Source organism: Gossypium hirsutum, chromosome A01 (genome assembly GCF_007990345.1).
Source record: "Gossypium hirsutum isolate 1008001.06 chromosome A01, Gossypium_hirsutum_v2.1, whole genome shotgun sequence".
NCBI lineage: Eukaryota > Viridiplantae > Streptophyta > Magnoliopsida > Malvales > Malvaceae > Gossypium > Gossypium hirsutum.
The window spans coordinates 8,615,318-8,676,265 of record NC_053424.1 but is presented as its reverse complement, the minus strand read 5'-3'; the positions used below and the strand labels follow the sequence as shown (position 1 = coordinate 8,676,265).

The window sequence follows — 60,948 nt, the reverse complement described above, 5'->3', positions numbered from 1 at the left end:
AAACAGCTAAGCCCCTTCTCACTCATGTGACTGAGTCGTTTATGCCACAACTCAGTTGAGTTGTCATTCAGTGTCACATTCACCGTCTCTCGAGAAGTCAAAGCTTGCATCAAGTACAAATTTGAGCTCTTCTTTCCTCGAGACACAACCAAGGAGCCTTTAGTCAGCTTCCACTGCCCTTCACTGAAAGTGTTACAGAATCCCTCATCATCAAGTTTTCCTGCAGAAATCAAATTCAAACGGACATCCGGTGCATGTCTGACATCCTTGAGAGTTAATTTTGTTCCATTGTTACTTACCAAGCTAACATCTCCCATACCAATAACCGAAACCAAACCATCATTACCCATCTTCAATACCCCAAAATCACCAGGAGTATAAGATGTGAAGAATTCCTTTCTCGACGTGACATGAAGTGATGCACCAGTATCAATCACCCAACTAGTCTCGTCGCATGCTAGGTTGACCAAATTCTGATCACAAATAACTAACAAATCTTCACGAGTAATAGTAGTAACACGCTCGGATTTTTCATCGTCATTCCGGTCGTGTTTATCACCACCACTTTTGTTCTCTTTCTTCCACTTGAAGCAATATTTCTTGATATGGCCTTTCTTACCACAATGATGACACTCAAGATTCTTGTATCTCGATCTTGACTTGCTTCGGCTTTTATCTCTACCCTTTCCATCTTTGTCTCTGTTTCTCCCCCTGTTCTCGATAACCAACACCTCGGACTGTGATGTAGAACCCTGAGATCTTCTTCTAACCTCTTCATTCAACACACCACTCTTAGCCAAATCCAAAGTAATAATACCCTGTGGGGCAGAATTAATGTGTGAGACTCGAAAGGTCTCCCAAGAGTCTGGTAGAGTAGCAAGCAACCAAAGTCCTAAAATCTCGTCATCAAATTTGACACCCATACCAAGCAACTGATTCATCATACTCTGAAATTCACTAACATGGTCAGCTATAGACATTCCTTCTTTATATTTCAGCGCCATCATTTTCTTCAGCAAAAATAACTTGTTATTGCCCGACCTCGAAGCATACAAGCTTTCAAGCTTCTCCCACAATGTTCGAGCATGTGTCTCCTGATCAATGTGATTGTAAACATTTTCTTCAACAAATTGCCGAATAAAGCCACACACTTGTTGATGCTCAAATTCCCATTCTTCATCACTTTTCGAATCGGGTTTTTGAGTAGTAAAGACCGGAAGATGCAAAGCCTTCACAAACAACAAGTCCTTCATTTTATTCCGCCAAAGTTGATAATTTGTGCCATTCAACATAATCATCTTGCTCGTATTAATTTCCATAATTATCTGACACAATAACCAAGCTCTGGTACCAGTTTGTTGGGAAGAAACCGAACAACCGAAACAAAGCGAAAGCACAACCGGTGTTCTTTCTCTCCTTATAACTCCTGTAAAAATTATGGCAAGCACAATAGCACAAGATATGTTCTCTAGCAACCTTAATCAACCACAAATCAACTAATGCAACCACAACAAAAATAAATAGAGACACCGATATTTTTACGTGGAAAACCCCTCTAAATTAAGGGTAAAAACCACGGGACTTTAGAGTCCGATAAAGAGCTCCACTATCATCAAATGTTCAACTACAAGATCACAATATCAAGCCTACAACAAGCATTCAACTCCGACAAGGCTAACAACATGTAATCTTTAGCAAAAGAGAGAAAAATGAGAGAACATCACCAAAAACGTAGCTGCTGAAAAATGGGTATTTCCGACGCTACAAGACTCGGATGAAAAATCCGACCGTACAAAGTCAAGAACACCTTATCACCTAGCTGCTGTCCAAAAATCAGCTCAATCGAACCACGGATGGACCTTCGAACGAAGAGTTGATCACTGCTGCACCAAGCTTGAAAATCTGATTTTTTTCTATTCTCTTTCTCTCTATTTTTTCTTTAGCTCTCTGCAGAAAAATTTCTGCCCACTCCCGTTAATAAGCCAAAAAATTGGCTTTTGACAAAACCAAAAGAAAAAGGAAGGCAAAACATTTGTGCCAGAAAATATGGGTTTCCCACATAGTGGGACCCATACCCAACAGAAATTTCCTCTTTACCTATTCAATCCATAAAGTCAATCACTAATAATATTTCTAGTTTTCCTAGTGAGAGAATAATGAAAGCGATAACCGCTACAAATTTGATTTTTGAGTGGAAATATGGGCCATAAAAAGACAAGTGGAATTGAAAGGGACAATAGCTATAATCCATTGCCTGCCGTGGAAATTTCTTCAGTCCTCCCTTTGTCAATTTTGCTAGTTTTATAGAGTGAATAATAATTTATTATCAAATTAACTTTGAAATATCGACCTATAAATAGTAGTCGAAAGAAAGGCCATGCTTAACACAAACTACCTACTATTAACAACAACAATATACCCCCCAAAATGAGAGCATTATTAGTGATGGTATGCATTCTCCTGGCTTCCACTCTCTTTATCCCTACTTCCACCATGGCTCGACAACTTGGGGAGAAGGGTAATTAATTACATCAACAAGTTTACTAATTCTATAGGAATCTCCAATTTTATTTTATATAATCAACGAGCAATATATTTACATATATACGCATACAATAACTAGTCAAATTATTAGTAAATAATTTTAAGGACTTATATACCCTTTAGCTATATATATATATGTAAATGGGAAATATACGTCTGTTAATTTTGCAGACATCAATGATCCACCAGTGTTTACCACTCCTAATTGTGGCTGTGGAAAGCCTTACAAGAACTGCATACCGCTACAACTCCTCCTAAGATCCCACCCTGTTCCGTTTATAACCGCCACGGCTGCTAAGAGTAGCCAGCTAAACCTTGAATGTAATGGGCAAGCTATAGGATCCATTGGCGAAATTGTAATGTGAATATATAAAAACCAGATCATGAAGTTGCATTACCTGCCCATGATTTGTGTTTTCTTCAAGACTATTATGTAGTTTGTTTCATCATATGTAGTGTGTCTGCAATAACGAGTTACTATGAGCTCATCAACATTGGCTTCTCAAGGCTTTCAATTACTCTTCCATGTATCTAAATCAAAGTCTTCCTCTGGAGGAGTTTCTTTCGATAATTCAAGCTACCTCCAAACTGCTTGTACGTTCATGTGATGCTTTGTTTTCATAGTTACTTTATTATAAATTTCAACCTTCCTTTCTAGTATTTTTATTGGGTAAACTACGTTTTTTAATTATGAGATTATTTTTATTTTTCTCACTTAATTAAAACTTTTTTAATTTAGTTACTAATTTTTCTAAAATTTAAATTTTTAGTCCTACTGTTAAGTGAGTATAGGAAGTTTGATGTAGGTTTTTTTATTGGCATTATAATGAAATTAGTCTCAGAGTAGCTTTAGAATAGTAACCTCATAATCATAGCTTCAAAATATATGATACAAAATCGTGGTTGAATTTGAAAACCGAGTCATTACAGGTTAGGTTAGATTTGAACAAGTATAAAATATTTTAATATCATGTTTAAGTTCGACCTAAACCAGATTCGACTTGGCCCATGAACACGTCTAATGTGCATAAGAAAAAAGAAAAGAGCTATAATTTCTTTGTATTAAAAAATATGTTGTAAATTTTAATGCAACCATTAAATTGCTTTTGCTACCCAAATTTCATGATCTTTCATTTTCGATATTTTTCTTTCGACTAGCATATGGTAACTTTGAAATCATCAATAAAAATGTATTAGTTAATGTACTTGATGTCAATCAATATTTCTTTGAGAAGAATTATATAATAGTTAAATAATAGAAATTTTTTATGAAAATTGGATAATAATTTATTAATTGCACTAGTGCTTGATTTGGTCGCCATTGTATTAAGCATCGAAGACATTATTAAAAAAGTTAGTTGAGTGTTAGCTTGGTAAACATTAATGTTGTCATTGTTATAAATGCATGAGGATATGAATTTGAGCACGTTAAAGCGCATTTATTCTCCCATTTAAAGGTTAATGAAGGATTATAAATAATTTTAAATATAATACGAAAAAAATATTATTGAAATGCTTATTGTAGACTCATGAAACTAATATTATATATTGATCTAAATGATGATTTAGATAGCAATATTGAACAACTCCAACTATTATTCGGGGGTAAAAAAGAATCATTTAATAAAGGATGTTAGTGGAGATATCAGTGATGAAATTAGAACAAGAGAGAGACCAAACACTACATCAAATTCAACATACAATGGCATAGTGGCGCTTTTAGAAAAAAATGTATGAAACTGCCAATTTTCATTTTTATTAAAATTTCATAACAGTTTTACATTTTATTTAATTTAGTCTTTAATGTACGAAACTAATAATTAAGCTTTACAATTTAGTCGTTTTCATAAACTAAGTTTAATTTCTATCAAATTTACACTATACTCATCTATTTTCTAACGATGAAAACTTTTAAAATTTTTAACAGTTTCAAAAATTAGTATACGGGCTAGTTAAATCAAACTCTCATGACCTCAAATCTATAAAAATCAAAGAAAAATGACTAAGGACTTACTTATAATTTATAGTCGAATGTATAAAAGTTTCAAAAGCTTTTTTCTTTCTTAGAAATGGTGGACGGTGATGAGGTTGAAGATGATGACTCTTTTTCTCATCTTTTTCCACTTATTTGGCTTATATGATTAGTTTAATTTATAATTAAACTTAATTAATTAATTAAATTAAACATTAATCATTAATTAATTTAATCTAAAGGCATTTTAACATCACATCCCATTATGATCTATTTTAAATTGGTTTATCAACCATTTTAGTCCCATGGATAATCACTATTTAAGTCCCTAAGTATTTTCCTAATTAAAAATCTATAGCGATTAATTTTTTTCAATTTAATCCCTAGGCCTTAATTAACCAGAATTTCGACTAAATTATTTAACCGAATTTCAATTTATTTATACACTAACTCCGTAAATATCCATTTTTAATATTTACGGACTCGGTTAACAGAAATGAAATATCAAAATCGTATTTTTTCGACACCACTGGAAATCAAGTACTCATTATAGGTCGGGCCAGGCTTAAAAAAATATAAAATATATTAATATCATGCTTAAATTCGATCTAAACTCAATCCAACCTTGCCCATGAACACCTCTAATATGCATAAGGAAAAAGAAAAGGGCTATAATTCTTTTGTGTGGAAAAATAAGTAGTAAATTTTAATGCACTCGTTTATTGCCTTTGCTACCCAAATTTCATGATATTTCGTTTTCGATACTTTTCTTTCAACAAGCATATGATAACTTTGAAATTATCAATAAAAATAAATTAGTTAATGGACTTATTTCTATCATTTGAGAATAATTATATAATAATTAATTAATAGCCAAAATTTTATAAAAATTAGATATTAATATGAAAATTAAATAATAATTTATTAACTGCAGTAGTGCTTGACTCAGTCACCATTACATCAAGCATTAAATACATTATTAAAAAAAAGGTTGATTAAGTCTTATTTTGATTAATGTTGGTATTGCTATTGTTATTAGTACACGAAAATGTGAATTTGAGCACACTGAAGCGCATTTATCCTCCCATTTAAGGATTGAGGAAGGATTATAAATAATTTTGTATATAAAAAAAAGATATTGTTGAAAATAAAAAAAAGATATTGTTGAAATGCCTGTTGTATACTTATGAAACCAATATTATTCATCTAAATGATGACTTAGATAACAATATTGAACAACTCCAACTATTATTTAGGGGTCAAAAAGAATCACTTAAGATATTAGTGGAGATATCAATGATAAGATTAGAACTAGAGAGAGACCAAGCACTATATCAAATTCTACATACGATGGCATAAGTAGTGGTGGTTTTAGAAAAAATGTCGCCATGTATTACTTTTAACCACCATGTTTCAAAGTAAAACACCACCCATTGTGACAAAAGCTGCGACGTTTACTGTATAAAAAAATTGCTAATTTCAAGTTTCATCACCCGCTTCACAACAATTTCGTGTGAATATTTTGGCACCATAAATATAGCGACATTTATACTAAAATTCGCCACAAAAGGTCTTGTATTAATGGCATATTTTTTTTATAAAATTTTCCAAGTGAAGGGAAAAGGAAAAAATATGGATATAGACTATAGTACTTATTGTTTCATTTATCTTTTAAAATTTTTAGTAAACAAGCTTATCTTTTAAATTTGATATAAGATTAATTGAGATCAATAATACAATATGACAAAAAAAAAGTGTTTTTTCGGCTATTATAAAATAAAAAAGGCTTAGTTTTGAATTTATGTAACACCCCAAAATCCGGCTTAGAAGTTAGACCGAATTTCGGGAGTTACATTGGCCAACCAAAGTGGCGGAGATAAAACTCATTTATAACCATAGAAAATTCTTTGCTAAACCCTTATGCTTCATAATTTTAGTAGATTAAATGATATGTAGTTGTTTTTGGAAACAACATTTAACAGTCGTTTAAAAACCGTTAGGAATAAATCAAATCAGTGATTTTAAACAATTTCAAAGTAACTTAAAAATCCTCGTACCACATTACACATAGACTTATGTGCAAAAACAAAGGTGCATAATTCAAATAGTTTATCATAACAGTATTTAAAATCAAACCGATCAAAGAACTCTGAGACATTCGCTATGTGGAGTTCAACTCCAAAACACGGAATGTACCTGAAAGAGAAAAAACACTACAGAGATGAGCTACGCGAGTTCAGTGTGAGTCCGACACATAAACAAATGGCAAAAGACGGAGTGACACGATAAATACTTTAGTCAAGCATATGTATAAAAATATTACTTACAAAAATCTCAATCGATATGTAAATACAATATCAAACCACAAAAATGATGTTCCAAACATAAGCAATAATCAAAACATATTGCATGACATTAACTATATTGTCAGTAACCAAATGTTCACATAAACAAATAAAATGTTCTAACAAACAGACGTATATTCAGATGCGAATGGATGCATAAGTCAAAAATCCCACCTCACCAACCAAACACCACTTCGTCCATCCAGCACACCACATAAAGGCTATGGTAGGCCCGTCCACCCTGCGCACCACATAGAACCATAATAGGTTCGTCCACCCTACACACCACAATGTGGAACTATACCACTTGAGAAATTGTATTCAGCTAAGCTGATATACGTATAGGATAGTGCGGTAAACCGTTCAAAAGTATCGCAGTTAAAACTGCTAAGTCTGTCTTCCTTCTCTTCATAACCAGATCTCAAAATTTTCATGCTATGCAACAATGCACACATTACGCAGACAACTTACAAAAATGGGCATTAACATTTCCAGTTGAACAGATTCAGATTTGGTTACACTTGTATTATAATATTCAGTTATGACAATAATAATAAACTCATACTTATTCATCACATGAACGAGCAATAAAATTAAAGCCCATAAACACACATATATACACGAACCAAACTAAATCGAGTCCTAAACACACTTACCGAGGCTTGATTGAGGGTTCGATTATATAGAAACATAAAATAGACAGTTTATGACTCAAAACAAAAATTCTACCAAATAGGGTCACATGGCCGTGTGCCCCGGCCATGTAGAGGCCTACACGCCCATGTGGAGGAGACACACACCCGTGTGACCAAGTTACATGGTCGTGCGAGCAGCCCGTGTAATTCACTGTCCAAAAGTGCCAAAAATAAAGAGAAGAGAAGACACAACCATGTGGAGATCTGACATGCCTGTGTGGGGACACATGTTCGTATGGCTAGGTCGTGTGGTACCAAAAATCATCGAAAACCCTAAATTCTCAATTGCATATGGCCTTGTGGACCGCCCGTGTACAACACAAGCCCGTGTGGTCACAAAACCACACCGAAACAGCCTAAAAATCATGCTTTGGATGTCGAAACAATTCCCAACCCTTGATAACCCAGAATTATGCCAAAACATACAAAATTTCATGCAATTCAGTAACAATATGATACTTCAAATAACCAATTTCAGAAACGCACGAGACATTATTGAATTCCACCACAACTCGATACCGAAGTTAAACGGTTTCAGAACACATACCTTAGAACACGATGTCAAGCACCAAGGACCAATCGATTCGCTCTCATCAAACTATTTGGAAACCTCAATTTCACACGTAAACTTAAACTATAAGAATTTCAATTAACAAATAATAGAAATAGAAGCAATTCTATCATAAACCCTCATGAGCAAAACCTACTCGCTTCACTTCCGATAAGATGAAACGCACGAGGACAATCAGCCTTGACAAACAACACGTAACTTGAGTGTAAAATGGACAAAACAAGAAATCAAAAGAATTGAAATTTGGGGAAAGAACCGAAATATAAAAGAGGGAACAACAACAAAAAAAAAGGGAAAAATAAATGGAAAAGAATGTGAAACTGAAAAACCTCTTCTTTCAAATTTTAAAGTAAATCTTTAAAAATTAAAAACCAAAACCAAAATATATTAATTTCTCAAAACACACATGAGGACTCAAACCCAAAGCCCAAATTTAAACTAACACACTCACCACCATCAAACCAGCAATCTCATTCTGACATTAAAACGCGAAAACTCACTCAATTGCTCCACCTATTCAATGATCCTAGCCAGAACCTCAAAACTTCTAACCCCAAATTCTGGGGTATTACAATTTAGCTCTTAAAGCATATCTATTTTTTTTTACTTTAGTATCTTTTTTTTTCAACTTGGTACTTAAAGTATCAATGTCCTCTGTTTTTGGTTAATTTTACAACGGATGATAAAAAAAAACTGTTAGACAACTTTGACCAATGAAAAAGTGCCACGTGGCATGTTATGGTCAATGAAAAAATTTCACATGACATTTAGTTTTATTTAAAATAAAAACATTAAATTTAAATTTAAAATAGAAAGTTACAATACTAAATATTTAAATATTAAAAAATATTTTTAATTTTGATCAATTGTTGACCGACATTGAAAAAGTAGAACCTTCGATAAACCAAAATAATGGAGATAAATATGTTTGAGAAACTTTCTAAAATCCAAAAATGAAAGTTTTATGAAATCTCCAATGGAAAAAATAGGAGCTTAGACAAAAACTTGGGAAAAGAATTGAAGCTTAACAGGTTGTTAAGACTAATCCATGGGTTTTCGCTCAGTTCCTAAAGCTAGCACCAAATATTAGAGTCTTCTTTAGGTTGGTGTAGACCAAACTTGTTGAGGTGCTTCAAGAGGCTTGAATCAATCTGCACGACTCAAGGGTAAGCTAAGGGGCATTGGATTTGACATTTTAATTGTTCTTTAATACTTAAGTTAATTAAGGATTCATGATTATGGAGAGAGTAAAAGTATATTAACTTATTAAAGAAGATAAAGATGAGAGACAAGTAATACCTCATGGTCCTATGATTGGCCTCAAGCTTGCTTTTTATTTAGTGTTGGTGTAAGAAGTGATCCCACATTGTATGAGTTAGTAATGCTTAACAATTAACATATTTGTCCTTATTATCATGATCTAACAAGTCATTTGAGGCTTGGGGTGGATGTTGCTATCTTTCATTAACAAAATTGAAATGTACCTAAAATCAAATCATTGCAAAGTAGAAATTGATACATCAACTATACAATAAGAGTCTGTTTTCCTTCTAAAAGAATTGTTGTAGAAAATGCTTCTTCTTTTTTTCTTGAGATCCTTCAATATTTGATAAGGAAGTTTAATTAAGCTGGGTTTTTAAATGGAGGGTAAAGTTTTTTTAGTGTTGTTGTCTTCATCTACAAAATTAGGACCCAAAAATGCATCAACCTCCTTACTACTGAACCCAACAAGTATCAATGCCATCAAATCATATTTTCATAAATTATAAAATTATAAGAAAAATTAAAATCAAATCATTAGAAATAAGAAATCGATATATCAACTAAGAAATAAAATTCTATCTTTTAGACATTAGAAATAAGAAATCGATATATCAACTAAGAAATAAAAGTCTATTTTTTTCTAAAAGAGTTGTTGTTGAACAAGATTTTTTTCATGAGATCCTTCAATATTTGATCATTAAATTTGAATTGAATTCGGTTATTAAATGGAGGTTAAAGTTTTTCTGAAATTCTTTTCTTTATCTACGAGGTTTGGATCTAAAAACGTATTGAATTCTTTAGTACTAGACCCAACAAATATCAATGACATCGAACAAATTATATTTTTATATATTATATATATAATTAAACATAAATTTGATCCTCAAATTTTCTCCTTACATCTTGAATCCATAAAGTTAATCACTAATAATGTTTCTATTTTTCCCAGTGAGAATAATAAAAGTGACAACTGTTAAAAATTTGATTTTTGTGTGAAAATATGGACTATAAAAAGGATAGAAGGTAGCTGATTAAATCTTAATTCGATTGGTATGAACATTGTTTTCAATGTAAAAGGATGTGGGTTCGAGTGCACTAAAGTGCATTATCTTCTTATTTATGAGTTAGGAGGGACTATAGAAAATTTTAAATATTGTGTAAAAAAAACAGATATAATCAGAATATATAATAAAATTATTAAAAAAACAGAAAATAACTATAATCCTATAACCCATTGTCTGCCGTGGAAATTTCTTCAGTCCTCCCTTTGTCAATTTTGCTAGTTTTATAGAGTGAATAATAATTTATTATCAAATTATATTTGAAAAGTAGCCACAATACACTTGAGATATCGACCTATAAATAGTGGTCGAAAGGAAAGCCATGCTTAACACAAACTACCTACTATTAATAACAACAATATACCCCCCAAAATGAAAGCATTATTAGTGATGGTATGCATTCTCCTGGCTTCCACTCTCTTTACCCCTACTTTTACCATGGCTCGACAGCTGGGGGAGAAGGGTAAGTAATCACATCAACAAGTTTATTACTTCTATAGATATCTCCAATTTTATTTTATATAATCAAGCAATATATTTACATATATACGCATACGATAACTAGTTAAATTATTAGTAAATAGTTCTGAATTTGAGTATACTGCGTTCATTGTCTGATTATATTGATTTTTTTTTATAATTTATCTAGAAGGATAAATCACACATTACCAACAAATTTAACACTTTTATTCTATTTTTCATTTCTTTTACATCTTAAAGCAATATATATAACATTAACATAGTTGAATCACAATCAAATAATGTTAAACATTATATGAATAAGAACTTGGATGTGTTATGTTGATTATTCAATTCTATTGATTTTTTTATTTTATTTTTACATACGGATGGTTTTAATTATATATAGGCTAAAAGTATATAAGCACTTGAATTTTTGCGAAAAAATCAACGCAATTAAACTTTTGCGAAGAAATCAACAAGCCCCTCTGTCAAAAGTGTACACAATTAAATTTTTAAATTCTCAAATTGCATCAACTAAGTCCTTTGATCATCTTTAACTGTTACAGTACTGATGTGATCATCAATAATGCTCACATGGCACTCTATGTCAATGACAGTTGTTGACGTCAACAAAATAAAAATAATAATTTTTTAAAAAAATAAAAAATTCAAAAAAAAAGTAAAAAAAATTACTAGAATGACCTGGACAAATACTTGCCCAATTTGATTTGACTTAAATTTTTTTAAAAATCATAAAAAATTTATGTTTTAAAATACTAAATAAATAAGATTATTAAAATTTATCAAAATATTAAATAAAATTCAAAAATTTCTTAAAAATATTTTAGAATATATATATATATATATATAAACAAATTTTGGAGTTAACCTTTTAATAATTTATATATTTTTTGAGATTTTTGAAATTTATTTAATATTTTTATAATGCTTTATAATGCTTTATAAATTTATAAAATTATTTTTTTATAATTTTTAAAAAATTTAAGTCTAAAATGAATCTGGACAAATGGTTGTCCAGGTTCATTCTAGTAAAAAATTAATATTTTTATTTTTTAAAAATGTTTTTTTTAGCTGACTTGGAGCACCACATCAGTGCCGCTAACGGCCATGCCAATGCTATAATGATCAAAGGGATTAATTGATGCAATTTGATAGTTTGAGGACTTAATTGAATACGTTTTCTGCGGAGGGCTTAATTGATTTTTTGCAAAAGTTCAAGGGCTTATATACCTTTATCCGCTTATATAGCACTTTAGCCTTATATGTATATAAAATGGGAAATATATGGCTGTTAATTTTGCAGACATCAATGATCCACCAGTGTTTACCACTGCTACGGCGGGTGAACATAATGAACCTCGAAATTGTGGCCGTGGAAAGTCTTATAAATACTGCATAGGACCTGGAACTCCTTCTATGGACCCACCCTGTTCCGTTTATAACCGCCACGGCTGCTAAGAGTAGCCAACTAAACCTTGAATGTAATGGGCAAGCTATAGGATCCATTGGCGAAATTGTAATGCGAACATATTAAAACCAGATCACGAAGTTAGTTACATTACCTGCCCATGGTTAGTGTTTTTGTCAAGACAATTATGTAGTTTGTTTCATTATATGTAGTGTGTCTGCAATAACGAGTTATCATGAGCTCATCATCATTGGCTTCTTAAGGCTTTCAATTACTATCCCATGTATCGAAATCAAAATCTTCCTCCGGAAGAGTTTCTTTTGATAATTCAAGCTACCTCCAAACTGCTTGTACGTTCATGTGATGTTTGATTTTGGAGTTGCTTTATTATAAATTTCAACCTTCCTATCTTTCTAGTATTTTTATTATGTAAGCCACATGAATTACTCAATTATAAGAGTATTTTATTTTTATCACTCAATTAAAATTTTTCTATTCAATTATTAACGTTTTCAAAATTTGATTTTTTGGTCCTTTTACTGTTTAAGTTGGTATCGAAAGTTTGATGTGAGTTTTTTTATATAATCTAAGAGTAACCTTAGAATGGTAACCTCATAATCATAGCCTCAAAGTATGTACTACAAAATCGTGGTTGAATCTGGACTACAGATATCACTGCAGACTACAAACGTAACGGCAGAATCTTGATACAATCGTTACTGAAGAAACTAGACTATGGATGTGACTGTAGATCGTCCCTACAGAATTTGGACTATAGAATCATCGCTACTGTGCTACAGAATCGTAATTGCAGATGGACTACGAAATTTTGATTGCAAAATCTGTGCTACAGACGCGATTGTAAAGTACATTGGAAAAGCTGTACGAAACCCAAATATGAAGGTAGCTTTAAGAAACCCAGAAACGGAGGATGCTTCAAGAAAGTCACAAATGGAGACCAAATGTGCTTGATAAACTTCATGGAAACCAAAGATAAAAAACTTTAAGAAATAAAAAATGGCTCTAATAAACCCGAAATATAGAGATGAATGTGCTTGGGAAGCTAAATAAAACCCGAAGATGAAAGCTTTAAGAAACCCAAAAATCAAGTTTAAAGTTAGAAGCTTCAATAAGCCCAAAAAATAGAGGTTGATTGAATTTGCTTAGAAAACTTTATGAACCCAAAGATGAGAAATTTAAGAAACTCTTTTATAGGCACTTTCAATAAAGCAAACGATGGAGATAAATGTGTTTGGGAAACTTTATGAAACTCAAATATGGAAGTTTTATGGAACTAAAAATGGAGGAACTTTCGATAAACCAAAAAAATGGAGATAAATGTATTTGTGAAATTTTATGAAACTGAAATTTCCAATGGAAAAAGTATTCTTTGAATTGGTGTAAATTAGGCTTGTTAAGGTGGTTCAAGGGGCTTGGCTTGATCTGCACGACTCAAGAGTAAGTTAAGGGATAAGTTAAAAGGGTATTGATTTTGACACTTCGATTGTTATTCAATGTTTAAGTTAGTCAATGGTTCATAATTATGAAGAAAGTAAAAGTACATAACTTAATGAAGAAGATAAAGATGAGAGATAAGCAAGACCTCATAGTCCTATGCTTGATCCTCAAGCTTGCTTCTTATTGTTGTTGGTATAAGAAGTGATTCCACGTTGTATCAGTTACTATTTCTTGGCAATTTATATATTTGTCCGTATTATCATGATCTAATAGACATATTTTGAGACTTAGAGTGAATGTTGCTATCTTTCATTGACAAAATTGAATAGTAATTAAAATTAAATAGTTGCAAATTAGAAGTTGATATCAAGTATATAATAAGAGTCATCAAATAAATTATATTTTCATATATTATAAATATTATAAAAAAATTAAAATCAAATCATTAGAAACTAAAAATCGATATATCAAGTATATAATAAAAGTCTATTTTCTTTCTAAAATAATTGTTGTTGAACAAGATTTTTTCCATTGAATTGAGTTCTTAAATAGAGGGTAAAGTTTTTTCGAGTTGATTTTTTTCATCCATAAAATTCGGACAAAAAAATACATCAAATTCTTTATTATTAGACTCAATAAGTATAAATGCGGTCAAACAAATTATATTTTTATACATTATATGTATTAGTAAACGTAAACTTGACCAATAAATTTTCTCCTTACCTGTTCTATCCATTAAGTCCATCACTAACAATGTTTCTAATTTTCCAAGTGAGAGAACAATGAAAGTGACAACAGCTACAAATTTGATTTTTGTGTGGAAATATGGGTCATAAAAAGACAGAAATTGAAATTGAAAGGGACAATAGCTCTAACCCATTGCCTGCCGTGGAAATTTCTTCAGTCCTCCCTTTGTCAAATTTTCTAGTTTTATACAGTGAATAATAATTTATTAACAAATTATCTTTGAAAAGTAGCCACAACACACTTGAGATATCGACCTATAAACAGTAGTCGAAAGAAAGGTCATGCTTAACACAAACTACCTACTATTAACAACAACAATATACCCCCCAAAATGAAAGCATTATTAGTGATGGTATGCATTCTCCTGGCTTCCACTCTCTTTATCCCTACTTCCACCATGGCTCGACAACTGGTGGCAAAGGGTAAGTAATTACATCAACAAGTTTATTACTTCTATAGTAATCTCCACTTTTATGAATGGTTTTAGTTATATACACCACACAGGAATTATGTGGCTGTTAATTTTGCAGACATCAATGATCGACCAGTGTTTAACACTCCTAGGAGGAATAAACCTGCTGTACCATGTGGCCGTGGAATGCCTTATAAATCCTGCATACCAGGTACACAACCTCCCAAGAAGCAGCCCTGTATACCCACGTATAATCCACACTGCCATTAATTTCCACCTCAACCTTGAATGTGCTGGAGAAGCTATAGGAATAGGATCCATTGGCGAATTTGTAATGGAATATATATAAACATATGTAGATAATAAATAAGTTGGCAAACCAGATCATGAAGTTGCATTAGTTGACCATGATTTATGTTTTTTTTAAGACTATGTACTTCGTTTTACTATATGTAGTGCGTCGGCAATAACTAGTTCTTTTGAGCTCTTCTTCATGGCTTCTTACGACTTTTAATAACTTGTAATCAAGATTCAATCAAGAATATGATTGTTTCATTAATCCACTAATCAGTTCACACAAAAATTCTATATGATGGGATTCAATATTAAACCCTCAAGATTTCTACCAACAACGTCAAACTCTCGTAAGGTATTTTCATATTATAAATATAAGAGAAATACCCGCACTTGGCTATACATGATATTATATTTGAATTGATAATTTGTAATAACTAGAAATAATAAATAAGTAAAATAATTTAAATATTTAATAATTCTTATATGATATATCATACAATTTCATTATAGATTCTGATCATATCTGTTTTTTTTATACAATATCTTAAATTACCTATAGCCTTTCCTCAACCCTTAAATAGGAAGATAATGCGCTTCAGTGGACCTGAACCTACGTCTTCCTACACTGACAACAATGCTTAAGCTTCAGTGTACGGTGGCCGGAGCGACAGCTGGCGCGGCGGACGACACGGAGGCAGACGGTCGGCTCCTCGCCGATTTCTGGGCTCGCTGCAGAGAAAGGAGAGAGGGAGAGAGGTTTTCAGCTTTTTTTTGCTGGAAAGAATGAAAAATGAAGTTTCAAAAAAAAACTTGACTTTTAAAGGCCCCCGGTACGACGTCGTTTTGGGGCGTGCATTCAGCACCCAAAACGACGTCGTTTAGCGACCCGATCCACGACCCGACCCGTCTGCCCGAAGGATCCGCGTGTTTTTGTAAGCATGGTCTAATTGCATGCTTCGTCCTTCCGCTTTTTATATATTTTGCAATCAGGTTTTAATTTCTTTTAAATTGGCCCTGGAATTTATAGCGTTTGCGATTCGGTCCTCCCTTCTACGACGTCATTTTAAGGGCTTGGGAAAATTTCCCTTTTGGCCTTCCGCAGTCGCTCGCGTTTTCAAATTAGTCCATTTCTCCTTTATTATTTTTTAAATCGGCCCCAGAACTTCATTTTGTTTCGAATTCAGTCCCTTTTTCATATTTAATACGGTTTTTTTGTATTATTTTTCCCTTTTTTTATTTTTAATATTATTTATCATTTTATTTATTATTCTCATTGTTATTATTAGCATGTTTATACTATTATTTAGTAATCTTTTTATTTTCCATTTGACACTTATATATATATTTTATGTATATGTTTATAGTTTTTATATATTATTATTATTCCCAATGTATATTTCATGTATACGCATTTAAATACCATACTATACACATATATGTTATATCTATTTTTGCTCCCATTATATTTGGTAATAATATTAGTGTATGTATTATTATATGTGTATATATCTTTAACCTGTACATATACGTCTACATTTATATATTATTATTAATTTTTGGTATTATTGTTTTGTTAATGCATTTGTATATCATATATGCATCCTTTTAATATATATATATATAATACTCCATATTATGCACATGTATATTAATATTATGTCATGCATATCATATATATTATGTACATATATATTGTAAATATCATATTGTTTGTACATTCTATTATGTATATTTTTATAACTATTATGTACTCATTTCAGATACATATCCCGTATATTTTTAATATATCATATATTTTTTTTGTTTCTATTAGTATATAGATATTTTAATACCATATGTATTATTATCGTTTTATACTATTGATATTATTATTGTTTTCGTCATCATTGCCATTTTTCTTTTGTCATGTTTTATGCATCTTTATTTATTTATTCATGTATTCGATGGTTTTATTTTCCTCATGCATTTGTTTATATTTACACATTACTAGGCTTGCTATTATTTCATTTTTATATAATTGCTCACATTATTATTTTTGATATAGTCACGCTCATTATTATACATTATTATTAATACAAAATTTGCTTTTATAAATCACGTTATATTTTTTCACTCAATATATTCAAACAATTCTTTCATAAAAGCAATATCCTGTATTAGGTAATTCGAGATAATCGTGCCCTAACTTACTGGGTTTTGACTTTTCTCATTTAACCTAAATAACGGAATATATTCTTTTTAAATCACTATACGAGTTTTGAAAAATGCTTATTCTCGAAGATGTGAAATGTTGTGCCCTAACTCACCGGGTATGACATTTTGTCATCTCGAAATAAGAATTTGTTTTGGAATAAAGGCAATATTCGGTGTTTGAGAATTCGAGAAAACGTGCCCTAACTTACTGGGTTTCGATTTCTCTCGTTTACTCTAAATAATCGAATACCCTTTTAATAAAATACACAGATTTTATAAAAGGCAAGCTCGCTCTCGAAAATTCAAGATGTTGTGTCCTAACTCACTGGATATGACATTTCATATTTTGAGACGAGAAGGTCTTTAATATTTAAGCATTTTCTTTACAAAGAGGGATCGTATTTCAAAAGTCTTCCAAGTTTTCAATCTTCGACACTAAGACACTAATTAATCAATTAGGTACCAGTTTTGGGCGTATCGAGGGTGCTAATCTTTCCTCGTGCGTAACCGACTCCCGAACCTATTTTCTTGATTTGCGTAGACCAAAATTGTTGTTTAAACAAATCAAGTTATTTATTAAAAACAACCACGTTAACGAGGTGACCCGATCACACCTAGTCAAAAAGGATCGGTGGCGACTCCCGTTTTTTGCGTTCATTTTCAAAATCCAAGTCGATTCCCGTTTTACCAAAAAATGGTTACGACATGTACCACAGTGGTTTGAAAAAGTTTTTGAGAAACTAAAATGTTTGAGACTCCGATACTGGTCCGTACAAAACTCTGAACTTGTTGAATTAGTTTTGTAATAATACAATGGTAATGTTTAGACAATTATCTTTGTGTTCGATTTTGGTATTGTAGATTCTTGAGGTCAGTTTGAAGTTTGATATGGATTCTGGTGATAAGTAAGATCGTGAGAGTCAGTCTGGTGAGACTCTCGAGGAGTCATTGGCTTTTCTGGGACGTGTGTTTGTTCAAGAGTCGAAAGTCAATGTGATTCCGTCAGCTTCGGGTAGCGATGACCCGGAGGTTGGCACTGAGGCGTTGACTCGATTTGAGAGAAAAGTGTTAGAAAAAGTTTTCGAGGCTAGTTTAGAGAGAACTAGAGAAATGGTTCAAGGTAGGTGTGAGGATTGTGGGGAGAAAAGATATTGTAGTCTTTCGAGGTTGGAGCCTCAATCTACGAAGCGTGTCAGGTCTCAGCAGAATGTCAGTAAGAGTAATGTGAGAGGTTCTAATAGTGGCATGAGTGTGTCAGTTTGTGGGCATTGTAAAAAGTGTCATCCGGGTGATTGTTGGAAAAAAGTTGGGAGCGTGTCTTAAATGCAGGTCCACGGGGCATCGGATTAGGGACTGTCCTTGACGACATTTAGTCAATTATGGTTGTGTAATATTGTTGAGTTTGTGTGCTATTGTTTGGAAATGATTTGACTTTTTGAAGATGGCATTGTGTTTGTGTGTGTAATAGAGAAGTGAATTGATCTGGTTCAGTGATTAAGTGTTCTGGGTATGTATGCGGAATTTTAAGGTTTAGTATGATATGGTAGTGTTTCGAGGTCAGAATGTGCAGCGGGAGCGTAATGATGAGTTTTGTGTTTAAACAGTTGTCCAGTTAGTAGGAAATTTCAAGGACGAAATTTTTTTTAAGGAGGGGTGACTTGTAACATCCCGAAATCTGGGGTTAAAAGTTTTGAGGTTTGTGATTAGGGTCAGTGAGTGGGTTGAACATTTGGGTTCAGTTTCGTGTTTTAATATCAAAATAGGCTTGCTGGTTTAGTGGTTAATTATGTATTAGTATAACTTTGGGTCTCATGTTCGAATCCCTATGAGTGTTTATGATATTTATTTGTTTTTATTTTATTTTTCAAAAAGGCGAAGTTAATTTTAGAATAGAAAATAAGTTTACGTTTTTCATTTTTATACTTTTTCTTTTTCTTCCCCATCGTTTCTTTTTTTTGTTCTTTTCAATTTTAATTGTGTTTGTTTTTGCTTCTTCTGTTTTGTGCAATTTATTTATCGTTCCGTCAAAGGAGATTGCTCTTGTGTGTTTCGTGTTATCAGATGTGAGTCAGAATAGTTTTCTGGAGGCGAAATGGTTAATCCTTGTTGTTTGCAATTCTGATTTAAGGTGTGTTTCCGAAGATGTTGATTTTAAATGTTGATTTATTAATGGATTGCATGATATTCTGCACATTTCAGTACATTTCTGGATTTCCAAAGGATGGGGATCGTTTCGGTGTCAAAAACACGAATTTTAGGTTGTTACGATGTCGTTTCATAACCACACTGGTGGCTACACGGGCATGTGCCCCACATGGGTGGCTCACACGGCCGTGTAAAATTGGGAATTAGAGCTTTTTGGAAAATTTTGGTACCATACGACCTGAGCACACGGGCATGTGTACTCACACGAGCGTGTGAGATCTCTACACGGCCGTGTCTTTTCTACTATTTATTTTTGGCATCTTTGGACAGTGAGTTACACGGGCTGCTCACATAGGCGTGTGTTCTCTCCACACGGGCGTGTGTGGCCTTCACACAGGCATGTGTTGCCTTCACATGGGCGTGTAGATCCACACACGGCCTGGGCACTTCCACACGGCCATATGACCCTATTTTGCAAAATTTTTGTTTTGAATCATAAATTGTCTGTTTTATGTTTCTGTGCAATCCAACCCTCGTTCAAGCCTCGGTAAGTGTGTTTGGGACTCGATTTAGTTTCGTTCGTGTATATATATGCGTTTATGGGCTTTAATTTTATTGCTTGTTAATGTGATAAATAAGTATGAGTTTATTATAGTTGACGTAACTGAATATTAGAATACAAGTGTAATCAAATCTGAATCTGTTCAACTGGAAATGTTAATGTCCGTTTCTGTATGATGTCTGCATAATGTGTGCATTGTTGTATAGCATGAAAATTTTAGGATCTGACCATGAAGAGAAGGAAGATAGAATTAGCAATTTTAACTACGATACTTTTGTATAGTGGTTTACCGCACTATCCTCTACGTATACTAGCTCAGCTGTATACAGTTACTCAAGTGGCAGAGTTCGACGTTGTGGTGTGTAGGGTGGATGAACCTATTATGGTTCTATGAGGTGTGCATGGTGGAAGAGCCTACCATAGCCCTTATGTGGTGTGCTGGATGGACAAAGTGGTGTTTGATTAGCGGGATGGGATCTTGACTTGTGCATCTGTTTGTATCTGAATATACATCTGTTTGTCAGAACAATTTGCCTATTTGTGTGAACTTTTGGTTATTAACAATATAGTTAACGTCATGTAAAATGTTATGATTATTGCGTATGATTGGATCGTCATCTTTGTGGTTTGATATTATATTTGACATACTGATTGAGACTTTCATAAGCTGTTATTTGGACTGAACTTTAGAAACTCTGGATTTTATTTTTGAATGTTTGACGCCGGTTTAATATTGTTTCAAACATAATGAACAAAAAGGTTTTCTTGGTTTGAATTAAAGTTATTGTTTCCGCCACTTCTGGTGGCCAATGTAACCTCTAGGATTCGATCTAAACTTCTAGGCCGGGTTTTGGGGCGTTACAAAATTACAATCAAATAACGTTTAACGTTATATAGATAAGAACTTGATGTATTATGTTGGATTATCCATCTTTATATATATATATATGGATGATTTTAATTATATATAAGCTATAAAAAGGTATATGAACCCCTCAACTTTGATGAAAAAATCAATTAAGTTTCTCTGTGAAAAATGTACATAATTAAGTTTGCAAACTCTCAAGTTGCATCAATTAAATTTTTTTGATCATCTTTAATCATTACAATGCTGATGTGGGAGTTAACGATGTTGACATCCAACTCCAATAAGTGGCAGTTGTAAAAATCAACAAAATAAAAAAAATCAAATTTTAAAAAAAAATAAACAATTAAATTTTTACTAGAATGAATCTGGACAAATGATTGTCTAATTTCTTTTAGACTTAAATTTTAAGAAATTTATTTTTAAAACTTATAAAAAATCATTTTTAATTTTTTTTATATATTTTTAAAATTTTATTAAAACTTATCAAAATAAAAATAAAAATAAAAAATATTTTAGAAAATAAATATAAAAATAAATAAATTTTGGAGTTAACTTTTAAATGATTTTTATTATTTATTATTTATTAATTTTATTTAATATTTTTATAAATTTTAATAATGTTTTACAAATTGATAAAATTTAAATAAAATTAAATTTATATAATTTAGAAAAAAAAATTAAGTCTAAAACGAACCTGGGCACTTGGTTGTCTAGGTTCATTCTAATATAAAAATTAATTTTTATAATTTTTTATAGATCCTGCTTGCCTACACCATCTGCTGCTAAGAAGAAGCCCCCCGTCTACCCAAGTATAACCGAAACTGCCATTAATTTTCACCTCAACCTTAACTGTGGTGGAAAAGCTATAGGATCCGCTGGCCAAATTGTAATGGAATATAATAAGTTGGCAAACCAGATCATGAAGTTGCATTAGTTGTCCATGATTGTGTTTTCTGGAGAACTATGTTGTGTGTCTGCTATAAGTAGTTCTTATATGTTTTGATTACCTTCCCATTTATCTAAGAGAAAGGCTTGTTGTGGAAGAGTTTCTTTTAGCTCCAGACTGCTTGTACGTTCATGTGATGTTTGATTTTGGAGTTGCTTTATTAATCTCAACCTTCCTCTATATATATATATATCCTTATAATATTTTTATCGGTTAAAGTACCATATAAGCCTCTGTATAATGAGTATGATTGTATTTTGTCTTCTCTACTCAAAAAATAAATAAATTAGTCTTTGTATGTTATATTAAAGAACAAATTTATCATTTTTGTTAAAATTTTTTATCCATTTATATTGTTAAAAGTTGGCGTAGTTGGTGCAATAACTAGGAAGTGATATGTAGCATGTCACGTGAATCTCATGTTGACATATATGGACCAATTTTTAGCAATAAAACTTAATAAAGTTTTTAATAGAAGGACCAGTTTCCTATTTGATCTAATGAATATAGACTTATTTGTCTATTTTTTAAGTAAAAGGACAAAATCTAATTTGATTCATAATATAGGGGCTTTCATGATACTTTTACTTACTCTTGTAGATCTATAGAAATTTCTTGATTCAATAGCAAAACGCCATGAATATGGAAGCTATATCTAAGGTATGAATAGGACTCTCTCTTACAAGAACAGCAGAGACAATTATCAAAATTTTATTATCATTTTAATTTAATCAAAGGGATAGCCATATGTTAATTTGAACATTGAAGAAGATGAAGTGTACATACTTCCAAAATACATATTTATCTTTAAAACCTGAATCTGAATGAATCCCTTGAGCATAAATTAAAGAAAAGTTTAACTTTTTCAGAACAAAGTAAAGGGACAAATCAATGTTTATCCTCAAAGCAACCGTTTTTTATCCTTTCATTATTGATAATCGATTACATTTGTAAGCCCTGAGTTCAATCCTTAAGATCAAAGCATTCAAAAGGTTCCCATATATCCCATGTTCATGCTTCAATTTTAGTTCAAACGTTATACAACATTGCAAGTAAAAAACAAAGACAAATAATAGGACGAAACACAGCAGTTCCAACACTATATATAGGGACTACAAATGCTGGAGTTTATCACACCATTTGAATCATAATCCTTGTTTCTTTCTACTAACTGAAGCATGGAGATAAGGAGCAGCTCTTTCTTTATCATTCTCATCATCTTTGTTTCAACTGCGATTCAAGCAAAAGCAGATTCTGTTTATTGCAGCAATCCGGCGAGCCGGTGCTATGGAAAGTATATACAATGCCCCTATGAATGTCCAAGCACTAGCTATGAAAACCGAAAGGCTAAAGTTTGCCATGTAAACTGTGATTCACCTGTCTGCAAATCACATTGCAAACGTAAGATCACCTTCTTCTGTTTCATTTCAAAGTGTCTCATATACATGTTAAAGTTTAATTTATGTTTTCTTTCGTGATTTTAGATCGAAAACCAAACTGCAATAGTCCTGGATCAGCATGCTACGATCCCCGATTCATCGGTGGTGATGGCATTGTCTTCTACTTCCATGGAAAAAGCAATGAGCACTTCAGCTTGGTCTCTGATACCAGTCTACAAATCAATGGCCGCTTTATCGGCCACCGCCCCGCAGGCCGAACCCGGGACTTTACTTGGATTCAAGCACTTGGACTCCTGTTCAACTCTAACTCTATTTCACTTGAGGCTACTAAGGCTGCAACATGGAACAGTGAAGTGGACCATCTAAAGTTCAGTTACAACGGGGAGGAACTAGTTGTCCCAGAAGGTGCACTCTCAAGTTGGTACTCCCCTGAAAAAGAAGTGAAAGTAGAGAGAGTAGCAAAGAAGAACAGTGTGATTGTAACATTGAAGGACACAGCAGAGATTATAGTGAATGTAGTTCCAGTGACCAAAGAAGATGACAGGGTTCACCACTACAAAGTACCTCCTGATGACTGCTTTGCTCACTTGGAAGTGCAGTTTACGTTCTTTAGCCTTTCCCCTAATGTTGATGGAGTCCTTGGAAGGACTTACAGGCCCGATTTCGAGAACCCGGCCAAGCCTGGTGTGGCAATGCCTGTTGTGAGTGGTGAAGATAAATATAGGACAACTTCACTTCTTTCTTCAGACTGTTCAACATGCTTGTTCTCACCAGAAACCCATTCAAACCAAGAGACCACATCTCAAACTGAAATTCTCACCCTTGACTGCACCCGTGGGGCTTCAGCTGGATATGGCATTGTTTGCAAGAAATAAAGTCCTGGAATGGTAACTTTTAACAGTTAAAATAATGAAAGATTAAGCTATATAGACTCTGAGAACATCATTTTCTTCTCTAAATGGTGCTTCATTCATATATATTGTCTATTATGTAACCTATATTTACACGTATATGCATTGGGTGGATGATAAAATTCAAAGTATTATATAAGAAATTCAAGAAATTGGTCGGGTTCAACGTGTCATATGAGGGTTCTTTAACGTCATCATCATCCCACCAGTATAAATCCAACTCCCTTTTCAAATTTAAATTGATCCAAATGAAGACAATAAAAATAAGTAATCGTCATTGAAAGGTCTGGTTATTGTTTGGAGTGTTGTTGTATTACAAATGGCAAATGCGTAAAAGCACAAAGTAAATAAACACTTGATTACACAATTTCGAAAAATAAATTTATATATGTAAATTATTATCTAAAGAAATGATCCACTAGTAAAGTGAATAATGTAACTTGTAGAGTAATATTTAGCTTGTGTCTTATTGATATGAGTATCTTGGTATTTATATATGTTATTAATTGTATTATTACAACTCATGATAAGGCCTTACTATTTTGTCTTGACTCAGCTGTCTCCGGTACTAACATTCTTTGTCCCTAGTACTGACATTCTTTGCGAACTTTAAGTTTGCTGGGCAAGTGTCTACGGAGCACACGGTCCTTTCTGCTCCTGGGACTGGCATTCTGGACGAACTTCATACCTACTGAACATGTGTCTGGGTAGCCTATGGAGCACGTGACACTTCTTGCGAGTTCCTTGGGTACATGCGAAGTGAGACTGCGACCTTCCCTAGGTCCCCGTGAGCTAGGTTTGTAATCTTATTTTGCAAGCCAGTTCTGCGAGTTGTACCTGCAATCCTACCCTATGAGCTCGCGCAAGGTTCCTACGAGCTGGGTCTATAACCTTGCCTTGCGATTTGGTTCACCTTGTTGTCCTCTCGTGGTTGGGTCATGGGTCGGAGGCTCAGATCTTTTCTAAGATCTAAGTATCAGGTTATTGACGTATAACATAACTACTAATTACGAATTAGTCAATCTTAAATTACTACACCTTTAGCATCCTACATTCTTAAGGGGATATCTTATATTCCAGATAGTGACTCAATAATATGAATTTTCCACTTTTGTTTCAACAGTTGATCTTAGTCATGGTCAACAAAAATGTGCAGGTTGAAATGTGGCCAAAGTAATATTTAATTTGAGATTTTATTATAGTGAGATCTCGTAAGATTTATCATAGTTAAAATATAGAAATAAGAAAATTGTAGTCATTTAATTAAGTAAAGTTAGAAAATAAAAAATTGCGTTAGTGATCTGGACCCTATTAAATCAATTATCAAATAAATTATTTTTCTCTAAAAATTAGCTTCTCTTCTTTTTAATGTTGAAACTGGTTGAATTAGTTAAAAAATAAGCTAATGTTTCTCAATGAAAATCCTACGTAGCATGATCATCGATGAATTAATGTTTTTTTTCTTTTTTATTTCAACCATTGATTTAAAATGATCCGATGAAATCCCATCATAATAAAATCATTAAAAGAATGTTTTATTATATTTGTGGATTCTAAATTTGTGTGTTCTAAATTTTGTTCAATTCATCAAGCCTATCTCTAAAAATGTTTCTAAATCTCAATGTGAAGGACATCTACATCTTGTTTTTTTTACGTGTGGAAATGGAAATATGCAATGACAGAGCCAGAAAATTTTTTTAGGGAGAGGGCATCGAAATTAAATTATATATTTTTACGATAATAAAAATACAATTTAATCAGTTTAGTAGCCTACATCTTTATGATTTTTATCATTCTTGAGGGAGTCAAAGTGTAATTTTACTATTACTAATTTAAAATTTTATAATTTATAAAAAGCTTAAATTGAAAATTTACCATTTTAAGGATGATAGGATAAATCACTGCAATCATTATTATATCAACAATAGGGAGGGATCCACTCCAGTCCATGTAAAATTAAGGTGATTTTATATTATTTCAAAAAAAATTATATAATTAATATTTTAACAATTTAATTATTGAATTTGTCAAGATATTTGTATATGTCGTCACGCATGTAAAATTTTAAATTGATTTGATATTTTTATCATATTCATCTAAAATATTGTCTATATTAATATTTATTAATATTCTCTATATTATATTATAGATGTATTTGAATAATGGATAGTTATAATAATTATAAATACTAAATTAATAATAAATTCAACCTAAATTAACTTATAATAATAAATTTGGATTAAACTAACTCATTAAGTATTTAATTATGAGACTTAAAATTTTAGAAGATCTCTCATTACCATTAAGTCAACAGATAATGAAATGGAAATGAAAGGGGCAATATAATTTATGTACGTGTGCGTGGAAATATGAGTTACTAAAAATAGTAAATGAATGAGACATTAGTATAACCCATTACATTTGTGCCACCACTAGGACTAAGTGAGTGTACTGAGTCTTACAGCAGAGGTTGCTTGCATCGACGAGTACCACCATGTGTAAGATATGGTGTTTACAAAAGGTTGGCGAAATTACAAGGGGAATTCTAATTGAATAGTTGGCATACAATACATACATACACATACATACATGATATTGCAGTTCCATGACTTTCAATTTGAGAAAATATACCCCTCTTTCTGGCGTTATAAAATTAATTTGAACATTGAAGAAGATTCAGTGTACTTGCAGAATACATATTTTGGTCTTTAAATCCTGAACCTGAATAAATTAAAGAAATGTTCAACTATTTCAGAACAAAGTAAAGGGGCAAACTAATGTTTTATCCTCAAAGCAACAGTTTTTATCCTTTCATTATTGATAACCGATTACATTTGTGAGCCCTGAGTTCAATCCTTAAGATCAAAGCATCCAAAAGATTCCTTTATATCCCATGTTCATGCTTCAATTTTAGTTCAAACATTATACAACATTGCAAGTAAAAAATAAAAACAGATAATACTACGAAACACAGCAGTTCCAACACTATATATAGGGACAATAAATCCAGGAGTTCGTCACATCATTTGAATCATAATTCTTGTTTCTTTCTACTAACTGAAGCATGGAGATAAGAAGCAGCTCTCTCTTTATCATTCTCATCATCTTTGTTTCAACTGTGATTCAAGCAAAAGCAGATTCTGTTTATTGCAGCAATCCGGCGAGCCGGTGCTATGGAAAGTATATACAATGCCCCTATGAATGTCCAAGCACTAGCTATGAAAACCGAAAGGCTAAAGTTTGCCACGTTAACTGTGATTCACCTGTCTGCAAATCACATTGCAAACGTAAGATCACCTTCTTCTGTTTCATTTTGAAGTGTCTCATATATATGTCAAAGTTTAATTTATGTTTTCTTTTGTGATTTTAGATCGAAAACCAAACTGCAATAGTCCTGGATCAGCATGCTACGATCCCCGATTCATCGGTGGTGATGGCATTGTCTTCTACTTCCATGGAAAAAGCAATGAGCACTTCAACTTGGTCTCTGGTACCAGTCTACAAATCAATGGCCGCTTTATCGGCCACCGCCCCGCAGGCCGAACTCGGGACTTTACTTGGATTCAAGCACTTGGAATCCTGTTCAACTCTCACTCCATTTCACTTGAGGCTACTAAGGCTGCAACATGGAACAGTGAAGTGGACCATCTAAAGTTCAGTTACAACGGGGAGGAACTAGTTGTCCCAGAAGGTGCACTCTCAAGTTGGTACTCCCCTGAAAAAGAAGTGAAAGTTGAGAGAGTAGCAAACAAGAACAGTGTGATTGTAACACTGAAGGACACAGCAGAGATTATGGTGAATGTAGTTCCAGTGACCAAAGAAGATGACAGGATTCACCACTACAAAGTACCTTCTGATGACTGCTTTGCTCACTTGGAAGTGCAGTTTAGGTTCTTTAGCCTTTCCCCTGATGTTGATGGAGTCCTTGGAAGGACTTACAGGCCCGATTTCGAGAACCCGGCCAAGCCTGGTGTGGCAATGCCTGTTGTGGGTAGTGAAGATAAATATAGGACAACTTCACTTCTTTCTCCAGAATGTTCAACATGCTTGTTCTCACCAGAAACCGGTTCAAATCAAGAGACCACATCTCAGACTGAAATTCTCACCCTCGACTGCATCCGTGGGGCTTCAGCTGGATATGGCATTGTTTGCAAGAAATAAAGTCATGGAACGGTAGCTTTTATCAGTTAAAATAATGAAAGCTAATTCAATATTTTCATTTCTAAATGGTTCTTCATTCATATATATTGTCTTTTATGTAACCTTTTTTTTTTTTCAAGATACTGTCTTTTATGTAACACTTATATATCTAATCTATTTCATGTGTCTGCAGTAAAAGATGTTGACCAATGAATTTCCTTTAAGAAGTTCAGTTTGTATGGAAGATTGAAATCATCCTTTATACCATAAATAAGTTAATAATATTTTACCTTTATTTAGCTGTCCCATTTAGATTGTGTATAGGTAATTTTATTTTTATATAAAAATTAATTGAAATCAAACTTAATAAATTTTACTTTTATTTTTAAAAATATTTAAAATTTTAATTTAAAATATTATTAAAAATATATATTTAATTATTTATATTTATTCATATAATAAATTATTAAAATAATTTATTATTTTAATAAATTATTTAATATTTTAATTTTATTTTAATAATAAATTTTAGAAATAATATTTTTAAATAATATTTTTGATCTATTATTAAAAATATTCAATATTAATATTTTAATAATAAATATTTATTACAATTATAAATATATTAATAATAAATGTTTTCTGGTATAAAGGTTAAAATATGTTATAAGTCTATGTACTCTTCACAAATTTACAATTTAATCTTTATACTTTTGTTTTTAAGAATTTAATCCTTCTTCTTTTCATATTTGAATATCAAGTCCAATTGTTGACATTGTTAAATTTTTTTGTCAATTTTGTTGATGTCACTTTTTTAAATAAAAAATACTCACTCGACATTCATGTAATTAAAAACTGACATTGTAATGAACCTAAATTTAACAAAATATTTTTAATATATGCAAAAACAATATAAATTTTAAAATAAACTCAATTAAACAATGAAAATATAATAAAATTTCAAATATATGTTTGTTTCATTTAAAATAATTTTTATGAAATATTTTAAGAAATTTGTCAAAAAATAGAAAATATTTTACATATATTAATTCAAATACCATAAAATATTAACTTTTTCATAAAAATAAATCATTTTCGAAAAACTATTTTCTGTGAAATAAACAAACCATTTTAAGTGAAACCACAATTCAAAATCAAATTTATCAATGCATGTAATAGTTGATATTTATATAATTCATATGAAAAATAGCCCAATGAAATGACTGCAATCAAATAATGTTCCTTGCTGAAAATTCGATTTAAATTTGTCCAGAAATGAGCTATTTTTTATTCTATTTGTTAGAGTTTTTGAGCACTTTATCCGGATAAATTATGAAGTTCTATCTAAGTCTAGAGCAACAATACAATAAATCCGGATGAAGAATGAACAATATAATAATTGAGTATTATTATATATTTAATTTGATTTATTTATTTATAAATAAATTATTACAATATATGTAAAAACAATTTAAAATATAAATTTATTAATATATATATAAATTTATTAATATATTTAAAAATAGTTTTTTCGAAAAATATTTTCAGAAAATTTATTAAATAACAGAAAATATTTTATATAGATTTTTATCTAAATACTATAAAAGTAAATTATTTCTAAAAAAATAAATTATTTTTCAAAAATTATTTTTGAAAAATATTTTAGTGGTAGCAGCTTTTGTTTGGAACTAAAACATTTTCTGGAAAAACTTTTCAACTTTTTCCGGTGTTTGTTTGGCTGAAAATATTTTACTAATATAAAATCTTTTACAAAACACGGTGAATGAGATGAGTATTTTAGGGAAAATGTCTTATACGGCTCTGTTTCATGCTCGATTTGCCTTGAAACGGTTACTGATAATGGGGATCGGTCGTGGGCTAAGCTTCAATGTGGGCATCAATTTCATTTGATGCATTTGCCTGAGAGCTCTGGTTTTGGTGATGCAACTGATCCGCCTTTGAAGTCTGGGAGTGAGCATTGGCAGTTTCTGAATCGCCTCAAGAAGGTATGGAAGGCCATGGAAGGCCTAGTTTATTCTGGTTTAGTTCGAGCTATCGGTGTTAGCAATTTCGGTGTTCATCAGATCAAAGAATTGCTTAAATTCGCAAAAATCGTACCTGCTGTTAATCAGGTATGAGAGATTTTCACGCATTTTTTAACTTTACATTTTTTACAGTCTTCGATCTTTTAGTAGATTTGTTGAGAACTTTACCGTGAAATTAAAGGAATGCTTACATATTTGTCCATATGTTGATTGATGTGTAGTCATTGGAATAATTGTTGGTGACTCAAATGTGGAATTTGCTAGCATGAATCTATGAACTTTTGCTTGCATTCATTTAATTTGAGATGATTTCTAAGTTCTCTTTTTGATCCAAATCTATTTGCCTGGCTAAGAACACGGAGTTGGTGAGCTCCAGTCCTTTCTACAATGTTCGAATGCGAGTCCGCAACATTTGAGGCAAACTTTACTAGTTGATGGACTTAGAATATTTGTTTATGTTGTAGTTGATGCACATCGTTTTGTTTGTCACTTCGATTTCGTAATACTTTTCCAGATATTGACCTTTATTGTTCTCGTTGATTGCTTTTTGTTTTCTCAATCCCATATCTGGCGAAATTCATTGAGTTATACAACTAATTCATTTTTTTTTTATAGGTGGAGTTGCATCCTTTTTGGAGGCAAGATGAGCTGGTGAAGTTCTGCCAAATGAAGTGTATCCATGGATCGGCTCATACACCTTTGGGAGTACCTACTTCAAGTCCTGGAGTGTCCGATAGTGGATCGGGTGGGGAAGATGAACCCAGAACTCCTCGGATTTCATTTCGGAGGTCTAGATCAGTACATGGACCGATACTGAAATTATCATTTGTTGGAGAGATAGCAGATAGGCACAAAAAGACACCTGAGCAGGTATACCTTTTATTAACAATATCATCTCTAGTTTTACTTTATTTATCATTCTACCTTCCGTTTTCTGTGTTTCTTCAGACCTAAAGTAGGCTAATGAACGACTTCAAATTTGTTGACAGTATGTTGACCTCATTCATTGATGTAAAATATCAACCTATTGATCCTGGTAACTGACAAATTATTTTATCCCTTACTTTGTTGTCGGATTTATGGGATCATTTCTGAATGTCAAAATGATATAAGGTGGAAGGTACAATAATAAACACAAGTGAACTATTTTAGATTATTACCGGTGTCTGAAGTGCATGAGTATATAATGAATGCTTACGGATACAAAATTTAGATGCATCCGGCTTAGGGTCTACTTGAACATAGAGCTATTCGCTGACCTGACACAAGAGCTCGGTTAGAGCTTATGTTTATCATCTGTCAAAACTGAGTCTATACTTTTAGCAGAAACAAAACTGAGAAGAGTTGGGAATATCAGTATCTTTTGTGGGAGAAAACTAAAATCCATATTGTAGGATTCACTTATATGCATCAATGTGTCAGACTTTATGAAACAATTTAAGACTAGTTGCCATTTCACAACAAAAGTAAAGAAGGAGGGGCTTCCTTACCCAACTCTTCCCCGTATGCTTATGGTTAAATTTGTTGAATCTCTAGGTCAGTCTTGTATGCCCAACTGCTTTCTAGTAGCCGAATTTAGATCTATAACCTTGCATTGAGCTAAGTGGACAAAAGACTCTCAGAACCAACACAAAGCTTGAACATTGGAGAAAAAGAGTTGCATTCAACTCCGTCCCAACAAAATAACACCATATAATAAGGGAAGCCTACAACTGATTAAAGTTATTTGTGCAAGGAAACGGTCTTATGCTTTTATGAGTATATATGTTTGTATTATCATGATTGGGCTGTAATAGATGTGTTTGGAAATGCGATGAGATGTGCAGCAGGATTGGCCCAAGGATTTTTTTCTTTTAACATCAGCATGATGGTTGGCATGGGATATCTTATGTATTTGAACCTTCATATGTATAGTGCATGGTTTTCTTATCAAATAACTTGCAACTACAAGAATCAAAATTTGTGGGTTATTTAGCATGTCTGTCATTTTCGGAGCATTTAGGATCACGATCATTTATGGTAGAGCAAATGTTGATCATAACAATCATTTTTATTAGAGCTATGTTACTTGGACTCAAGTCCAATGTGGGTATGTTAATTTTTCTCAGTTTTTCCATGTTTTTGAAAGATTTTTGGAGGGTTGTATCTCCGTATCCATGTCTGAATATGTTCTGGACATGTCCGTCCGCTTTGCTTGTTTGCAGGTAATTCTATGGTGGCGGTTTCAAAGAGGAACCAGTGTTCTACCATGTAGCCTAAAACCCGACAGGGTAAAGCAAAACATTGACATATTTAACTGGTCTCTGTCAGATGATGAGTGGAACCGGTTGAATCGGATTGAACCAACAGGTTTGGAGATGGTCCTTTGAACAATCTCTCCGATCGAGGCTTCATGTTTGGTAGTGGTCCTCTTCAAGCTGTTCGAGAAATGGAAGATGACGCTGAATTCAATGCCTAATATGTTGTGAGCATGTTGTTTTAAGGATAATGTCCTGGTTTTGCATATAACATTTGCTGTTGCATCGCCATCATTAGCATAGCTTTGAGTTTGTCGACGATGGATAGAAAGTCAAAGAGAAGAACATTGTAATTGATCTGTAGTTGCAGGTTTTACTTTTTATATGAACAAATGGTGTTTCATATATATGTGTGCAAACGTGTTTTGATTGTAAAACATCATTTGTGCTCTTCTTCTTAGCTTCATGAATGCACAAATCAATTAAAAACTCAGAGCCATTTGTTTGCTTGAAATAGCCATCTTCATTGGTGGAGAAAATTCCATTGTAGTGCTATAATCTTTCTTTGCATTTGTTGTTTCCTCTGCAAAGTGTAGGCTTATTGATGATCCGGGCATTGTTTAGGTAAGTTTTCATGCACTGGCGTAACATGGGTATGCATGCCCCCATTTAAGTGCATTTGTCATGTATCTTTTCTGTTCTCTTGCAAAATGTTGTTTATGTAATCCAACATTCGAGTTCATGCATAAGTTATTAGCTCTATATAGTCAAACAAATGGTTTTCTTTCTGATTTTCTGTTCCTCTTTATAATAGACTACTTTTTTTTTGAGAGAAAAAGTGATTTTCAAACTTAAAAATTAACCTAAAAGTATTTTTGAGAAATATTGCTAAACTAATCCTTATAAAAGTATTCAAGACATCCCGGGTTTGACCAAAAACAAGTCACTTAACAATGAATCCATCCTAGACCAACCTAACAGATTGTCAACAGCCAATTTTTAAATCACAAATACGAATCCCAAAGCATTGACCAAAACTATACAATCTTGTGAATGCTACAATGAGACCATGTTCTTGCTTCAAAAGCTGCTAAATTATAGGATAAGTAAAGATTCTCAGAAGAGATTATAAATCTCTGAAAGTTGGGTTTTTACTTCTAAGGTTACCTTCTGGAGCTTAGGCTTCTTTTATCAAAAAAAAAAAATGAAGATCATTCGCAATGCTTCCTCATTGATTATTTTGCTTCTCTTCATATCAGCAGCATCGATGCAGATTCATGGGCAGGGTGTTCCAGAACGTAGGACTTGCTTTTCACGTAGGAGTCCTTGCTTTCTCAAGACGATGAGATGCCCGTCTCAATGCCCATCGATGAAGCCGTCGGATCCGAAGGCAAAAGTTTGCTATGTTAATTGCGATTCCCCTATATGCAAAGCTGAATGCAAAAGTAAGGAACAGGAAAAAAAAATATTAATCATTTCATGTTGAACTTATTTTAAGTGTTGTTACAATGTCTGTTTTTTTTTTGTTTTTTTGTGATTGTAGATAGGAAGCCGAACTGCAATGCCCCTGGAGCAGCATGCTTGGATCCTAGATTCATCGGCGGTGATGGCATCGTGTTTTATTTCCACGGGAAGAGCAATGAGCATTTCAGTTTGGTATCGGATCCTAACCTCCAAATTAATGGCAGGTTCATTGGCCTAAGGCCAGCAGGCCGAACCCGGGATTATACTTGGATTCAAGCAATTGGTGTCCTCTTTGGATCCGAAACCTTTTCTCTTGAGGCCAAACGTGCAGCAACTTGGGATGAGGAATTTGACCATCTGAGGTTCTCTTACAATGGGAACGTAATTGTCGTACCGGAAGGCCATTTATCATCATGGAAATCCCCGGAAAGTGACCTTACAGTGGAGAGAACATCTGACAAGAATAGTGTCTTAGTGACTTTACCTGATATTGCTGAGATTTCAGTCAATGTGGTGCCGGTGACCAGGGAAGATGATCGTATTCATAACTACCAAATACCCTCTGGCGACTGTTTTGCACACTTAGAGCTGCAATTCAAGTTCTACGGTTTATCTTCAAAAGTAGAAGGAGTACTTGGTAGGACTTATCAGCCAGATTTCATGAACCCTGCAAAACCAGGCACGGCAATGCCAATAGTTGGAGGAGAAGACAAATATCGAACCTCATCACTTCTCGCTGCCGATTGTTATACCTGTAAATTTTCTCCAGCCAGAGCATCGGACCAAAGAGATTCATCGCTGATGGACTACAGCCCTCTAGACTGCACGAGCGGTGCCTCTAGTGGGAGCGGAATAGTTTGTAGGAGATAAATCATGGATTTTTTAGAATGACGGGTTGGATTGCAGTTTAAGGATATGTTGATTTTGTGTTTGTCTGAATATGATAAAAATCCAGTGTCGAATGTTCTGTAGTAAATCTAATTTGGCAGTTCATCAAATAAAATAAATATGCAATAAAATTCCTCTTTTATCTCACAAGAAAAAAAACCTAAAATAGACATAAATTGTAAACTGATGCAGTGAGCAGAGAACAAATGAGATAAATTCCTTATCTGGTAACTGTGTAATAGTAACATGAATTAAATCAACAATAATGGATATTTATGGTACAGTACATGCAAATTTCGGATGGATTTAATCGGTAACCATCACTCAAATATATTACAAACTAAATATATTATGGATGAAAATTTGATGAAAAATAACAGAATAAATGTAAGAAAAAAAAAAGAAACCTTCATTAAACCTCTTGGGAATTTTCCAAGTATTCTCTCAAGCAAAGCCAGCAAGGAGAACCGGATTTTTTAGCAGGATGTCCATTGCCGGAATTACCGTCTATCTTCCACGAGGATTTACGAGTTGTGAAAATACTGCACTAGTAGCAGCATCTTCAGCATCATCATCAGTGCCGGAATTACCGTCGATCATGCTCACACTGTTATCGAATGGCTCAAGTGGTGTCTGAATGGCTGGGATATGGTTGGTACTGTTATCATCTGGTTCCATTAGTGCTGATGAAGTCTCTTCCAGCTGAAGAGCATATTCAAGGTTCCATAATACATCTCCCATGGATGGCCTGTCAACCCCGTGCTCAGCCAGGCACTTTTCAGCTGTCTCTCCGTATTTCTTAAGAGAAGCGGGATTCACTTTCCCCACCAGATTAGAGTCCATGATTTGATCTAACATACCTTTCTTCTGCCAAGTCATTGCCCATTCAGCGATATTAACTTGTTCTCTCGGGAGAACAGGATTTAAAGCCGGCCTAGTGCAGAGAACTTCCATCAGAACAACCCCAAATGAATACACATCAGACTTCTCCGTAAGTTGCTGCCTCCGGAAATATTCAGGGTCAAGGTAACCGAAGCTACCCTTAACAGCAGTACTCACATGTGTCTGATCTAAAGCTGGACCGGTTTTTGAAAGACCAAAATCTGCTACTTTGGCTACAAAATTCTCATCCAAGAGAATATTTGTTGTCTTCACATCACGGTGAATAATGCTTTGGGCTGCACCAGTGTGGAGATAATGAAGTCCCCTAGCAGCACCAATACATATTTCAAGTCGTTGCTTCCATGACAGAGGAGGTAGATTTGTTCCATAAAGATGACTTCTAAGGGGTCCATTAGCCATATACTCGTAAACAAGAATCATTTCCGATCTTTCATCACAATATCCAATAAGAGAGACAAGGTGGCGATGGCGAAGTTTAGATAGCATTTCAATTTCGGTGCGAAATTCAGCAAGACCTTGTTCGGATCTGGGATTACCTCTTTTGACAGCAACTTTAGTCCCATCTTCAAGAGTGCCGGTGTAGACTCTTCCGAAACCACCAACTCCAAGAAGTAGGCTCTCATCAAATTTGTTGGTCGCATCAAGGATCTCTTGGAAGGAGAAGAAGCGGCCAAGATTGGAGGAAGCCAATGAAATGCAGCTTGCTGTTCCGCTCTTCTGCGATGTTGTGGACATTTTGGTCATGGTCAGTGAGTTTCCATACAAGGGCAAAGGTAACCATGGATGTCCTTGTTGAGTATCTTTCGACTTCCGCGCCACCAGGCAACAATAACAGAATCCGATTAATGCCACTGCAGCTACAGCTCCAACAATACAACCGATTATTATCCATATCTTGTTCTTCTTCGAGGATGATTCCGGAAGGAGATTCTTAACAGAAGAAACCCCACCCAGGCTTCCAGCATCATTGCTGATTTTCATAATCTCCAAGCCATTCATAGTTCCATTCGTGATGTCTGCCAATGAATCTGGACCGATACTGACAGTCAAAGTATCCGATTCTACTGAAGAATTGGAGATAAAGTCTTTAAAGTAAGGCACCTTCAGGTCACCAGTCAATGATGAGAGATCAAGACTTAAAACAGCAATATCATCATTTATGTAAACGTTGAAAACCAAAGTGTTGAGAGATGAACTCATGACATCACAAAAATGTGCCCGAACTAAATACCTGAAGTTCGGATCAACAGTGAAGACCCAAGTCACGTTGAAGGCCATGCTAGGAACATTTGCATCACCCATGACTTCAGCAGTGCTATAGACCAAATTTGGCGCTGTTTCAGGCGTAACCAAAGTTGAATATTTGATAGAAGCTGGATTGACCGAAACATTCAGAGCAGAGCTGTTTACATGGAGATATTTAACATCATTCTCCCATGTTCTTCCAAGTGTATCGTTCTCAGCAGTGATCAATGGCCCTCCCATGTTTAACCGATAAACGGTTTCCATGGCAAATTCCGAAAGACCACTAATAGGAGCAGACGGGTTCAGAGCTAATGCCTGGTCAGGCAGGACTGCATCCGGGATGGAAACAACTTCAATGGCATTAACAAACGAAACCGAATTGTTCGAAGGAACAAAGGTAACAGTCAGGGTATCTGAAGTCACATTGATTGCATACTCCTTGAACAAAAAAGAACCATTATACTTCTCAAAAGTAAAGTTGTCCAAAAGCACAAAATCATCTGTGGCAACCGTTATCGGAGCTGACGTCAAGTCCTGGCCTGATTTTGGAAGAGGATAAAAGTAAAGGCGGACCCAATGCCGACCTTCTTGCTTGATATCAAACTTGTAAGAAGCAATGGCGGAGAAGATTCGAGCGGATCGATATATCGAAGATGGAACACTAGAATTAGAACTAACAACAGAACTTGCACTCTTCAAGGTAAGAGAAGAATGGCCTGAATCAGGAACATAAGTTCTACCTTGGAATGTAACATTTTTTGAAGAACCACAAACAATCAAGTAATTATCAACAGGTGTGAATGAGGCTTGTATTCCACACCCCAAATACTCAAACAACACAACAGCTAAAACCAAAGCCACCAAATTCCCCATTTTCATCTTCAACTTTTTTTCAATAAATTCAAATGCCTAAATCAACAAACCAAGTAAAACTAAGATCTAAAGAAACCCCAAAAATCCCACAAAAAAAGAACTCCTTAGAGTCGCAATAATTCAACCCCCTCAAAGTTCATATCTTTTGCAAACCTGGGATCTAATTAACCCCAATGCTAATAAACATTACAACATAAAGAAAAAATGAAATAAACTTTAGTACAAAGATCAAAACTTTATCAATGCCCTTAACTCACAAATGAAGCCAAAATGGGAAACAACAATGGGTTTTTTTTTTCTCAAAGACAAAAACTCCCAAGTTGAGCTATTAAGAATATCACCAAGAAAAAAATAAAAAAAAAGAAACCTTTAAAAACAAAAAACAAAAAAAAAAGAAAGAAAGAAAGGTGCAAGCTGCTTCTGCAGTGCATATAACACAACTTTTCCAGGCTGTTGATTAGGCGGTCATTACAGAGAAAACTAAAGAGGACCCCACTTGTTTATAAGGAAATGGTAAATTTTCAATGTATCTGAAGCAGCCTGGGAATGTATCACTTGCCATGAAAAACCAGCTGTTTATCTCTCTCTTTTTCTCAGTATATTTTTTTAAAAGAAAAGGTTAGAAATTTTTGTGTACTTAGTAACTTTTCGCAAGCTTTGCTATTTTAATATCAGAAAGCTTCGTGAAAGTCCTCTAAGTGCAGCAGTGTATTGTTATATGCTTCACATAATTATTTTTCTACAAAAAAATGGGAAATTAAAATTTTGAACTGAAAAAGAAAAACAATTTAAATAATAAATTAGATGGAACTGGGAAAGGAATGGTTGATTAGCTTGGGACCAAACGATCAAAGGGGACCCCACTTTAACGCGGTTTTGTAGGTGACAGAAGTTGACGGCAGTTAACTTAACGGTCTTTAGTCCAAGTGAAAATGTGAAATTGTAGGGACCGTTTGACATGTTATATTTAGGGTTAGTTTTGCATTGCTTTTCAAAAGTAATTCTAGCTTCAAAAGTATTTTTAGAAAAAAAATTGTACAGAATAAACTATTTTTAGCTAAAATTTTTAGCTTTTAGAAGCTAAAATTTTTAGTTTTTTCTCTCCTAAAAGTACTTTTAGTACTTAATTACTTTTTCACCCCTCTAATAATATAGTATTTTTTCTTTTTTTTGGTACTCAATTGAAAATGTGTTAAAATCATTAATTAAAAATAAAAAAATATTTTTTAAAATACTAATTACAAATATTTAATAGTTATATTTAAATATTTAAAATATAGTTTATATATTCTAATTAAATTTTATAAATAATTAATATTTATTGCTTAAAAATATTTAAAATTTATATTTTATATATTAAAATATTAACAAGAAGTCATAATAATTTTTTTATATTCTTACTAAAATATAATAATATTAACTAATTTAAATATTATTTAAATATATATTTGTTATTTGATAATAACATGTCTAAAATGGACATTTTATTTCTCAAAAGTACTTTTTGACAACAATGCTAAACACTCAAATTTTAAACTAAAGTTTTCAAAAGCACTTCTCAAAAGCAATTTTCCACAACACTTCTCAAAACTACTTTTCAAAAACATAGCCAAACTAGCCCTTAATTGATGTTCTTTAACCACGTTAAAGGTGGGGAGATATATGTTTTTTAGTGATAAATATTAAAATTATACATAAATTTTGATTTAACATGTATTTTTATAAATAAATTTTGATTTTATTCAATTCTTATAAGTTATGTATATATTGTATATACATATAATTATATTTATCCAATATAACAATAATTTGATATACTTATTTCTTTAAACCTATATGATTGAATCAAAATTAATATTTCATTTACACATTTGACAATAACTAAATTTTCATGTGTATAATTGCACTAAAATAAAATTCATGTATCAAATTGCACATTGAATCAAAATTCATATATAATTTTGAAATTTGTCCTTTCTTTTTATTAGGGTAAAGAGTAGAGGTGCTCATGGGACGGGTCAAGCTTATGTATGATTTTTTTTTAATACATAATAGAGGGAAAGAACAATGACTACTACTGATCCTTGTGTAGGTGATCCCCACGTTGTTAGCATGTAACGTTGACTTAGCTTCTTTTGGAGGTTCATTGAAAAATGATATCCAAGCTCCTTTGTTTTTGCATTATTAAGCAATCCATCGGTTACGTCATTTGCCTCTCTATAAACATGCTCTAGACGAACAATTTATCCTCTCTGCAACATTTGATGTATTGCACGGATCACAACATTTGAAGAAGGCTCCAAATTCCTTTGACAGATAAGAGTAACAGTTGTCAAACTATATATCTCGAGAACTAGTTGTTGCCTTACTCAGATCCCCATAGTTCAGCATTCAGAACAGAAGTTGAGTCAATATTTCTTGCAAAGCCCGCCAACCATCTTCTTAAATGATCTCTAATAACTCATCCGCATGTAGCAATCTTACCTTTGATTGTCAAGCCACCATCAGTGTTTACCTTTAAGCAGCCTAGTGGCGGTGGTGTCTAACCTATTTTAATGTTATGTTCTCTTTTCTCCATAAGGGCAACTTGGACGTTAACGCGACATTCAATCCACAACCTTAGACTTTTTTTACATATGCTTTCACTTTTAATGAACTCTTTCTCATAGATCATTTTATTCTTACGGGTCTATAAAACCCAGCACACTGCTCCAAACCAGATGTCCCAATCATTTACATCCTTTGCAAGAAATATTTAGGGTCGGCAAGGTTCATGAAGACCGAATCTTTAATTGGTATAGAGATAAATTCTTCAAGCTTTTCATTCTTTACATATTGCGACCAAGTCATTGCAATAGTAAAACAAGTGTGCAAAACATGACTTATATCTTCAATCGTGTCTCCACAGATTGGGCAAGATGGGTCATTCGTCATGTGTCTTTTTCGTCTTTCTCGATTTGTCAACAAGCTCTCCTTACAAACAAGCCACAAGAAAACACAAACCTATTAAGTGCCATGATGAGTCCATGTCAGTTTCCATCTGTTATCCTCTATCAATATATGTTCTTCAGTTAAGAGCTCATATGCAAATTTTACTGAAAATTGTCTACCTCTATCCTAAATTCATCCCAAAAAATCCTCAACATCAGTTGGTGAATGAGGCTTTATCACAGTAATCAATCTTTTAATCTCTACAGATACCCAATAATCAATTCTATTCCAATCCTAATTCCCATACTAATTTGTCATTAACCTAATCGTCATGTAAGCATTCGGTCTTTGTTACACTGCATCAATCCTTTCCACTAATAGACCATAATTCTTGAATCCAATCATCTCTAAAAAAATTAATATTATGTCCATTGCCCATATTCCAAATAATACTCATGCATACATGGTCCCAAATAACGTGGATACCCTACCATAAATTTGAACAAGCACCTTTATTCAAAGTTATAGAAAGGAAACCTTCTTAACTGTATTCTGATCGCAAAACTCTCAGCTATAAATGGTCCTTCTTGTGCACCAAATTGAAAGCGACTTTCATAATGAAAGCTTTGTTTTGTTTCTCCATATTTTTTTGGCCCAACCCACCTTTTGTATTTGATTGACAGATGGAATCCCATTTGACTAATGACGCTGCTTTTTTCTCCATTGCATAACCCCAAACAAAGTTACGAATCAACTTTTCCATTTCAAGACATATTCCTTTAGGAATAGTAGTGGGCTGTATAACATACGAAGGAATAGTCACAAGAATAGATTTGGCCATTGTTATTCTCCTAGCTAGTGAAAGAGTTCGTGCCTTCCACCTTTCAAGTTTTATATGCATACGTTGAGCAAGAAAAAGGAATGATTCTCTCGTAACCGTTTGATGAAACAAGAGAACCCCAATACAGCACTCTAGATAATCCATTACCTTAACTTCTAATCTGACACTAATGTCCTCTCATAATCGACTTGCTACATTCTTAGAGAAATAAATCAAAGTTTTATTCTTGTTAATCTTCTGACCTAAAACACTACAGAATTTAAGTCAAACTCATTTGATAACCTCCATGTTCTCCAATGAAGCTTTTTCAAAAAGAATCAAATTATCAGTAAAAAATAAATAAGACAGCGGTGGGCCATCATTGGCCAATTTTATAGGCCACCATCTTCTATTATTTACTTCAAGAAATATAGCCTAGGCTAGCATTTCCATGCATAAAAATATATATGGAGATAGCGGATCGCTTTATCAAATTCCTTTAGACAGAGTAAAAGAATTTGTCATGGTGTCATTCTATAAAACTTGCAAAGAAGAGGAACATATGTGATGCATGATAAGTTGGCGTATCGACCCCAAGATTTCCAAATCCATGAGTGTGTCCTCAATAAAATCCCAATTGAGACAATCATACGCCTTCTCCATATCTATCTTGATGGCAAACCAATTTACCTTCCCTTTTTTTCATCCGTATAGAATTAATAATCTCTTGCGCTATCACTATATTATCGATGATGTTGCGGCCAGGAATAAAACTAGTCTGATTCAACGGTACCTACATTAGAAGAAAAGGTTTTAACTGATTGACGATGGTCTTGGAAATTATTTTATAGAAGATCATGCACAAGCTAATAGGACGAAAATATTGAATCGACTTTGGGCTCTCCATTTTTGGTATAAGAACGAGCAAAGTGTGATTAACCCAAGGATCAAAATGGTAATTCTTAAAACTATCATGAACGAAATTTCAAATATCATCACCAATCCAATCCTAAATTTTTTGGAAAATAAAGTTGGATAGCCATCAATATCCAATGCTTTTAAGGGTTGCATGTTAAAAACCATAGTTTTAATTTCATCATTCGTAATTTCTCACGCAAGAATATTGCGTTCATTAACATCAATGGGAGCAAACATACCTCTTATATCATAAGGGGCCGCCACAGTTGCTTCATTAAAAAAAATATTTTTTTGTAATATTCCACCACCATATGTTGCAGAATTTGTGAGTCTTCACACCATCCCCCATTTGATAGTTTAAGAGAAGTGATTATATTTCGCCTCCTCCTACTAGTAGCACTCATGTGAAAAACCGAGTATTATTATCACCATCAATGATCCATTTAGAACGTGACTTTTGAAACTAAATACTTTCCTTATAAGCAAGCACAACATCTAGTTCTCTCTTTAACTCTTTTTCCAAGTTGACCAAAAATTAGGAGTACCTTCTTTCTAATGCACGATAAATTCCTCCAACTCTAGCCATGATTTCTCTCTTATTTCTGCTTAGATGCCCAAAAATGTTGAAATTCCAATCATGAAGCTTTTCTTTGAAATTATCAAGATTCACCACTATATTAGCTCATTTCCTCCAATTGTACTTGAGAAATTCAACAAATTGTTCATGCTTCAACCATGCAGCGATGAAACGAAACAGATGATGTTTACTCAGATTTGTCAAAGCCACTGAGTTTAACAAAATAGGGCGATGGTCTGAACCAATACATTTTAGGTGAGTAAAATTAGTATTTGGGTTTTCATTAACCCATTGATCATTACCATGACAACGATCGAGTCTTTGGTGAAGATTACCTCGACGCTAGGTAAATTTTGGCCCTTTAAATCTGAGATCAACGACATTCGTGTTAAAGATAAAATCACTAAACATATTTTGGTTCCAGTTCTTCTTAGAAACACCACAGTCACGCTCCTCTACGGAACAAATAGCATTGAAGCCAGTTGGTATTTTAGAAATAATATAAAACACAGGAAATATGAAAGAAAGATATATTGGAAGCACACTATAACCTGTTGTATTGTTCATATTATATAGCAAAAAAATAACAAAAACATGCAAAACTTACTCTTAAAAAACATACCACAAACACTTAACTTACTCCTAAAATCATGTCACAAAAATTTAAATCCCTAAAGACTTGTCTACAAGCCTATTATTAAGCAAGTCTAAGGCACATCCTCAACACTCCTCCTTGCCTTAGTAATTGCAAAAGCCTAATTTATTTCTTAAAACTTTAAATCTAACTTTTGAAATAGCCTTGGTTAACATATCTGTAATTTGATCTTCAGTATTGCAAAAAACAAACTTGATTTCACCAATCTTCTGTTCTTTTTTCAGATGATATCCATCAATCTTGTTGTACTAGGTCCTAAAAGTTTGTTTAAGACGACATGAGGCCTTATTTAATATGTAGACTTTCTCTTCATGTCCATTGACTTGGAATGCCTCGAGTTGCTTTTCTCTCATTGTTTCAATCCGCTTGTCATCCTTCTCAGGTTCTTTAAACTCAACAGATCCAAATACAGCAATATTGCATCTTTCATAAATTTTAGATAAAAATCTTGTGTCATGAACTAGAACATCATCAATGTTGTCATCAAAGTACTGATGAGTCTCTAGCAATTGCTTCTTTTTTTACTTCTCTTCCATTAGATTTAGAGCAAACTTTTCGCTTTTATTTTTACTTTAAAAACATCTCTACCTTTTGAGTCTTTGATCAAGCACCATTTGTCTTCAAATATGATTTTAAATCCTTTTTCAATCAACTGTCCAACACTTAGAAGATTTCGGTCAATGTTTGGCACATATAGAACATTAGTTATGTTTTTCAAATCTGTCAAACTTTCAATAACCATTGTTCATTTTCCCTTAACTGGAATAAACTCACTATTTCTAATTTTTATTTTGGAAATGATATTTTTATCAAGTTCATTAAAAAGTGTTGGGTTATTGGTTATGTAATTTGTGTGGTCGTTATCAATCAACCAAGAATCATTGGAGAAACATGTCGCCAAATAAAAATTCATCTTCCTATTGCTCAATAAATGCTTTTACCTCTTCATGTTGCTTTTGCCTCTTCATGTTGTTGAGACCTACAAACCCGTTCTATTGCCCAATACTACCACATTTTCTGCATTTGATATTAGGCCTCCACCAACATTTTTTAGCAAGTGATTTGTCTTCTTACAATGTGGACATGGTGGATATGTCTCGTTGTTGTTATTATTGTTGGGCTCATCTTTAATCTTCTTGTTCTTGCCTCTTGAATTTTCAAACTGTGCTCGAAAAGCACCCTCTACTGATGCTTCTTGTCACATCTTTCTCCTTTGTTTTGAAGCCTGCAATGCATTCACTAATTCTGTCAATGATATACTTGACAAATCCTTAGATTCTTCTAATAAAGAAATTTTAGACTCATATTTTTTAGGCAAAGTGACAAGAATTTTTTACGCTATTCGATCATTGGAAAAATCCTTACACAACAATCTTACCTTGTTTACTATGCCTTCCAACTTGTTAGAATAATCTTTAATGGTTTCTGTCTCCTTCATTTTCATTATTTCAAACTCTCTGATTAGATTGAGCACTTGCATATTTTTTGTTCTTTCATTGCCCTGATATTATTTCTTGAGGTAGTCCCAAATTTATTTTGCCTATCCCAAATTCTTGATTCTTGTAAATATTTTGCTTGAAATAGCAAAGAAAATACATGTTTTAGCTTTAGACTTCCTTGTCTTCTTCTTTTTGTGAGTCTTCAGTTGATTCATCATTGGATTTACTGACAAAGACAGAACATCGTAGTCTTTTTCTACTGCTTCTTAAAGATCCATTGTATCAAGATTGACTATCATTCTAACAACCCAAGATTGATAGTTACCACCATAAAAAATTGGTAGAACAATATCAGAAAACGTTGTGTCAACTTTCATGTCTAAAGTTTATGTGTTTCTTTCAACTCACAGATCTTTTAAGATAAAAACTCTAATACCAATTGTTGGTATTTTAGCAATAATATAAAACACAGAAAATATGAAAGAAAGATATACTGGAAGCACACTATAATATATTGTATTGTTCATATTATATAGCAAAAACTTACTTTTAAAAAACATGCCACAAACACTTAACTTACTTCTAAAATCATGTAACAAAAATTTAAATCTCTAAAGACTTGATTTACAGACCTATTATTAAGCAAGTCTAAGGCACATCCTCAACAAATTCCCCACCAAGAATCCACGGAAGTGTTATATTCGAAACAAGATAGGAAAGGAAGTGCCAAAGTTTCTTCCTTTTAGAAGCTGACGGATTAGCCTAGACAGCAATAATAAGCCATTTTTTTATCAAAAACATTAATACAAGACAGATGAATATATTGAAAATTCACATCCAAAATCTCTGTGTATATCATATCCCTATAACACCTATATACCACTAGAAAAATCATATGCTTCGACACGAAAAGAGTATTTAAAATCAATTTTCTTAATAACCTTGTCAACATTATAGCCACTTATCCTAGTTTCCATGAGAATCATTATATTCGACTTATGAAAATTTAAAAAATCCTTCAAAATACGATTGAATTTTGGGTTAGCTGCACCTTGAACATTCTAGAAAAAAAAACTTTAACCATTTATGAAAGGTTAGAACAAAAGAGAAAGAGACTTACATCTCTATTACTCCCTCAAGAGCAATATCATCGCCACTTGTATCTGATTCTTCAAGTGGCTCATTATTATCATTCACATTCTTTATTTCATTAGTCATGGCTTTTATCTATTCTCTGACTTATGGGTCCTCATTCGTCTCATTGTCAGATGGTTTATAAACCTTATAATTCCTTTCTTTAACCCCACACTACATAGGATTAGCATGGGATTCATAAGGTGTAAAGAAATTTTGCATGTCATTTAACGTATTCTCCTTGAGGCTTTGTACGAGATAGAACCCGTAGCCCCCTTCTTCAATCGATACAGCTCGATGTATACCACTTTTTAAGCTTGTTTCTTTTTCTATCACTAGTTTAAAATGTTGGGCCCCACTAGACCCACTTCCATCATTCATTTTTTGTGTAAAACCCTTCTTGAAAACATTAAAATTCTTTCTCATAGTAAGAGATTCAACTTTTTTTCCTTTCCCCATAGCTTTAGTTCTATTAGGATCAACAATTATTCTTAGATCAGGAACTTGCCTTGTTATCACCTCTTGATTGCTCGACTTCATTACCTTTGCACATTAAATTATATGGTTTTCTTCCTTCTCTAAATCTGATATTGTCGGAAAATCTTGTACCTTAATTGTTACGATTTTCCAAAACATTCTTCTTTACTTTCTTGCCATACTTTCTTTAAAGGTTGTCTTCTCTTGCAAGAAGAAGCTTGCATCTATGGACCATACAAGGATTTCCCTTCCATTTCTTTCACAATTTGGTTATTGTTCTGTTCGTTGCCTCTTTTTGACCATTATTCTTCAAGTTAACATCATTCTTCTCTAGTGTTCCCTATTCTTTCGCCTTATTTGGACATGATTCGTGATTATGGCCATATGTACCACAATTATATCATATGGTAAGTAGGCCATCGTATTCAACAGCCTAAGAAACTCCATCAATTCTGACCCACAATCTCAGTGGTTTATCAATATCAATAACCACTACAATCCTAGCAAATCGCCCACGTTTCCCATCCATCATGTAACACCCTTAAAATATTTACACTATTGGTCCTTCAACTTTTTCATATTTACACTTTAACCCCTTAAATTTTAAGTATTTACTCTTATGCAACAAAACTTTTCTCTCTTTTACAATTTAGTCCTTTCTTGAATTAATATATCATAATATACTTCCCAATATTGACATAACTCAAAATTTCCCTTTTTGTCACTTTATTTTCTTATTTTACTATAGCAAGGATAATATTTTACTGTAAAAATTTTCGGGGTATTACATTTCTCTCCCCTTAAAATAAATTTCGTCCTCGAAATTTCCTTGTTTTCTTTTGATCATGAATTTCATTATTTCTATAATTCTATAGTTTCTTTCTACACATATTTACCTAGTTTATCATTTATATCCATTCTCTATCCTTTTATTTCACATTTTATTTTCAATTCAATATTTCACATTTGCCTCTCAGAGCTTTTACCAACATAAATAGAAGATAATATCATATGAATCTTATTATCAAGTGTTTTATCTCATATATTGGCTTGGAAAACCAAAAAAAGATAAATTAGTACCACTTGTGAATCAATTAGACTTGCGATAATTTCTGTCTATTAGCATATTTATCCAACATTTCCATATATTGATTATAGCATCCAAACATGAACAGTTGCATATACCTCTGAAAATATCAGTACATATAAAATACCTGTATAAAATCCCAAAAAAAAATTTACTGTAATATACCTATTTATAACAGCTATATTCAAATATTTTTTCAATTTATTTACCAATCTATTGACTAGTATAGTCATCAATAATTTCACATCATTCAGTTCACTCAAGAAACTAATTCGGAAAGAATTTTCAGTTAACCATTCTGTAAATACCATATTTGAACAAATCAATTTTCCTATAAATAACTTCTTTATTTAACAGTGGTACTGTATGCCCCAGCTAGTTTTCAAAAAAAAATTTGATGTCCCTATTCAGAACCCATCTTTACCTATTAACTCATTCTCAGTTCCGACTGTATTATCAATTGTTTAACCATTGAACTTTTCACTTTCCACTTCTGAACTTAATCAATATAAATCTCATGAATTTCATTGCATATAATTGTACTAGTAAAGGGGTATAGATCGTAAAGCCTCATAATTTAATTTTCATGTATTTACTCATATAACATTTATCATTCTCAAGTACTATAAAACATTTATCCGTACTTTTACGAGTTCTGCTTCATCATAACTAACATTTTTACTCAAAGATAATCCTTTACCTCGTAACAAAAATTGTTTACTTTTTACTTAGCAGAGGCCCAGTAGACTAGATAGAACACTTCGGATATACAGGACTTATACAGAGGTGCATTATTATGCACTATTAAACAGAGAACACTGAAGTGCTATATAGAGAGTACGAGTGTACTGAATGTGCTAATAATCAGAGAGCACTAACGTGCTAGTAATCAGAGAGCATGCTGAGGTCCCTTAATATCCTAGTAGTTCTAATCTTGTCTACTTGGGAAAATTATTTCATACACACATATCACCTTTACACCTTTCGCATAATACTTTTACATGCTTTACAATTTAATCCTTGTACCAATAATTCATATACTTATATCTTCTGTATCTTAAATACATGTAATATATTTCAAAATTTACTATTCATCCATAAGTCTCTAATAATCCTTATCATGTACTTCATTTATTACTTTTATATATTTTGTAATTTAGTCATCAGCACAATATTTCATGTAGTAATATAATTTGCTTTCAATAATACATATAACATAATATTCATCATCGACATGTATTATAAAACATTTATTCATACCTTTTTTTTGAACCGATTCATCAAATCAACTTTCTACTCATATACTTGAGTATCGCTTTTAGCATTATCGGAATTAGCTTGGTTGAAAAACATCTCTTTCTATAAGTAAAACAAATCTCATCAGAGTCGAGAGATATCACACTATCACATATTATACTAACATGTGTTTTTAGACTTCACATATACTACGTTTGGTTCGAGAACTGACTAAACCGTAGCTCTGATACCACTAAATGTAACACCCTTAAAATATTTACACTATTGGTCCTTCAACTTTTTTCATATTTATACTTTAACCCCTCAAATTTTGAGTATTTATTCTTGTGCAACAAAACTTTTCTCTCTTTTACAATTTAGTCCTTTCTTGAATTAATATATCATAATATACTTTCTAATAATGACATAACTCAAAATTTCCCTTTTTGTCACTTTATTTTCTTATTTTACTAGATCAAGGATAATATCTTACTATAAAAATTTTCGGGGTATTACACATCATATTATAATCTACTTTCACCACTGTGCCAAAAACCACTGTGATAGCCCTCAACATGCCTTTGGTATAATACCTATATAAGAGACATGGCAATCTAATTTATACAATGAGTTTTGTAGGATGTTTCTATTTGGTCTAGAAATCTCTGCTTCAAGGTTGCACCGTGATATAATGACCAAATATCATCCACGGTCCTTCTGTCAAAACTCTCTTGTAACCCTTGGCTGAATTTAGCTTCACAATGAAATAATCATTATCTAAATCAACCAATTTGAAATCTCCTTGAAGGTTCCACTGGCTTTTGAGTCTTCCTTCCAAAGTTCGATACCCAATAGGTTTACCAAACTGCTTAATAATAACCACGTTCACCATGCACTTATCAAAGAGGTCATGTACATGCTCAGAAAAAGTGATTTCCAGATAAAGCCCATATTAGAAAACATGAACATCGCTGTTTAAGACTTCAATATCATCACTACCCAAAGCATTGAACTCATCATCAGATGACAGCATCTGTTGCACATCATTCAAATGTAGATTAGACATTAGAGTATCCTTCCATGACATTCTAGTCTCTATGCTAGTCTCTTCCATCGGATCTACAATATCGTTTTGCTTATTTCTAACTTTCTTGTTGCTCTTTCTACCCCATGTGAGATAGAAGATCCCGGTCGTTCATTGCTCTAAGCCGAGAGAGAGACATCAATGTTCATTGCATTGCCAAATCCCCAAAAAGGCTTATGTATGATATTAACACACTTTATGCTTGCCCAAACTTGGCCCAACCGAAATAGGGGCCTAAAATTTTACCTAAGCCCATCTGTATTTGTAAATAGCTAATCTAAGCTCATTTTAGGTCCACCCATATTATTTTTAATTTAAAAAATATATATTTATATTATTTTTAATTTAATAATTAATACTTTTATATATAGTTATCTTAACCTTTTTAACGTTTATATTATAATAGTATATAATACTACTATAAATTTAATTGTTATGTGTTATAAATTACATAATATATAAAAGTAACATAATATAATATAAAACATTACTAACTTAAAAATGGGTTGAGTTGAGTCAGACTTGAGCTTTTAATTTTCAAGTCCCAGTCCAACCCATATCCTAAACGAACCTAATTTTTTTGTCCAAATCCTCCCAAATTTCACGCAGGCCTTCAAGCTTGGATGGGTATCCCAACCCATAAACAAGTATAGTAGTAAGTAAGGAATAGGAATGGTAAAAGTACCATGGAGGTCCTTGTATTAGGGGTTTTTCGATTGCATTCTTCTCCTTCTAATCAAAAAATGGTCAAATTAGTCCATGTATGTTTAAAAATTTCATTCATTTCTACTATTGAAAACTAGTTTATGTACGTCAGCATGAGGTGCACATGGCACACCACATGTCATTGCTAGTTATTCTGTCATAAATTCCAATTTTTAATTATACAAATTAATAAAATTGTTAACAAAAAGAACTAATTTGCTCATTGATCTAACATTCAAAGACTATTTTATCTATTTTCCGAGTAGAAAAGTAAATTACAATCTGACTTTTAGTATAAAAACATTCACAAAATAAAAGTTATTTTATCGACTAATAGAACATGAATAGATAATAATTGAAATTTAAATATAAATTTTTTTCACTATATTTGTGGTTGAGTTTACAAACGAGAAGAAATATATTATCAAAGTAAAATAATTAGAAACTTGATAGACAATAAGTTCGGACACAATTTCAAGACTCTTTATACGTATTATCTTTTTGTATATGCGCAAACAGGGTATGCAAGCTTTTATAGGGAGCAACATAATCACATGAAGATCCAAAGTGGATTGGAAACTCAACCCTACATTTAGTGATATCAAATTAACGATGACGGTTCAACCTTTAAATTAAGTCTTTCAATTATTCTCTTGAATGTAAGCATAAATGACATTTTATATTATAAAGAAGTGGGAAAGATCAAATATAAATATTTTTAGTTATTGTTTGAATCAAATGTTAAAATCTAAATGACATAATATCATTGTCGAATATGTCAAACTACAGACAAGGTCGTCAAATTTAACTGTACAAATGACTGAAAATCACCAAAGTCTTCTAAGCATTCGAAAATCTCACTAGATGGAATATTTTCAGAATTAATTTTTGGTGTTTAAAGACTTTATGCCTGGAGATACTTATAGTGGTCGTTTCCCATCAAAAACCACCAAAACATGTCCCACTACCACACATACAAAATAAAAGTGAAGCAGAATATGGGAATAGAAGCCAACATAAGGGTTATTCATACGAATCATAAAGCACGTCTAATATTGAAGACTCAAATCCAAATAAATTTTAAAGGGTGAACATCTCTGACCATTAAATTATTAGCGAAAGATGAATATAATAACCCTTATCCTCATGATGAGTGAATTTTAGTTGAATTTTTTTTTTAGTAAAAGGATTTATAAGTATAAGATATTGAGAAATTGTTGATTAAAAACACTAGTAAATTTAACTAAACACAATGTTAATTTTTCAAATAACCTTGATCGTATAATACAAATTTTTATCAATTTAACGTTTTCCAACAATGTTTAGTATTAAAAGGTTTTAATTATTATTAACAAACATGTAATCTGATTTAATTACTTTATATAATATTAATTTAATTATTTTAAATAAAATAATATATTTATCTCAAAATTAGTATATAATTCAATTGAAAGTAAAATCTAAATATTTAATATGTATTTGAATTCTAATATAAATTTATAATTTAATTTAACGGTACTTTAAAATAAAAATTAATTTTAAAATATTGATTTTATACTTGAAAAAAAGTAATGTATAACAAATAATAATAATAATAATAATTTCATAGATGCATTTTATCTTTTCAAGTAATTGCGACTTTTAAAAAAAAATCAAAAAATAATATATAATTTTCAAGAAAATTACTTTCACACTAAAAATAAAAATGATATTTGAAAGAATTTGTAAGAGGAGTTAACGACGTCAACTAAACATTGTCAACGGAATATAAATAAGCCTTCAAATTTGGCGTGAAAAAGGTCTGATTATTATGTTTAAAATCCGCCGCATCGCGCACATGGCCACCATCACTAACGTCCCTATCTGCTTCCATTTTTTAATTATATAAAAACAATTTTTCTTTTTTTCTTATTTCTTATTTCTTATTTTTAACTCTAAGATTTGCTAGTTTATTTTTTAAATAAAAATATCATTATTTGACCATTGTTATAATTATTTTGTTGCACAATTTTTCTAGGTGTTTAAGCTGGAGCCATCTATCTATTTACAAGTCAATTCTTTCAAACCATTTGGGATTTGGGGATTCTTTTTTATTTTATTCTTAACTTAAATAAAGCTTTTCACAGCAAAATCTTTTGGACTTTTGTTATGAGTAAGATACATTGTTTTCGATAATGAATTTCTCTTATTTTTCATATCACAATGATTCATATTTTGACATTTTTTTCAAACAATTTCTCTTAATATATATTATATTATGTTTTAGCGGGTGAAATTTGAAGTAATTTAATCTTTATTAATTTCGAAAGAGAATAGTTAAATACGAGTAATCACGATATTAATATTTTTCATCAATTGTAAATAATTTTTACTGGTATAATAATAAATTTAATTATCGATGTCTATATATTTTCTGCAAATGTTGATAGCTGCAGGCTAAATTTATTAAGATAGGCCAAATTAACTGAACATGTAAACTTTAAAAGCTAAATTTATTATTATATTAATAAAAAAATTTTAAAATCGACAAAATCATTAACGTTGTGATTAATTATATTTAATTGCTCACATTCGAAATTGATAATAATTAAATTGTTTTGACTTTTTATAGAACATCGATTTGCTTAATAATAAAATTGAAAGAGATGTCACCATGCAAATTATATGATTAGTTGATAACGAGAGATTGATTATGATTAATCTAGAGAAGTATAGTGAACTATCAATTGCCACAATACATGGTTATTTAACTTTGTTAATAACTTTTTAGTTTAATTTAAGATCTTTTTAGACGGCGTTTATCTTCGATACAGTGCATTTAGTTTTCTTTTTATCTTACGTTTTAATATCATTATAACATTTAATCTTATAGCCACCGTTTCGTCCATCCAGAAGAGCCTTAGAAAAGTAAAAAAGATATAGATGTAAAGCAAAAATTGATTGGTTATAATTGAAGATGTTTCACCCATGACACCTAATAACATCTTAGGAATAAATATATAATCAATCATTTAAACTTTTTTAGTTAAGAAAGAAGTTTATGCGATGGAAAGTTAATTGATTCCAGATATTGGACGTTGATAGTTTGAATGTAAAAACATTTTGCTACCTATTTTTGACTTTTATATACATGAAATCAGCTAGAAGATATATAGCACATTGATTCGGAAAGTTTCACATTTAGAAAAAGGATAATTATTAATTTGGAAATACCTGAACCACAATTAAAATTGCAAAATATTTTTTTTTGAAAAGGTATAATTACAATTATATTTATTGTTAAATTTCAAAGAAAATATATATTAAAATCACCATAAATAAAATTAATTATTACAAAGCATAAAATGAATATAACCTAAATTAGAATAATTTTGCGCATGATCCATATGTTTACGACTCTACCTGAATACTATGCATTAACATATTCGACACAATTTAAACTTCATACTCAAAGTGATAAAAAGTTATGTTCAAGTAGGAGTGAACAAAACTCGATTCTATTCGATTTTTTTTTAATTTCAAGTTAATCGATTTTTTCGAGTCAACTCAAATAAGTAATTCAAGTTTTGAGTTCCAATCGAGTTAAACTTGACAATTCGAATAACTCAAATAACATATTGGTGCACATATGTCATTGATCTCTATCAATTTTGAAAGTGAACAAATTGATAAATTGAAAAAAAATAAAATATTTTTTTAAAATTCAAAATATTTATAAAAATTCTAAAATTTATATTTTTGAAAAAAATTATAAAATTTTTAAAAATATTAAAAATCTAAAAAATATATAAAATAATTCTAAAATAATAATTTTTGAGACCTAAATAAGTAAATTAAGAATTCAACTTTTTCATACTAATGTAACTTTTTTTCTCTTATTTTGTTTTGAAAGAGTTTTCAAAAATATATGATTTTAAATTTTATGCGCTCTAAAATGAAATTAGTTATACTGTAACAAGATTTTAAATTGACTTGTTTAATTTTTTTTTAATTTAACTCAAACAATTTCATTTGATTTATCTAGATTCGAAAACAAATCGAGTTCAGATGATAAAATGAGACTTATCAACTCAATTAACTCAAAAAATTTTACTCAATTCGATCAAATGCTAATCCCTATGTTCAATTCTTCATTTATACCAATCCCAAGTTTTTTTTTGGTATCTAAATAAACAGACTTATCATCTTCTATCATTATCCATTATTGATTGACGGATATCCTTTTCCAGTAGGCCTCTCACAAAATGAAGTGGATCTTCATGAATAACCAAGCAGTTAACTCTGTCTCCATCTATTTTAGCTAATTGTGAGCAACTTTATTGTTATCCCTCCGAATGTATCAAAACTTAACTTGCCAATCATTGGAGTACCAATCATGTATCAATCTAATTTTGTCAATACTACTTATTACTGCTAGATCGTTCTGTAATACATCAATTAATAATGAGTTATCACTTTTTCAACTTCTACTTTTCTGAAGCCTTTATCCCAAGCTAATTTCAAACCTTCTAGAATAGCCTTAGCTTCGATATTAAAGATATCCAACATACCTGTTATCATTCTAAAGCCCACGAGCCAGCCTTCACTTGGTCCTCTCATCACCCTAGCTATTGTCGCCTTTAATCTGTTCATTGATACCAAGCCATCTACATTTATCTTCACCCAACTAGAAGTTGGTAATTGCCATCCTTTCGTTCTCATTGACTTGCACAAAAATTGTCCTATTACTCATTTTATTTGAGTGACTTTTTCCAAGCCATTGCCGAAGTGATAAGCTCACAACTATTACTATTAGAATTATTGAAGATAAAATTATTCCTGCTTTTCCAAATGAACCAACAGATAATCGAGAATAAAATAGCCCATTCACCCTCATGTAGCAAAAAATTACCTTCATCCTTGATGTTCCACAACAGCCATACCTCTAAAGCTGAATTTAAGAAGTCTCTCCAACCACGTTTAGAAACAATGGATTTCCAAATAGTTTTTGCAAACCTACAGTCCCTTATAGCATAGATTGCAAATTCCACTGCACTTCCACATAGATCACAATAAGGAATCTGATTCATACCACATCTCATTTGTTCCTCATTAGTCAAAAGTTTATCTCTATCAAATAACCATAAAAAAAACACGAACTCTTTGAAGTGCAGCCACTTTCAAAATTATCTTGTGTTCCTCGTTGAGATATGAATCATTGACAGCAAAAAGATATTTATAGGACTCCGAAAGCGAGAACTTTCCTGCTGGCATCCATTGTAACAGTCCGTTTTCAGTCAAATCAGAACAGTGGTTTCGGGACCACAAATCTGAGTTAGAAAGAAATTTTATTTTAATATTATTGCATAGTTTGCATCATGATAGGAAAGACGTATAAAAATTTCGATAAGAAAATTTTACCGATTTTATGTTTAATTAGAAAAAAAGGATCAAATTGCATAAAGTGCAAAAGTTGAATTCTAGTAGCTAGAAGGGTTAAATAGCTATGGAATTCAAAATTTGAGGTCCTTATATGCCAATTAGACCATTAAGGAGAAGTTAGTAGATATTTTTGATAATTTATCCATGGAAAATTAGAAAAAGAAAATGACTAAATTGGAAAATAGAAAAAATAAAGACGATAATTAAATTAAATAGAAAAATATTATCATTTTATATCATCTTCTTCCCCAAAAATTCTATGGAAACCCTAGGAAAGAGAAAATTATCAAGCAAGCTTAATTAGGTAAGTAATCAAGTCTCCTTTTTAGTAATTTTTATATTTTTAATATCAGAATAACCTAATCTAGTTATTTTGGGGATCAATTTGTAAAGATATTAAACTATTGAAAATTTTCATGGATGAATATGCTGAAAATTTAAAATTTATGGTAGAAAATGAAAGGTTGTTGATAGGTAAACAACTTTTGTAAAGTGAATTTTCATGAAATTGTGATTTAGTGAAAAAATTGTAAAGATGTAAATTTTATGGAAAATTTCTGATTTTTATGAAATATATGTGCTGAAAATGTTATATGTAAAAATCGATAGGTCTTGGAATAAGGATTAAATTGCATGAATTTTATTTTCCGAGCCTAAAGATGAAATTGTTATTAACGAAAAGTATAGGGGAAAAATGAAAATTTTGCCTAAATGTGAATTTGGTTGAATTGAATGTGAATTTTATTAAATTGGTGTTAAGTTTACTCATATAGATCTAGATAACTCAAATACAAAGTTAGATCGTGGAAAAGAAAAAGTATCGGATTAGTAGATTCCTGAATAAGAACAAATATTAAGGTAAGTTCGTGTAACTAAATTGTGTGTATTTATATGCATGAATTAAATGTTGTGTATGTGAATTGTATAAATGTCAAATATATAAAATTGGTTACATATCCGATAAAGCCCGATAAATATTAAATCCCATTTGAATAATGGAATTCGATGGATACAGGATTTCTCGAATTGGTTGTAGTCTTGCATTTGTTGCGGACACACCATAACTCCTACGAGCATCCTGTTATAAGCCCTCTCGAGCTTCCTGTTATATGGTTCCTACGAGCATCCTGATCGGTAGTGATCCTGCATGTGTTGCGAACTACCACAGCTCTTTGTGAGTGTCATATTATATGATTGGTTGTATCCTATATATGTTACGGACACAAATGCAGCTCTTTGTGAGCGTCCTGATATAGCTCGCTTGAACTTCCTGATATATGGCTATCCGGTGCTCCTATTACATGGCTCTTTGTGAGCATTCCTGATGGGCTCTTCGTGAGCTTCCTGGTTAAAAGTTATTTGTGAACTCCCTGTTTGTGGCTCTTATGAGCATTCCTGATTTAGCTCGGATAAGCTTTCTATTACATGCACATGAGCACCCTATTATATGGCTCGAGAGAGTGCTCCCTCTTTAAGTTTTCTTATGAACACTCCTAAATATGAATTGATAGATTATAGAATTGTACATTCCATGTGTACTATCTGATGTTTATCAATATTTCATAAAATTCAATGGGCAATATTTTAATATAATTAACAACTGTATCTGTCTGAAAATTTATGGAAAAGTTTATACAATGAGCTCATCTTTGTTTCTTAGAATCCATGTGAATTACATGACTAACTTGCTTGATTGAGGGTATGTGATTAGGCAAATGGTCAATTTGCTTTGGATACATGATATTTATATGCTTACTTTTAATGAATACAATTGGTCAGTTAAATTCCTGTTATACGAACTTACTAAGTATTACATGCTTACTAGGTTTTATTTCCTCTATTGTATAGTGCTCGAAAGCTCATAAAGGTTGGAGATTGGTCGAAGCATCATCACACTATCCTTCAACTAGTTTTGGTATAAAAAGTAAACTTCATTTTGAGTATAATGGCATGTATAGGTAAATTAGCCAATGTTGGCACACTAATGTTTTGGTTGTAACTAGCCATTGGAATGGCTAGTGTTTGGTATATTTTGATGTAATTATATAACATATTTGATATGTGTATTATAATGGATAAGTGATGGGCATTATACAAGTATGTTTAAGAATGCATGATTTGGTAATATATATATATGCTAATGTAGCCAAATAAGTAAATTGGATAAATGCATTTAAGAAGTGGTATATTTTGCATAAGATTGAATTTGGGCTAGGTCATAATGTCTTAAATTGGTTGGTGAAAGTGTTCAAAGATTGTTGTAGGTTGAAGGCAAAGTTAGGTGAGAAAAGTGGCCTTGAAATTGGTCTATTTTCGTTCACACGAGTAGACACACAAGCATGTGCCTCAGCCTGTGAAACACATGGCCCAACACTAGGGCATGTGTCTTGGCCATGTGAATTCTGTACCTAATTTTTTAAAAATTAAATTGTCCACACGGCTTGGCACACGGGCGTGTGGCTGGCCGTGTGACTCAAGTCAGAGAGTTACATGGTTATGGACATGGGCTGGGACATAGCCATACCGTGTGCCTCATATCAAATGCCCATACGGGTGTGTGTCCCTTACATCTAGGAAAATTTTTGAAATTTTGTAAAAAATTCTCTGAGTTTCTGATTTAGTCTCGACTTATTTCTAATGTATAAATAGGACCTCGAGGGTCCATTTAAGGGATAACTTAATTGAATTATGACTTGTTTTGGTTATGAATAGTAAAATTCATGAATTAATTGTACTTGATCTGCAAACTCCGGTAATGCTTTGTAACCCTGTTCTAGCAAAAGATACAGGTTAGAGGTGTTACATCCATTGCCATTTAAGTTGATCAGACCCCATCTCTCCCAATGGCACGTTACAAGCCAAAATGAGATCGACAATTTTTTGAAGAAGAACGGACGATAACCACAGTGTATTCCAACTCCTTTCTGGTAATATAGCATCACAAACCTGAATCGTCTTATCTATCTCTCCTTGACCAATATATTTTTTCTTTAACAGTCCCACACCTCTCATCCAAACATCATTCCAAAAAATAATCAACCTTCCATCACGTACAGACCAGATAAGACCATTCTTGACCTCCTCCAAAATTTTAGTTAAAGATCTCCATAAATGCGAGAAATTGTTATGACGAATATCCAGTGAAATCATCCCATGAATCTTATATTTATTCCTCAATATTCGGACCCATAATGCTTCAGTGTTGACAATGAGGTTATAACCAATCTTTAAAAGAAAATTCTTATTTAGATATTGTACTCTTTGAATCCCTAGCCCCCCATTTACTATAGGTTTACAACAATCATTCCAGCTAACAAGAGATGGTTTCTTACCTGAGTGGGAAGACACCCATAGAAAATTGTGAGCCATATTTTCAATTCTTTACGAATTGAAATTGGGATACTTGACATGGCCATAAAGTAATTAGGAATCATTATCAGAACTAACTTTACTAGAGTAAGTCTCCCTGTCAACGATAGCTTCCAAACATCCCATCCATTAAGCCAATTTTGAAATTTGTCTAAAATAAACTAGAATATGTTAGCCCCAACTCTGTTGTGAAAAAAAGGTACACCCAGGTACTTCCCCAAATCATTTACTCTAATAAAACCAAGTTTATCTCACAAGCTTGTAGCTTCCTCTTCCCTCACTTTTTTTGAAAAAAAAAAACTTGAGTTTTTTTATGACTAACTCAAAGGTCAAAGTAATGACAGAAAGTTTCTAGAACATGTTTGATACAATTCGTTCCCTTCTCATTAGCTCTGCAGAAGAGTACTAAGTCATCTGCAAAGAATATGTAATACTCCAAAAATTTTTACAGTAAAATATTATCCGTGATATAGTAAAATAAGGAAATAAAGTGACAAAAAGGGAATTTTTGAGTGATGTCAATATTGAGAAGTATATTATGATATATTAATTCAAGAAAGGACTAAATTGCAAAGATGAGAAAAGTCTTGTTGCACAAGAGTAAATACTCAAAATTTAAGGGGTTGAAGTGTAAATATAAAAAGTTGAAGGACTAATGGTGCAAATATTTTAAGGGTGGAATGATCTAGAAACCAAGAAAAATTGATGAATTAGGACCAAATTGAATAGGTAAAAAAATTATGAGGGACTAAATCACAATTTTACCAAATTAAGTGATGACTCAAGGATGGAATTCTAAAAGATCATGAAGGGCAAAATGGTCAATTAGTAAGAGAGAGAATTCTAGAATGTAATGATTATGTTGATGATATTTTAAATTAATTAATTAGATAAATATTATTTTATTAATATTTTATGAGATGTTTATTATTATTTATTTAGTATAAAAGGAAGGAAAGATGAAGAATTATCAACACATTTCCTTTCCCATGCAAACTAACGTAAGATAAGAAGAAGAA

At 32.2% G+C, this 60,948-nt stretch overlaps 4 protein-coding genes, 3 long non-coding RNA genes and 1 pseudogene across 7 annotated transcripts; 7 read left to right on the top strand and 1 right to left on the bottom strand.

Moving 5' to 3' along the window:
• The first annotated feature begins 2,365 nt into the window (after positions 1-2,365).
• LOC107917655 (uncharacterized) lies at positions 2,366-3,204 on the top strand. Its single transcript, XR_001689783.2, has 2 exons — positions 2,366-2,518; positions 2,716-3,204. It is a non-coding gene; the product is annotated as an uncharacterized lncRNA (long non-coding RNA).
• A 7,569-nt stretch (positions 3,205-10,773) lies between these two features.
• LOC107917098 (uncharacterized) lies at positions 10,774-12,699 on the top strand. The gene is made up of 2 exons (XR_001689699.2): positions 10,774-10,914; positions 12,238-12,699. It is a non-coding gene; the product is annotated as an uncharacterized lncRNA (long non-coding RNA).
• Positions 12,700-14,782: 2,083 nt separating this feature from the next.
• Positions 14,783-15,442, top strand: LOC107917573 (uncharacterized). The gene is made up of 2 exons (XR_001689755.2): positions 14,783-14,969; positions 15,078-15,442. It is a non-coding gene; the product is annotated as an uncharacterized lncRNA (long non-coding RNA).
• Positions 15,443-23,100: 7,658 nt separating this feature from the next.
• On the top strand, positions 23,101-24,530 carry LOC107917132 (uncharacterized). The gene is made up of 2 exons (XM_041075727.1): positions 23,101-23,371; positions 23,455-24,530. Exons 1-2 carry the CDS (start codon positions 23,149-23,151, stop codon positions 24,243-24,245), a joined length of 1,014 nt encoding a protein of 337 aa, XP_040931661.1. The 5' UTR covers positions 23,101-23,148; the 3' UTR covers positions 24,246-24,530.
• Positions 24,531-27,342: 2,812 nt separating this feature from the next.
• Positions 27,343-28,452, top strand: LOC107917571 (uncharacterized). Its single transcript, XM_041075722.1, has 2 exons — positions 27,343-27,568; positions 27,652-28,452. The coding sequence occupies exons 1-2, from the start codon at positions 27,346-27,348 to the stop codon at positions 28,440-28,442; spliced, it is 1,014 nt and encodes a 337-aa protein (XP_040931656.1). The 5' UTR covers positions 27,343-27,345; the 3' UTR covers positions 28,443-28,452.
• A 1,691-nt stretch (positions 28,453-30,143) lies between these two features.
• LOC107917768 (aldo-keto reductase family 4 member C10-like) lies at positions 30,144-33,196 on the top strand (annotated as a pseudogene).
• A 347-nt stretch (positions 33,197-33,543) lies between these two features.
• Positions 33,544-35,186, top strand: LOC107917766 (uncharacterized). The gene is made up of 2 exons (XM_016847069.2): positions 33,544-34,148; positions 34,247-35,186. The coding sequence occupies exons 1-2, from the start codon at positions 33,908-33,910 to the stop codon at positions 35,035-35,037; spliced, it is 1,032 nt and encodes a 343-aa protein (XP_016702558.1). The 5' UTR covers positions 33,544-33,907; the 3' UTR covers positions 35,038-35,186.
• Positions 35,187-35,291: 105 nt separating this feature from the next.
• LOC107917765 (receptor-like protein kinase THESEUS 1) lies at positions 35,292-38,834 on the bottom strand. Its single transcript, XM_016847068.2, has one exon. The coding sequence runs from the start codon at positions 38,080-38,082 to the stop codon at positions 35,563-35,565; it is 2,520 nt and encodes an 839-aa protein (XP_016702557.1). The 5' UTR covers positions 38,083-38,834; the 3' UTR covers positions 35,292-35,562.
• Between the last annotated feature and the right edge of the window lie 22,114 nt (positions 38,835-60,948).

Bases quoted from the DNA above. Each gene is read 5' to 3' on its own strand.
- LOC107917132 (XM_041075727.1), top strand. From the start codon at position 23,149: ATGGAGATAAGGAGCAGCTCTTTCTTTATCATTCTCATCATCTTTGTT. The intron at 23,372-23,454 runs GTAAGATCACCT...TCGTGATTTTAG, and splicing joins CTGCAAATCACATTGCAAAC to ATCGAAAACCAAACTGCAAT.
- LOC107917571 (XM_041075722.1), top strand. From the start codon at position 27,346: ATGGAGATAAGAAGCAGCTCTCTCTTTATCATTCTCATCATCTTTGTT. The intron at 27,569-27,651 runs GTAAGATCACCT...TTGTGATTTTAG, and splicing joins CTGCAAATCACATTGCAAAC to ATCGAAAACCAAACTGCAAT.
- LOC107917766 (XM_016847069.2), top strand. From the start codon at position 33,908: ATGAAGATCATTCGCAATGCTTCCTCATTGATTATTTTGCTTCTCTTC. The intron at 34,149-34,246 runs GTAAGGAACAGG...TTGTGATTGTAG, and splicing joins ATGCAAAGCTGAATGCAAAA to ATAGGAAGCCGAACTGCAAT.
- LOC107917765 (XM_016847068.2), bottom strand. From the start codon at position 38,082: ATGAAAATGGGGAATTTGGTGGCTTTGGTTTTAGCTGTTGTGTTGTTT.